This window comes from Nicotiana tabacum, chromosome 13 (genome assembly GCF_000715075.1).
Source record: "Nicotiana tabacum cultivar K326 chromosome 13, ASM71507v2, whole genome shotgun sequence".
NCBI lineage: Eukaryota > Viridiplantae > Streptophyta > Magnoliopsida > Solanales > Solanaceae > Nicotiana > Nicotiana tabacum.
The window spans coordinates 131,955,140-132,027,228 of NC_134092.1; the positions used below are offsets into that span (position 1 = coordinate 131,955,140).

Below are 72,089 nucleotides of genomic sequence, written 5' to 3' on the forward strand. Positions count from 1 at the left end.
CGGCTTGATTCCTTGGGCTTTTACTCAGACTTCAAAGCTCCAAATCACTTGAATTCATTCCATAATATTTACATAGCTCGGAATCACTCATAGAAAGCATAAAATATACAATTATTGCAAAATACTAGCGATTAAAGCTCAAACTCAATTAAAGTGCAGTAAATTAGAGTGTAATAAGATACTAAAATACGTAATTATAGCATATCATCACCTAGTATTATCAAAGGCAACACACAACAACAAACTCAGTGAGTTTCCATAAGTAGGGTATGGAGAGGCTAAGATGTATGCAACCTTACCCTTACTCTTGAAGGATAGAGATGTTGTTCCCGATAAACCCTTGGCCGGAGAAAGGACGAAAAGGAGTAATGGCAACAAGTAGAAAAACTCCGATAACTCCTAAAACAATGTAAAAACAGAGAGATTGAAATGGAATAAATTAAGAGAATTTTTCGGGGGTAAGACAACATCTAGCATGTGGATGGAGTAAACAATAAATAAGATCTTACAATACATGAGCCTAAACAACTTAAACCAGTGCAACAAAACAAATCACCAGTCAAATTTCATTGACTGCGAACCATTGTACTTTTCAAATGAATTAGCCAATTAGTTTAATGAATTAGCCAATAAGAAAACTAAAGGCAGAAAGAAAATAGTAACCTTCACAAAATCAGGAATTCAAGATAACAAAGGAAAATTATAATATTTAAAATACAAAAGAAAGACGTGAAAGATGTTTAAAGAAGAGATTCGACTTCAGGATGCCAGAGACATTTGTGAGAATGAAGAAAGATTCTTAAGCCAAAATTACATATATTTTCGACCAAATACCACCCAAATCACAAATCAAAATGGACGAAATTATGTTTAGAAAATTACCGTAATTTTTCAAGCCACTCAAAACTCTCCTTAATCTAAAATTGACAAACTTATCCTTTGAATTCCATCATTATCATGTTGTAACAGCAGAACGCATAAATCACTCTTCCACACCAATTTATGTTCATCTTTGTTATATGATTATTTTATTACTTGTACATTGCTACGCAGCATAATAAGGTTTACTTTGGCATTGTCAATTTGTTCTGTTATAACATAATTTTGTGCCTAAATTTTGTCCAAGAAGCTTGCTTTTGGGGCATGCGCATGGGTGGCTCTGGGGTAAGGCCACTAAAGCTTATGCTTTAGGCCTTCAAAACTTTTTCTATTAGTTATAGTTATTTATCTTAATAAGATTTTTTAAGTTAACAAAACATTAATATTTTGTTTCAATACACAACATTGGTTCTAGTTATCAAATATTTTGTTCGTAGATATAAATATTAAATAATTAGACTCAAAATTTTAAAATATTAGACAATATTGTGGAATACTTGAAGGAAAACTTAAAATCATGAAAGAAAACTTGTTAAGACCACAAAATGATTTCTTGGTTATCTAAATTAGTCGTGTCTATTTGTCCAACCGTTGTCACATTACTAATGTTATTTCTTCACATCTTCAGTTTTGGCTTTAGGCCTCCAATTTCATTGAGTCGCCCCTGCTGAGGCAAATCAAGGATTTAAACGCGATGAATTCTACTTTTAAGGTTTTTAACATTAAATACATCGTGATGACATGATTTGGCAAATAAAGTGATGAACGGGAAATCTTGCTCAGAGAACAATAAGACTTTTCAATCAATTAATTCAGGAATTTTTGAATTAAATTGGAAAACACTCATCATATTTAACCTTGACTGTAGTTTAGAAAATTTGAACTTCTTAGTTTGATATCCAAAGTCCAAGTTGGATAATATTCTGTGAAAGAAAGCTTATAATCTCCTTGTTTGAGGTCCGTCAAGTCAACATGATTGTGACTTGATCGAAATATTCCAAACACATGGTTTGAATTTTGTGACACCCCTGTATATCAATAAAAATTTATTCACACTCGATCTTTACGTAAAAAATATTTTACTCTGAAAATATGATGTAATAACAGTATGTAAAATCATATGTTACCATTGGGTTGATGTAAACATTAAGAGTGACATGTTTTTCCATTTATTCCACAGCTCTATGTCTACATTAAAAAATTTGGCTTATGGATGATATTATGATATTTTCTGTACGACTTTTCAAAGATTGCCAAGTAAACAATTCCATATTATTTGATCACCTTCAAGTTCTTTATTATGTTAATTTGAAAAATGAGCAAATGAAAATTAATTTAAAGAACTAATAGAGAAGTTAAGAAGGATAATTAGAAGTACAATGATCAATTCATAAGCAAGTTTAACAAAATTTTGCTTCAAAACAATATACTGATAGTCATAAGTCTTGCAGCAGTTATGACTTTCTCAGTAGCTAGTAAACAACAAAAACTACAATAACCCAGTAAAATCTCACAAGCGAGATCTGAAGAGGGTAGTGAATACGCAGACCTTACTCCTACCGTAAGGGTGTAGAGAGGTTGTTTCTGAAAAATCCGCGGCTCAAAAAGATAATAGCTAGTAAACAATCTAAGAGAATAATAGAAAAAAAAAACAGAGAGAAACTATTTTTATTTTGTGATTTCTCTTATAATATGCACATGCTTTAAAATAGCTAGGTAGTTAATAATCTCAAGCCCCCTTTCTTTTTTTGTTTTCCACCCGAAGTTCGATGCCCGCATTGAAGCTCGACTAAATTTGATTTACGCCGAGAAGAGTCTCAATTGAGGGTAAAGCCAGGGGCTGAAGAGGGTTTATTACCTGAACCCCCTTCGACAGAAGATTACATTAGATATAAGGCAAAATCCGTTTTGTACCTCTATATATTATATTTTGAATCCTCTTGACAAAGCCCAAATGCATTGCTGAGTGGTCAAGGAGGTTCAAAACCTTTGTGAGATTGCTGGTCCAATTCCCACTGGTCACACTCTCTTGTAATTTTTTTTTATTTTTCCTTTTTTGAACCCCTTTAACGAAAATCCTGGCTCCGCCACCCATGAAGCGCTCCTAACACCCTTTGATATGTTGAACTTGCTGAAAATGCTTCTGAGCTGCTATATTACAAGCATTTGCTGTATCATCAGTGATTTCCCTGTCAGTTAATTGTGTCTCAGTGTCATGATTTCCATTAATAAATCTCTCATGACAAAGAAATTGGAAAAGGGTGCTCATAACACAACCCAAAATTGGAATTCTTGAAAGAATATATGCAGTTTGTTGTAGATTCATGGCAATTCACACAATGAAAATTAGTACTAAAAGAGTTTGAACTTTGTAGAATGGCTAGTGAGTTATGAATATGTGAAGAAGTTGAATTAATTTATAGTTGGGATTAATGGTGGGACCAAAAAGTTTGATAGCTTAGTCCAATTAATTAGCTTGGCACCCAAGTCCCAATTTCTTGTGATTTTCCTGCCTCTTTTTTATCTTGTGGAGAAAGATAATAGTGGCCTCCTTAAATTGACTGAAAAGTTTAATCCGTGGTGCAAGACTAACTAGGGACGGATATAAATTTGAAGTAGTAAGCCGAGTTAATATTTATGGATATTTAATAAAAAATTTAACTTTTATATATACAGGACCTGCGCAAAAATTACTGCATGTATATTAATCCAACATATTACATGATAGATACGTCCCCGAGACTAACCTTGTAGGGATTAATGTGTGGTTTATGGGTGATGACTTATTAGAACTTCACTATGCTTTTGTTCAAACAAAATTGGGTTAAGTTACTAACTGGCCGATAAGATTATCTGATTACGTGTGTTTGGTATGATAAAAGTCATTTAAAAAAAATCTTTTTTCATCAAAAGAGAAATATGACAAGAAAATGGAACCTGGATGTCAAGCAAATTAATGGACTATGCTTTCATGATCCCAATTAAATTAACCAAATTTAATCAATTAAAATTTGGTTACATCCCTCTATTCCAATCATTCTCGCGGATGTATTTTCTTCCTCCCATGTTTTGACTCAAGTATATCATTAATGTTATGAAACAATAAAAGAACAAGAACAATATTGCAGAGAAAGAGAGAGAGGAAATTCTTATTGAATTGGGATGATTTACAATGGAATAAAACCCCTCTATTTATAGGGGAAAAGTAACTTAACCACCAAGTAACAAACCCTAGAATCTTTCTAGAATATAGACATTCACCATAAATAGAATTTTATTTATAACACTTCCCCTTGAATGTCTATTCAACAAATAATGTGCCTCGTTAAAACCTTAACTAAAATAAAACCCAATGGGAAAATATTCTAGAAAAGGAAAAAGTACACATATTTAGAAATGCATCTTTTGGTTGCCTCGTTAAAAACCTTGCAAGGAAAACCCAGTGGGACAAAACCTTGTAAGAGAAAAAGAGTGCAACGCGCATTAACTCCCCCTGATGAGAGCATCAATTCACATCCTTGAGCCTTCGCATCACAATCTTGTGTATTAGCTTCTTGAATGTTGATGTTGATAGAGATTTTATGAACAAATCAGCTATATTATCACTTGAATAAATATGTTGCACCTTGAAATCATCATTCTTGTATATATATAATGTCGTGAAATAGCCTTTTCAATGTCTCCATAGATGGAAAAATTCCCACTATCACATTAACATGCTTATAGTTATAGCAAGATACATATGTGCACAAATTGCACGTAGGATGTAGTATTTCATGACCAAGAATTTTATATGCTTTTAGCAATATCCTTCAAGAATTGTCATATAAGTCATATAATAGACTTTAATTAGATGCATATTAAGTTTTCATGTCATACTAGATAAATAAGATATCGAAAAGTGATTGTACATATCATTGACTTTATATTTTCAAGTGTTTGAACTGCAGCTCCAAATACTTGTCTTTCATATTAAACCAATTCTATTTGAATTGCGTCTCTTCTATTTGGCCAATATTTTTTTGGGTCTGTATTCGACAAACTTAAGATCCTCATCGATACTTAGCGCTATGAAAGATGTCACCGACAAACATTTTATATCGGTTCCAATATTATCTTTTTCATAAAGACATAACATAGAGATCTCTTCTCTTGAGATTTATGAAGTATTATATCATGTGATCTTCTAGATCACTTGCCTCCTTTATTATGATCATTTGCTCATCTTCTTTATCAAGAAGTTTATTTGAAACCGATCTGTCTATATGCTTTAAGTGTGCCATAGACTTTGTCCTTCTAGGACTTATTCTAAATATGAGCATTTTCAGTGAGAATATAGTTACTTTCTTTGGGTCAGCAAATGCGTTTGGTATGCTTTGCAATATATTGCAGATGAATTATCTTTTTATGAACTTCAAGTTCATATTATCTTATTCGAGGATCTAGATGGACAAATGATAATTCTTTTTACGTAACTTTTTCTCAATTGTTTATCATGTCTCTCCATCATGTTAGAAAAACTAACTTTCTACCTCAATTTTGGGAATCCATCTTTGTGCGTTATGGTGTTAATCAAAATATACACTGCACATCAATAATAATAAGATGGAATTATTTGATTCCTGGCCCTGAACCACTTGTGAGGGGAGAATGTAATTTACTTTCGTATATAATGTATATCAAACTGATATAAAAAACTTAGTTCTCATAAGTAATAGTTTAGCTATTAAGTGGAGGCACTCAATAAATTATTTTACTAAATCAATTGTGATATAACCAACTTATCAAGATAAAGTCTTGAATAGAAAATCTGGAAATTATGCTCTAAATTAAATTACTGAGCAAGTTATCTTGCAAACAGCAGGTTGTGTGTTAATAATAATTGCAAATGTAACCATCTCATAGATGCATCTTATGTGGTATACACGGCAGGTGAATGGGCCCATATTCACCTTTTCTATTTCCAGCATTCATGGGATTCAATCCCAATTTTAGTTGGTCTATTGATTAATGAGAACAAGCAACATAAGAGAATTCGTAAATGCGTCTGCATTTGATTTGCTATTTATTCTTTGCAAATTGATAATCTTTTGCACCTCTTTTTCACAAATAGAGGTACGTGGATCAAGATGAGACAGTGATGGATTTTTCCACAAAATTTCTCGTTTAGTTTCACCAATTTCTCCCCCTAATTTTGGAAAAAGTGTCTCATCGAATCGACAGTCTGCAAATCGAGCAGTGAATAAATCCCCCGTTAATGTTTCGAGGTAGCGAATAATGAAGGGCGATTCAAACTCAACATATATTTCTAAGCTTCTTTGGGGACCCATTTTGGTGCGATATGGCGGTGATACAGGCACATATACTGCGCATCCAAAAGTTCTTAAATGGGATACATTAGGTTCATGACTCAAAACTAATTGCAACAGAGAATATTTATGATAATTTGTCGGTCTGAGACGAACTAGCATTGCAAACGTTTAATTAAAGACTCTGCAAGGCCATTTGAGTGTGAACATGAGCTACATGATGTTCCACTTTTATCCTAACTGATAAGCAATAATCAGTAAATGCTTGGGATGAAAACTAGCAGCATTATCAAGTCTAATAGACTTAATTGGATTATCAGGGAATTGTGCCCGTAATCAAATTATTTGAGCCATTAATTTTGCAAATGCGAGGTTGTGAGATGACAATAGGCACACATGAGACCATCTAGAGGATGCATCTATTAAGACCATAAAATATCCAAACGACCCACTAGGTGGGTGAATAGGTCCACAAGTGTCCCCTTGTATACGTTTCAAAAACGCAAGGGACTCAATCCCAACCTTTGTTGGTGATGGTCTTATAATTAACTTGCCTTGATAACAAGAAGTGCAAGAAAATTTATTATTTAAAAGAATTTTTACATTCTTTAACGGATGCCCATTTGAGTTTTCTATAATTCGTCTCATCATAATTGATCCAGAATGTCTCAATCGATCATGCCAAAGTAAAAAAGTATTGAAATCAGTAATCTTTTGGTTTACAATAGAATGTGTCTTAATTGCACTAATTCTTGTCCAATACAGGCCACAAGTTAAAGATGGGAACTTCTCAATAACCCTCTTTTGGCCAGAGACATTCTTGGTAATGATGAGATATTCAATATTATTCTCATCTATTGTCTCAATATGATATCCATTTCGGCGGATATCTTTAAAACTCAACAAGTTCCTCTTGGACTTGGAGGAGAACATTGCATTCTCTATAACAAGTATTATTCCCTTAGGCAGAGTTATAGTAGCTCTTCCAGAGCCTTCAATTAATTTACTACTACCAGAAATTGTAGTAACATCTTCCTTACACATACTTAAATGCAGAGAAATATTTCTTTTCTTTGAATATTGTATGTGTCGTATATGAATCAACTAAACAAATATTTTTACAATTAAACATTGATCCAAGTTTTCTTTGTGAGATATCCATATTTGCTTCCCGTGGTTTTCACATACAAAAGGAAATATACAAATACATATTAATATTTCCAAAGAAAATAAAGTATTTTATTTCGAAGACGTTCTAACATCTAATACAGTAAAGGACAGTAAACATTGCCAATTTGAAGCCAAATCATACCAAAACTACAAATCCAGAAGCCAAAGAGGAAAGGAGGGAATGCGAGTAGGAAATCAGTGAAATAATACCATTTAATAGGAAAAAACCTTAAAAGTTCTCAAGCATCCAAATGTGGTCAGATTATATCAGGTACGTCGAGTTTTATTTAGCAATAATCATACCATAATATGTCCTTTTTGTTATAAAATAGTTGCAGAGTTTTAACCAACTGATGTAGATTATGAATTTTGACCGTTCTCAAACTTTATTCAATGACACATTATACTAATTCGATATACTAATTAAAACTACTACTTATGTAAACTACGATAATTACTTGATATTTATTCACTAACTAATACGAATAAGTAAAATAAAATAAAATCAAACAACTCAATCATCTTTAACCACAAATTCATCAGTGATCAAGTGGTCTATATTTCCACCAGGACGTTCAAAAAAGTCTGTCACATCTAAGTGGGTGATGTAGAATTCATTGTCATAGACAAAATTAGCTTCAAGGCCTTTATTCTTTAGAGATGCTTGATAAAGCTCAACCAAATGTCTTGGTACACGATATTTATGGATCTTGCATATAATCACATAGCCCAAAATATTTTGGCGTATAATAGGTACGTCATCAATGACCATTCATGCCATAATAATAAAATTATTTTCCTATTTCATCTCAAACCTCCTTTTAGAGGTGAGTGTGATATCTTCACTACCACTAGCACGTTCATATTCTTCCAAGAATGAATATGTATTCATAAATCAGATGTTATCACATTCTCATCATGAATGGACCATAATCATCTATATGTGCTTTACAAAATCTCATGTCAAATCGATGACAAATATAACTTTCAAATAGTGAAAGATTATTTTGAGAATTCTTATTATTCTCATTATCACAAATATGACGATTATAATTTCGTCTATTATCACGTCCACATCCAGTGATACCTTCACGGTAATAATTTGTCTTCTTTCAGACTTATCACATATTGTTATCACATTCTCTTAAGGAGAATGAGAATGAAGCAAATTCTACGGGACGAGTTTCCACTTCTTTGCCCACAATCATACATGAATTTGATCTTGGCAAGACATAGAAATTTTACCATTTTGGTGGTTATAATCTCTTGCAAACACTATAGGAGTTATAATCAAAGTTTATTATCTTTGCTTGCATTTTAAAATCAAATATAGAATTTCAAGAATTTAAAAGAGAAAAATAAAGTAAAATACTTACCTTAAATCCAGAATTTAATCATGAAGAAAGTTCATGGAGAATTGACAATCATTATGCTCAATCTCAAAGCTTCTACTCAATTGATTAGAGTCTCGTGCTGATAACGTGTTATGAAACAATAAAAGAACAAGAACAATATTGCAGAGAAAGAGAGAGAAGGAATTCTTATTGAATTGGGATGATTTACAATGGAATAAAACCCCTCTATTTATAGGGGAAAAGTAACTTAACCACCAAGTAACAAACCCTAGAATCTTTCTAGAATATAGACATTCACCATAAATAGAATTCTATTTATAACAATTAATATATAGATTAGACGAGCTATAAAAAGTGATGTTAATAAACATTTTTTTTAAAAACAAGCATAATAGGTAAAAGGAAAGGTGGTTTCAGTCACTTATTTCTTAGTACAAGAAATGGTTGTCAGTTCAGTGAGAACATAAAATAAGCTGATAACTTAAAATGAATACATTTCGGAACCAAAAGTTTTCAAGCGATAGACAATACTTGAGGTCCTTACATGATTTCCGAAAAAAACAAAAAGAAGAAATAAAAAAGTTTCTTGCATACATAAGCAAATATTAAATAAGTGATTTCGGTGAGATCAAACTTTCTGTATAAGCAATTCCATCGTGAACTCTAAAACATTAGGGCCAGAATCCAAATGGACCTGTGGATGTCCTCAGTGCAGTATGTGCAAATGTAATCATACGGTTTTGCTCCAAGGTGCATTTGCTAAAGTCTCAAATAAATATAGTAGCACTTCACCATTTGCAAATCTATATTTCAATTTGGCATATACAATATCGCTGAGTCGTATGGTAAATAATACAGTCCAAGATTCTTTGACACCATAGTCTTTCATTACCCACAACTTAAAAGTGCCCCATCCTTGATGTTTATGAGTAGAAGAAACGCAAACCATTTCTTCCACTAATGAAAGGCCATAATTAGACAACACATCTTCATTAGTTATGTGTATTTGCTCTAGCAAAGGTATCTCTCCATACACCTCATTTGAAGAACTAAATGAAGCCAAATGATAAGTTCTTGATATTGTTTTACCGAGCCAATGAAATGCTCCATGAACAAATACCATAGTATCCACACACAGACCGCAATTTTGGCAAGGATATATCACATTTTTCTGTCCCAACCTAGGGCAAATGGCAGTTGGATAGTAACAAATTTTTCTCCAAGAACCACTTTTTAGCGAGAGAATTTCAACAAATGGTTGATCAACTCGATGCACATCCAACTTAAGGATCTTGTACCCATCACTCATTGCGTCATATCCCAATCCAAACATAGTACGCAGTCGTGTAAATTCTAAATGGGGAAGAAGTGTCGACTCTCTTGTGGAGGGGTTCCACAAAAAAAGTTGATCAAATTTACTAACAAATCCGAGAACAGCCAACCCACTTAAACAACAAAATAAGTGGCACTCAAATGGTTTGTAGGTTGAAGGGAAATCGAGTTCTTGTACATACTTTGAAAGACAACCGAATTCTTGTATATTCGATAAAGGAGAAACATAGAAGCTAAACTTGATGGTACGTTCCATATCACCCCTATCAAGCGATGACTGGCAAACAAGAAGTTTGTGGTTATTCTTGGCATGATTGAGATGCTTCATCTTAAAGTAAGGATCAGAGATTAATGCCTGCCAAGATTTTGAAACACATTTGAACTGAAGAAGAGACTTCACGGGTAACCTGATGAGGATTTCCATAATTATATCGTCTTGGAATTGAATTCCAGTGGCCTAGATAGGACAAGGCAAGTGCTTTAGTATAGTTCAAGGTCTTTAGGGCAACAAGAACAAATATTAAAGAAAGAAAGGTACAGAAACTATCTTAGAGTGAAATCAGAACTAACATGATGATCAACAATATCCATCTGCTTTGACGGCTTTACAACTCTCTTCCCTGTAATTAATTAAAAAAATGTGGTCAGCCCCATTCATGTAGACCTGAGGCAAAAAAAATCCTGGTTGGCTCAAACCACCCTTGTTAAAAAAAAAAAAAAGAAAGAGAGAAACAGATACCATTACGAGTTCGTACTGATTTCTTCTTCTGTTGGCATCTGAGAAGATTTGCCATTATTGTCATATTTGGAGTTTCCCTATTGAAAAGATTAGCCTTTTTTGTCATCTTTGAAGCTTCTCTATTTGCGCTATGGCTTCTCTTCTTCTCCTATTGATTTGATTCAAAAGGAATTCAACTCCCCTCCATTTTCTATTGTCTCCATCTCTCCAAGTTCCTACTTGGATGGATTGTGAAAAAAAATAAAGTTAATTTTTTGGAATAATATAGAATTCTCTAAAATGTCCTAGTTTAGTATACTTGATATTTATCTAGTGGACATATCTAGATGTTCTAGAATGTTGTAGGAAGATAAGACATATCTAGATATTCTAGAGTGTTGTTAGAAGATAAGGTTGCTAGAATTTTCTTTGTACATTATCTAGAATCATATCTAGAATCATCCATAGGCTAGTATAAATAGGGGGTATCTTGTTCATTTATAAGCAAGCCAAAATCAAGAAAGCCTTCTTTCCTAAATAAGTTCTCCTATCTAAAATCTCTCTTCTTTTTTCAAGCTTCCTCTTCTTTAGTTGAATCCTCCAATCTTGGTTAACGATCTTGGGCTAGCAGAAGGTCTCCGAATAATACTCTTCTTCTGCTATTCTTTACATGGTATCAGAGCCATAAGTTGGCTCCTGGATTTCAAGGTCGGGTTAGTGGTTGATTCAACTGATTTCTCTAAATGGATTTGGGTGGTCGTGCTAATGGACTGGGGATTGAGTTATTGAACCAGTCCAACTACAAGGTATGGAAGACTTGTATGGAGTCATACCTTGTTGGTGAGGATTTGTGGGAAGTTGTCAATGGGAGTAACACAAGTCCTCCTACTGACGCATCGGAAAATAGCAATGCACGTAAGAAGTGGAAGCAGATTAATGCTAAGGCGGAGTTTATCCTCAAGAGGTTCATCTCTCATAATTTATTTGATCATATTATAAGGTGTAAATCAGCTCACGAAATATGGAGGACCTTCGATCGGCTATTCAACAAGAAGGATGAAGCTCGGCTACAGATTTTGGAGAATGAGTTAGCTAACACCACTCAAGGTAATCTCTCGATCGCTGAGTATTTTTTGAAGGTTAAAAATCTATGTTCTGAAATTTCTCTATTGAATCCGGACGAGGCTATCTCTGAAGCACGAATAAGAAGAATTATTATTCGTGGCTTAAAGCCAGAATATATTCCCTTTGTTACATCGATTCAAGGATGGGTTCAACAACAATCTTTGGAAGAATTTGAGAATTTGCTATCGTCACAAGAGCTATTAGCCAAACAGATGGCTGGTGTATCCATCAAAGAAGGGGAAGGAAATGCTCTTGTCGCCGATAAGAGGAACTTTAAAGGGAAATCAAGAGATAGCATGCACTTTCAATCCTCAAGTAGTTCGAGCTCGCTAGGAAAGAAGGGGGAGTCTTCCAGCAACGGTAAAAAGCCTTTAAAATGTTACCGTTGTGGCAAAGTCGGGCACATAAAAAGATATTGTCGAGCCAAAGAGAGCAATATAGCTCAAATCGAGGAAGTTGCTGAAGAAGAAGAAAAAGAAGAAGACTGGGGAAAGTGCTTCACAGCGGAGACTCGAGCAATAAATGCCATGGCTTCCATAAATTTTGAAAGAGACTGGATCATGGATTCAGGATGCGGGCACCATCTCACTGGAGATCAATCCAAATTCTCCACCTTTCGCGAATACAACGGATATGAGGTCATTGTTACAGCAGATAATACAATCCATAATGTGGAGAAGGAAGGCATTGTTGTGATCAACGAGAAGCAAAAAAATACTATCACCCTCAACAGTGTCTTTCACGTTCCAGGTATGAAGAAAAATCTATTTTCAGTTGCAAATGCTGTAGATGCTGGAAACTATTTGCTATTTGGCCCACGTGATGTGAAGTTCCTCCGAAATATCAAGGTACTCAAGGCAGATATCGTTCACTCAGGTAAGAGAGTTAACGATTTATATGTCTTATCTGCCTCTAATTCATATATTGAGAAGATGAGTAGCAATGATAATACACATATTTGGCATGCTAGACTTGGACATCTAAGCATGGATAAATTAAAAGCCATGGTAAAGTTGAATCTAGTAAAAGGTTTGCCTAACTTAAGAAATTTTGATGGAGGAGAGGTTTGTGAAGGATGTCAATATGGAAAGGCACATCGTCTTCCATTTGACAGATCCTTGTCAAGGTGCAATGCCCCACTAGAACTTATTCACAGTGACTTAATGGGGCCAACGAGAACTCCTTCATTTTCAGGCTACTCCTATATGCTAATTTTCATTGATGATTTTACTAGATTTACTTGGATTTATTTTGTGAAGCACAAGTCAGAAGTTTTCAGTAAGTTTGTGGAGTTCAAAGAAACTGTTGAAGGTGAACTCGATTCCAGAATAAGGCGGCTACGAACTGATAATGGCAGTGAGTTTACATCAGATGAGTTTCTTTCCTTTTGTCGTCGGCATGGCATTAAAAGAGAGCTGACATGCGCTGATACGCCACAACAAAATGGAGTGGCGGAAAGGAAGATCCGACACTTAACTGAGACATGTAAGAGTTGGCTTCATGCCAAGAATCTACCTAGAGCCTTGTGGGCTGAAGGTATGAAATGTGCAGTGTACGTGATTAACAGAATGCCGCTTTCTCCAAATAATATGAAGTCTCCCTATGAATTAATGTTTGGAGAAAAGCCTAGCGTGAAACACCTCGGGGTTTTTGGCTCTATTTGTTATGTTCACATTCCGGATTCTCAAAGGAGCAAGTTAGATGCCAAGGCAAGGAAATGCATCTTTGTCGGATATGATGAAAGGAAAAAGGGATGGAAGTGCATGGATCCTAAAACTCATCTCTTTGTTGTCTCAAGGGATGTCATATTCGACGAAGTGTCTTTGTATTATGGAGCTGCATTGAATGGAGCGAGTTCAAAAACTTTAAATAATGGAGATTCAAGCTTGTCCATTGCAGGTGCTTCTCTAGATAATACAACTGCCGAGGAGTTAAGAGAAAGGGGGAGTCATGTACCTCAACAACATGAAACTCAACAAGAAGATGATTCAAGTGGTTCGGGAAGGCCAAAAAGAACTATTATCAAGCCATCCCGCTTTAGAGATGAAAATTTTGTCAGTACGTATTCCTGTTTCTTTGCAGGACCAATTGATGATGAAGAACCTTCCTCATTCGAAGAAGCTAAAGGAGTCAAAGAATGGGAGCTTGCTATGGATGATGAAATGGAGGCTCTGATAAAAAATCAAACTTGGAGCCTTGTACCAAAGCCGAAGGATGTACAACCCATTTCTTGTAAATGGGTTTACAAAATCAAAAGAAGAGCCGATGGCAACATAGATAGATATAAAGCAAGGCTAGTTGCTCGGGGATTTTCTCAAAAGTATGGTGAAGATTATGAAGAAATCTTCAGTCCGGTGGCTAAGATGATCTCTGTCCGAGTTGTGCTAGCCTTGGCAGCCTCGCATAATTGGAAGTTATGGCAACTTGACGTGAAGAATGCTTTCTTATATGGAGAGCTTGACAAAGATATTTATATGGAGCAACCACCCGGGTATGTCTCTAACTTACATCCTAATCATGTCTGCAAACTTAAGAAGGCCCTTTATGGCCTCAAGCAAGCTCCACGAGCATGGTATGGAAAAATTGCTCAGTATCTACATTTCCGTGGCTATAATGCATCACAATCAGATCCTAGCTTATTTGTTAAAAAACAAGGAGACTTGCATATGGTTGTTCTTTTGTACGTGGATGATATGATAATAACAGGAAACAATGAAGATGAAGTTGCTAGGCTTCAAGATGAGCTTTCCATAAGATTTGACATCAAGAAGTTGGGAGAACTACACCATTTTCTTGGCTTAGAGGTGACAAACATGAACAAAAGGATCTTTGTCACTCAAGAAGGATATGCCAAGAAACTTGTTGACAGGTTTGGATTGAAGCAAAGCAAAACATGTTCTACTCCTCTTGAGATAAGCACAAGGTTAAGGCGGGACGAAGGCTCACTTCTTGCAGATCCCAAGCCTTTTTGAGCTCTTGTTGGAAGTCTCCTGTATTTGACTATTACAAGGCCGGACATTGCCTTCTCGGTGGGATATGTCAGCAGATTTATGCAAAGTCCAAGAAAGCCTCACTTAGAAGCTGTAAAGAGGATTCTAAAGTATATCAACTCAACATCAGACATGGGCTTGTTCTTCCAAAAGAAGAATAATTTGGTGTTGGCTGGTTATACGGATGCTGATTTTGGTGGTGATTTGGATGACCGAAGATCAACATCGGGCTATATTTTCCTCTGTGGTAGAACAAGTGTTTCTTGGTGTAGCAAAAAGTAAGACTCAGTTTCTTTGTCAACCACGGAGGCAGAGTATAAAGCAGCTGCTCTCACTACTCAAGAATGTGTATGGCCACAAAGACTTGCTGAAGACTTGCATCTACCTATATCAAAGCCAACTGTGATCTATGGAGATAATCAAAGTGCCATCAAGCTTGCAAACAATCCAGTATTCCATGCAAGAACTAAACACATTGAGGTGGAACATCACTTTGTTCGGGAAAAGGTTCTTGATGGAACAATCAATACTTTGGAAGTGAGAAGTCAGGAGAATATCGATGATATCTTCACCAAGTCACTTACTAAAGCTTCGTTCGAGTTCTTCCGTGACAAGCTTGGAGTAGTTTCCAAAAAATCACTTTAAGGGGGAGTGTGAAAAAAAATAAAGTTAATTTTTTGGAATAATATAGAATTCTCTAGAATGTCCTAGTTTAGTATACTTGATATTTATCTAGTGGACATATCTAGATGTTCTAGAATGTTGTAGGAAGATAAGACATATCTAGATATTCTAGAGTGTTGTTAGAAGATAAGGTTGCTAGAATTTTCTTTGTACATTATCTAGAATCATATCTAGAATCATCCATAGGCTAGTATAAATAGGGGGTATCTTGTTCATTTATAAGTAAGCCAAAATCAAGAAAGCCTTCTTTCCTAAATAAGTTCTCCTATCTAAAATCTCTCTTCTTTTTTCAAGCTTCCTCTTCTTTAGTTGAATCCTCCAATCTTGGTTAACGATCTTGGGCTAGCAGAAGGTCTCCGAATAATACTCTTCTTCTGCTATTCTTTACATGGATAACAGATGTCTTATCTTTATATCAATGGTCTAAATTTAATTACTTGACACAACGTTTTAACCACAGTTAAAATAATAGATATCTTATGTTGTCTTATTTTCTTGCCATTATAATTGTTTGTTCATTGTGTCCTTTTCATTGTTCTTGAGCCGAGAGTCTATCAGAAATAACATTTCTTGGTTCATAAGATAGAGTAAAATTTGCGTACACATTACCCTCCCGGACCCCACATATGAGATTTCATTGAATTTTTTGTTATTATTGTTGTTGTTGGTATGGCTCTCTGTGTGTCAATTCTCTACCTGTAATTCCTTGTATATGGCAAGCTTGAAGCACTTCTTTTCGGCTATGCTTATAGTTAGAGCCACATAGATATCATACTATGCCTTAGTCTCAAACAAGGTTAAAGTCGGCTATTTGATATTTTGTATTGGTACGATCTTTATGGTTTGTCCACTAGCTAGCTCAAGTGGTATAATAATGTACTAAAAGGCAGTCCGGTGTACAAAGTTCTCGCTATGCAAAAGGTTAATTCCACTGTACGTAGCGTTACCTTGTATTATGCAAAAAGTTATTTCCTCGGCTTGACCCCGTGACCTCCTGGTCATACATGACATCAACTTTACTAACTACGTCAAGGCTTCCCTTCTGGTATAATAATGTACTACTATTGTTTATTTAGTCTCCTATTTTATGGAGCTTAATCTGTTTCCAAGCCAAAGTGACGTTGTTCATATTCTCTGATTTCTTAATATTGGTTTTGTTATGAATATCATTTTGTATACTGGATTAGGACTTGTCAAAGCAATCAAGAATTTTGTTCTTTTTCCTTTTTGGGGTCAGAAGGTGGTTTGCCTCAATTGATACATACAATCTCCCTGCTTGTGAAGTAACTCATAATATGGGAAAATTATACTCCCGAACCTTTTCGGAGTACAAGGGTTAAACTGATTTATTTTCGGTGTGATTCGGATATAGATTCTTTAAATTTTTTGAGTTAAATATATATTTAGAAACTACATAAAACAAACTATAAATCACAATAATAAACAATTTAAATTATTTGTAACTATTTGCAAAATCAAATAAAATCTTGTTTGACTCTTTAAATAGTAATAGATTTGTTCTTTTTAAAACGGAGAGAGCAAATGCTTCTTTGAGAATTTCAGATTTACAGTAGGTGCAAACTTGATCCAATTTTGTTGCGTTTAAGATCACATACATTCAATCAGATAAACTTTGGCTGAAATATTTTGGAAGTTAAAATTGGATAGATAGAAACAAATGTCGATATAGTAAGAATATTTTGTTTTGCCTTGCCGTATTAAAATGAAGGAAAAATCAAGGTTCATGAGGATATTCTATATTTGTTTCACTAGTCATCAATGTGATCATAACAAATTTAAATAACTAAGAGAAGTCAAGAAAGGATAGTGAGAAGTACAATGATCAATTCAAAACAATATAATAGTCATAAATCTTGCAGCAGTTATGACTTTCCTCAGTAGCTAATTCACAACCTAGGAGAAGAATAGGAAAAAAGTAAAGAGAAAAATTGTTTATACAATTATACTTTATGATTTTACACTTACCGTTTTTTAATAATCATGGTGTCCGGACCAATTTGTGTGCACGACGACTAATTATAATGTTGTACGATGGGCCGGGCTGGGACCGGGACCGGATCGGGCCCGCAGTCCTAACGGGCTAAACGGGTCTGGCGGGCCGGTCTTGGTGGACCGGTCCTTAATGGTGCAAAAAGCCCGTGGTGGGCCGGGTATGGTAAAAAAAACCACGAGCCCGGGACCAGCTAGCGGGCCTGGGCCTTTCTTACCGGGCCTAACGGCTAATTTTTTTAAAAAAAACTACGGTCAAAAATTAAAATTATAGCCGTTGGGCTGCAATTTTGACAGTTTGGAAGTTTAAAAAATAGTCATTTGGCCCTCAAACTTTATTTTAATCCCAAACTTTATATAATTATACTTTTTCCAATTTTCAACTATAAATACCCCCTCATTCTTTCATTGTTACTCACCAATTCATCAATCTCTCTACTATAATTGCTTATTTTATTGTTGAAATTTCGTGAAAAATTGTGAAGTTGGTGAATTGAAGTATTCAAGTCTTCAAAGATTTTCAATTTTCAAGAAGTTATTCGGTAAACGCGTTCCAACTCTTAAGTTTTAATATTATAGTTTTGTTAGTTTTATTTAGTATAATTATAATTTATATGGCATTTTCTTTGAAAAATATTTTTGGTGGTAAAGGTAAAGCTAAAATTGGTGAAAGTAGTGGCCATCCTACTACCCTTCCCCCGGCTCCCCGACCCAGACCTGGTAGACGTCCTGCTGCTCCTATTATTCTTGATAGTGATAACCCATGTTTTCAATTTTCCGATAGTCAATTTTGCATAATGTTGCACCAGGTGAAAATTTAGATGATGAAACTATGAATGTTCTTTATCCTAATGAGATACAATGTAGATTATAGTGTACATTGTACTTTGGCATATCTTCTTTTAGTTTTTTTTCCTTTTAATGGTGGTATTAGTACCTTGTTGTGCTCATTCCATTGGGGGGAGGAAGACTAAGAAAGATATTCCATTTTTGGTAATAAAATTATAAGACATGCCCTTGAATATCTTTTTACAATATTGTTTTGTCTTTAACTTGCAATTATTTATAAGCTATAATATATATACATAACATACAATATATACTACAAGAAAATATATAAGGTAATATATATACATAACATATAATATATATATATACTACAAGAAAATATATAAGGTAATATATATACATAACATACAATATATACTACAAGAAAATCTATATATATATACTACAAAACATTATAAGAAATTATATTTGGAAATATATATACATAACATACTATAAATAGTATACTATACTAGTATATTATATATACTACAAAACAAGATTTTTCAAAATTCAAAATGAGGGCCTCATCCCCAATGACCACCAACGGCCATATTGCACAAATAGCCATTTTTTTTTCAATTTACAAAACTAACCTTCTCTAACACTATAAATACCCTCCTCCCTCTTTTTCATTTCAATACTCAATACTCATTTCTCAATCTAAATTTCTCTCAATCTCCAATTTCAAGACTTCAAGTCTCAATCTTAATTTTCAAGTTACATCATGGCTCGTTCGGAAAGAGTGCGCTTATTTGTTTCGCACTTCACTATGAAGTGCTTGAAGAAAATGAAGAAGGCCAAATATTAAAATGCAAGAACTGTGGAAGAGTATTAAATTTTCGTTCAGGGTGTACCACAGGTATTTTAAAGAGGCATATAACGTATTGTGTTGATGGTATTTATCCGCAAATTCATCTTTAAGATATTTCAACAATTTTTGTTATTTTAAAATTATTAGACGTATTTATGCTTCATGTTGTACTTTCTTATTAATTTATTATGCATGGCAATTTAGTTTTACTATTGTTTTGTTATTTTAGTTTTTCGTCAAGCACTTTAATGATTAGATTTCTACATATATATTACATATATATTATTTATATAGCCATGATATGGTTTACAAGAAATTGCTTTAAACAAAAAAAAATTAAAAAAAAAAGCACGGAAATAAAAAAAGCCCGTTAGACCCGCTAAGCCCACGAGCCCGGCCCGTCACGGGTTGGTTCCACCCGTTGAGTCCACGAAGTCCGGGACCGCCAGAGCCTAGGCCCGTTTGGCCCATTTAGGCCCGGCCCCGGCCCAGAATACAGCATTATGCTTTACATTAAATGGTTGATAATATCAACCCCCTTTGATATGTTGCTGAAAATGCTTCTGAGCTGCTACATTACTAGCAATTGCCGTATCATCATTGATTTCTCTGTCAATTAATTGTGTCTCAATCTCATGATTTTCATTAATAAATCTCTCATGACAAAGAAATTGGAAAAGGGTGTTCATAAAACACCCTAAAATTGGAATTCTTGAAAGAATATATGCAGTTTGTTGTAAATTCATGGCAATTCACGCAATGAAAATTAGTAAAAGATTTTGAACTTTGAAGAATGGCTAGTGAGTCTTGAATATGTGAAGAAGTTGAATTAATTTATAGCTGGAATTAGTGGTGGGACGAAAAAGTTTGAAAGCATGGTCCATTAATTTGCTTTATTTACTTGACACCCAAGTCCTACTTTCTTGTCATTTTCCTGCCTCTTTTTTGTTCTTGTGGCGAAAGATGTAGCCATCTCAAATTGACTGACTCTTCAAACCATGAAGAAAAAAGGTGCAAGATTAAACAGAGGCGGATACAAAATTTTAAGTGCAGAGTTACTATAATAATTCCGAGTTAATATTTATAGTTATATAATAAACTTTTTAATACACATATAAAATTAACATAAAAATTACCGACCACACGTAAACAGAGGCAGAGCGAGCCTACTAGGTGCGAGTTCGACCGAATTCAGTCACTTTTGCTTAGACACTGTATTTTTATTAAGGCGAAGATGAGGAATAGTGTGACTCGTCGAGCCAAACATCTTTCAAAGCACTACTACTATCATTTGTGTGTAGTCTTAGCTCGGCTATCAGCTTTTATTTGGAATTAGGATCATGTTTGATCCGAAGTTAGGTTTTTAATCTTGTTTAACGTGGTATAATTCTAAGTTAACCCAAATTTTTAATTAATGGTTGTTTGGAAAATAGTAGATATAAATTGAGATATTATCCAATCATACTTTAGTAATCTCAGTTGGTTTTTTAATAATAGTAAGCTACTATATTATTAATACTGAAATGTATCATTAATATAATAAATGTATATACTATAAAATCAAGATCTAGGCTCTAGCATGTACAAAGGAGAATTCTAGCGAGAAGAATAATTTTCTTTTCAACTACCAATCAACAAAAAGAGATTTTAATTTTTGCCAAAAGAGAAACACAATAGGTTCAAGTGTGTATATATTGAGAACAAAAAACCACCTTTTGAGTCAAAAAGGGAAAAAGAACAAAATTCTTGATTACTTTGCAAGCTCTAATACAGTATGCAAAATGACCTTCATAACCATAAAAATATTAAGAAAATCAGTGAATAAAAACATCGTTGTGGCATGAAAACAGAACAAGCTCCATAAAATAGGATATTAAGTGAACAATATATATTGTACCATATTGAGTAGTTTTTTTATAAAGTTGCATATGCAGAGGCGGATCTAGGATTTGAAGGTGGTGGGTGTCATAATTTCTTTTAGTGTATACCTTATAATGACTAATAAAAAATTAGTTAGAAATATTTATTCAATTTTTTAAATAAGAAATCATACCTTAATTATAACAACACAAGTAAAATCAACATTTACACTAGTTACATTTTTTTTTGTATATTAAAAATAAATTTACACAAGATAACATCTTCAATAAGGGAAATACATCAAGCAGAATAAGAATTTTTAAAAAAATATCTTCAATAGATAAATTATACCCCACAAGTATAGAATTAAATAAACTACAAGTTTTTAAAAAAAAACAAAATCATAAATATCATATTTTTCAAGCAACTCTTACAAAAATTTTGTCATAATTTAATAGTAAAGAGATTTAAATTATATTTAAAAACTATAGAATAACACAAATTTTTATGATATAAAAAAAAGATGAATTTTTTTTTATCTCAATCGAAAATTTCCATTAAGACCCAAATTTTTCGGGTATGAAAGAAGAAAACTCATAAATTTGAGACCGAGAGGAATGCTTATTTTATAGAATTTTATAATTTTGGAGTTTCTTTTTTGAGTGTTCTTGTTAGAGAGCACATATAAATAATAGAATATAAAAAAAGAAAATTACAAAAATAATGAAAAGATAAATAGAAATTTGGGAGGTAGCCAAAAAGGAAAATGATTGGGACAAAAAGAAATAAAAAGCACACGAAAAGGGAAAGTCGGACAAGGTTCAAGATAATTTCCATCTTGAATTTTACACACGAGAAAAGCTTTCAAAAAGATTTATCAGCCATGGCACTTTTGTCTAATTTACGACTGCGGGTGGTAGGATCAGATATTTAACCTAATTTAAGAAAATTTCAACATATGTATATAAAAATTTTATCATCTTAGCGGATGTCATGTCATGGCACCCCATTGTAAAGGGGTGGATCCGCCCCTGTGCATATGTGCTAGCTAGTGAACAAACTATAAAATTCATAGCAACGTATCAAATTACAGGTATAGATAATTAACACACTGCGATAAACCAAGAGTAAAGAGATATCAAGTTTTTTTATTTTCCCCCTAAAATAAGTATTTTCTAGATGTTTCAAAAAAAAATCCTCACTTAATACAATCTGTACCATGGCCTTCAGTAAACATCCTGAATGCTCGTCCAAACCCTTGGATTATGTTGTGTAGGATATTGTGTTTCTTCAAAATTCTTTTATTCAATGAAAGATAAGGGAAAGTAAAGATACAAACTAATTAAAATTTGTACACCATGTTTTCTGTAAAGCCAACATCCTTGAGTAGTCCAGTTAGCTGTCAGAAAGCAAACATAAACATCATTAGAGGCAATGCAATACTAAGAAACAGGTAATTAAATTCTTTTGGTAGATGGAATAAGTACCTCGCCTTGCTCACGAGGTTTTGGCTTTTCGCCAGATAAATGTTTCATCATCCCAGGAGGGCCACATACCTGGACACAAACATAGTTTCGGATGATTCCACATAAATCTAATGTCATTACGGAACAAATTCACAATATCAGTGATTCTTCTAGCAACTCATGAAATCTTGAAGAGTATGGCACAGATCACTTACCCTAACCCAGTCACTCTACACCGAGTAACAACTTGCCTATAGAAGTCCGCACCCCTACCCCTCAATTATCATGAATAGCAAAATACTCTACACAAGAAACCAACTACAGCTACATCCTTAAAGTTACCGCATACGGGAGAGCTGCCTTTTTTAGCACCTTTGCTGGAAGGCCCCTCTAACGCGTGCTATAGTAAACATAAGTTGAAGGGAAAAGGAAAAGTGAAAGAAAAAGTTCTCTATAGGAAACTTCTTCCATATAAGTGAAATACCCACTTTTCCATGCAAACCTATAACATCTCCAAAGTCTACATCCCATTTTGCAAATCTTTAACAAATGGAAACCCCAGGTAAAAGGTTTCACACCTTCTGCTTTAAGTAAAGTTGCATATCTTACTATATTGATTACATGTCCCATCTGCACCATCTTTCACATACTTTTGCATAGCACTATTAGTTCATGAACTTACACCTTGTCCAGGCACAACTATTGGTTTGCACCAGCTACCAGTCAGACTGAAGCCAATAGAAAGGAAACATACAATTAGGACCTTATCTTCCTTCTTGCTAATTCTCAGGTATTTGTGTTCTCAATTACTATATAGTCCTAGACCAGAAAGCAGAGACAAACGTCCAAGCATGAAAATCCACTTTCATGTCATACAAAAGAGTGAATTGTTGGCCTTTGAGGCACTGACAATTAAACCTCTTTCAGAAAACTTACAAGGATAAGTGTATCATCACTGGGCGGAGGTAGTCCTTTCACAATCATGTCCTTTGATACGTAACCGATGCCGCCTCTCCAATCATTGGTTGGACTATCTACAGTGTAAAATACCTGGATATTGCCATATAGAGAACATGTTGGTTTAATGAGGAAAAGGAGAGGGCAGAAGAACAACATTTCATATTAACTCTGCCAGTACCTTGAGATTAGGGTGAGTTGCCGCAAGTACATCAAGCTTCTTCTTTAGCAGTATGTCATCAGGTGACACATTAGCATAAATCAACGAGACCTAAAAGAAAAAAAGGCCCATGAGTGTTCTTGTATATTTATTGATAAAAGACCAACTCAGAAAACAACAGGGGCAAATGCTGCCAGCAAAGTACATCTTTACTACTTTGCATACTACATGGGTATTGAATTCGTCCGTTCAGTTGGTTTTGAATTGTTGAGTTCAATTTAGCAAGTTCACTCAATAGACAGGTAAACCGATTACTGAACCTATATAGGATCAGTTTGGTTTCAGTTTGGGCCTCTTTGGTCTCTAATCGATTGCTTCATAATACAAACTCTTTTTGGCCTTAGATTTGTAGAAATTAATTGTCGCGCCCTCTCCAATCAAAATTATCTTACAATAATTTTTGGACAAACTGTTTTTAGAATAAGTAAATAGGAAACTTTTGTGAAGATTTCGGTGCTTTTGCCTTAGAACCAGAAACTCAAAATATTTAAAATGGAAAACCCGGTCGATTTACTTGGTAAGTGCAAAGTGATAAACACCCCCTCCATACTGACTTGTGGATGACGCAGTAAAAGATTGGATAAATAAACATACCTGAGTATGATCGTCAGGGTTTTTAAGAATGGCCTCTATCACCTGGAGCATTGGAGTGATGCCACTGCCCGCTGCAATCTGGCATTGGAAGAATGAGTTTGAATTCTATTATATTTCAGACACACATGAATGGAAGCATAATATAATTCAACCATAATCAGCATCTGATAGAAACATCTATTGAGAATTGTACAAACAGTGAGAATTATAAATTAAAGTGTGCCCAATGGATAGAGGAGATTTGATTCAAACCATCACCGGGACATGATAAACCTAGATAACACCCACATTTTCAATCAAAAAGAACCTTAATGTTCATATTCACAATACAAGCTTTGTCTACCAGAGAGATCCTAAGAGTATTTAACAGTTTAAAATTATCAAGTCCTTGATACACTATGATTCACAGGTAAAGTTAAGTTTTGATATCAACAAGCTGCATATAACTAGACTTAGCAAATAGTTCTTCTTCTTCACAAGTTTCACATCTGACTCCTCCTGTAATCAGCATGAGTTCCATGCTTCAGTGACATCATTGCATAAAGAATATCACGTAAAGGACGCCATGTATTCAAAGCTGACAGAATATGAACATGCCTTCCACCAATTTCAACTTTCAGAATGGATAGTACTTTCTCTGCTGCTGTTTTTATTTTTGTTAATAAGCATAATAAACTAATTCTGGTGAGTACTCTGCCTACCTTTAAAACTCATCCCAGAAAGTGAGTTATTTCTACATAACTTCCTAATCAAGACCATGAATTAGAGTTTCAACCTAGTCATATTGCACTCTTTCTAAAATTGTAGTGTCACAGAGAACACTTAGATGCAAGCTCTTACCATGCCTATATGTTTCTTCATGTTTGGACTATAACGCAATTTCTCAATGGGCCTGCAGATATAGAATGCAATTGTTGACTTGTAAACTACAAGATTAATAAGATTACGAAAGAAAGAATCTCTGCTAGAATTTACTAAGTTGTGTAACTGACCCTTTCACTTCAAGTACATCGCCGGGTTTTAAGCTTGCAAAATGCTGGCTCATTTTCCCTTCAGGATAAACCTGCATTTTTTATAGTTCCAAGAAACAATGTAAAGAAAAGCAGGTTAAACAACATGTTCTGCAAGTTAGGTCAACAGTAAGTTCGATAATATATAATGTAGGAATACTGCAAGCATATACTTTAATTAACAAATCAAAGTATCCCTTGGAATCTGGATCAGATATAGGAGTATAACTGAAAACAAAAACATACTTAAGAAGATTACTTGCTGTTCAATTTAGAGCGTCCAATGAGGTATCTAATAATAAGCACCAGCCTAAACTCACAATATCAATTTTGAAGGGACAATAAACTGTGTGTGTGTGTTAACTGTACATGTCTATGAAAATAAAGCTTAGAGACTGTAAACTGTGGCACTTACTCTGGGCAGAAGCTTTAAAAGGGAATTTGACTAGTTGGAAATTTTTGCCATTTAGATACGGGAAAAGACTGTTGGTATAAGTTACACTTGGATGTAAAAATTATGACAACCTTATTGTGACAAAGAGTGTAAGTGATTAGCTGAAGATTTTAGTCATTCAAGAGAAGAGATGAATTTGTTTCACATTGATATGAAAAGTAGGTCCATAAAAAGGGATAGATGGAATTGAAGAAAAGCACATAGATGTTTCTTTTTGGTTTTAATTCACTTGAAAGGCATAGCACCCAAGGGTGTAGTCTAGTAGGCAATGAAAATGGAATAGACCATGGAAGACAAAGGTTTAGATCCCAGCAGAGAAAAAAAGCTAGGTGATTTTTTTTCATTCGTCTTACCCTTAATGGAAAAAGTTACCGGTACTTGTGTTGGTGAAAGGTAGCAGAGTATTAGTGAATAGTCGAGGTGCATGCAAAATACTCCAAGACATTACCAAAAAAAATTAAGCAGAAAGGCATATTATCTGAACCCAAATAAGATTTTTCAACATTTTATGTGTCATCCTTGACTAGGGAGTATTTGTACTCCTCTCAACCATGGATGTAACCTTCTCACTTTTTATCAGGAAAAAAGACATAATTTTCATAATTAATATTGTTATCAGCATAAAAATGTAAAAGGAGCATGACTGCTTTCTCAGTTCATACAGCTGAAGAGCAACTAATAAGCATTCAAATGCATCAAATAGTAGAGCTATACATGAAAAAGGAAACGCTAAGAAAGAAAATTTATAATAATGAAACTTACGGTCGAATGACATATTTTGGTTTTCCTTCAGCATTTTCTCCCATCGGTGCCCTAAAAGAAGGAAACAATGTATTAGTATGTCAGAAGTAATGATCCAGAAACCATATTCTCCATAATTCTTGTAACAAGTACAAAACTTCTGAACTTTCTCATGAAACAAAGACACTATGCAAATGAGATTAAAATGTAATGGAACTTACCTCGTAAGAATGCAAGATGCAATATCAAGACCTAACTTTGAAGAAGGATCGAATGAAAACCTACAATATTGGAGGAAAGAAAGAACAGATCAATAGTATAATGTAGCAGAAGTGTCAAAGGGCGAGCTTGTACCAAGGTCCAGCACTCCTACGATTCTTTTTTCCAGTTCACAAGTGGAAAACATTATCAAACAGGCCCAGGCAGAAATGGTAATGAACACCACCTTGGTTAAACAACCAATGGTGACTTTGAACACATCCGTGTTTGATGTCCCTTCTCAGTCAGTAGAGTCTTTTGGGGAGTTCAAAGGTGAATCTGGGCAGCTTGTCCTGTCAACTGGGAACAACAATGAGGTTATCCAACAAAAGGTAAAGGAAATGGCTATCAATTCTATGTTGTGGCGTGAACAACGAGAGGAGGATGATGAAGATGATTGGGGTGATGGGTTTGCTGGCTATTCATCTGAAGAAGGTGAGCAGGAGAGTGCAGGTGAGGAGATCGATCCTCCAGTAAAGCCAAAGCCTCATGAGGCAACAACATCAAGTCCCACGACCAAATTGAACATTCATGCTCCTATTTTCATCCCCAGAAACTCTCCTACTGCTGCTATGCCAGATGCAGCAGCTGGAAGGTTGGTTAGCGCAGCGGAAACATGTGCCAAGCAGGCCACTCCAGGTGTTAATACAAGTCAAATTGTGATTACACCAACACTTAAAATGCAGCAGCAACAAAATGATCTGCAAGCCTCAACTAGTATGCATACTGGTGATCGCACAGCAGCAACAAAACCAAATTCTGGGCAGCAGCAACTCACAACAACTACTCCAATTATTTCGGTTGAGGAGAGACAACTACTTGATGCAATTGTAAGTACTGCTCCTCTACTTTCTTTAAGTCAAACAGTCTCTTGCACTGGTCGTGGGAATGTGAGCAGGAACAAATCACAAAAACAACAACAAAGTACGGCAAATATGGTTCCTGCACAAGCTGGAAATACATTGATGACTCAAGGTGTTTCTCAACACATGCCAAATCCAATTTTGGTAGGTAGAGATATATATGAAGAAGGAGAGGAAGATGATATCTTAAATCAATGCCGGGAAGAGGCATCAAGAAAAGGTGACCTATCACCTATGCATAGTGGAAAAATAAAAAAAGCACATACAAGGAAAAATAGTTGGGACGACAAGGTCAGTGATTTTTTAAATGTTAGGCGACCTCCAATGAGAGTTGCCAAACAAAAGAAGGATGCCCCAACTACCTCAACGAGGTCCAACCGTTCAAAAAAGAAATGATGATTTTTGAATACTTTTTGAACACGGTTGAGGAAAACAACAAAGAACTGCAAATTGCAGATTTTACATGTTTGGAAAAGAAGGGACATGAACCAAATTGGTACTTCATTCTATTATACCACTTTATTAGTATTCTCATTTGTAATATCATCACAGATTATGTTATAAACTCTGTGATGATCATTGAATATTTGGTACTCTCCAGTTCTTATTTTTTACATGCGTGCTAGTAGGTGAGGCCTTTTCATTGCCTCAATAGGATTAGTAAGGTAAGGTTTAGCCCGGTTTGAGTTGCCTTGGTCCTATGCCTTTGGAAAAATATCCACACGGCTATGAGATTATATGCCTTCGTGAGACATTGCCGGCAGCTACACCATGAATCCTCTACATGAGGCTGTCATCATAACGCAATGTGAGGCGCAGAGGAGTGATTATATAGCCAAGGCATATAGGTAACAATACCGGTGCTATTGTCCCCCTTATTTGTACTATTCCTAATTGTTGTACTTTTATTTTCGTTTATTAATAAAAAACTAACCCTAGGCGCTTGCCTAGCGGATTGCCAAAAAAAAAAAAAAAAAAAAACTTGAAGGGGATTTCAACAGTCATAAAACCAAATATACGAACCCAGCTCGGGAGGCTAGTCTATCTACCTTACAATGTAAAGTCTACCCTGTTATAACATGAAAGTCCAACATGATATATTTAGTAGCAAACATAGTGAGTGGAAACGATACACAGAAGTCCACAATTATCTACTTAGTACTAGCAGAAACAACCGATGGCAACAAAACCAAAGGTTTTTTTTCCACCCCGCCAGCTAGCATTTTCTAAATCCAAAGAAAGAGTAGTAAAGGAAAAAAGATTGAGAAGGAACAGATAGTTGAAAAAGCAAACTTATTAGTTGACTCTTTCCTTTAATCTACATGCCCAACCTTCCCAACCTTTTATTAGAATCTTCTAAAACAGTATGCAATAACAAGATTCAGGTGATGTTATGATGCAGGATAAAAAGGAAATAGTGCTTCCCAAAAGCTAAAGTCCACACATTCAACCACCTTCTTTAGATACAGATAGGCTAGAAAGCTTGGTTTTTCATATTTTAATTGGTGTAAGACCACAGTTGCAATAGTGGTATTATGAACTCAATTTGCCTACAGAGTTTTTTGACCAAACAAGCCAGATTTAGTTCACAGGGAGAGACATCATTTTCTTTTTGATAACAAAATAATTTTATTAATGTTTGGGCAAAGAAAACGCCTGTATACAAAAGTAAGAAACCTACAAAATGAAATAGTCTTCTACGAACAACACCCAATCTTCTATACAAAATGGAATATCACAGGGAGGTCATCAATGAATGAGTAACATCACTAATAAAGCATTAAAGCCACAATCTTATTAAGATAAAAATAACCTGAACAGATGACTATTGTGGCTAACTGGTGCTCGATCTTGCAGCTTAAATTCAATCCATTTATCAGGATTTAGAGCTGAAAACGAAGACAACAGTAAAATGCATTCAATTTCTTGATCTTTAACAACTATCAAAAGAAACAAATCTTCCATAAGCTGATATTACTGAAGCAGTTAAACTGGAAGGTCATCAAAAAATATGAACCTAAACAGAAGTGTAAGAGAGAGGGTACATATAGACAGATTAATGAAACAACAAAGCTCAGATCTAGCAAAACTTAGCAAAGAAGAAAATTTTATCCTCACCAAGCATCTCTTTACGCAAACTTTACAAAACTTAGCATATTCTAAATGCATGGTCATATTCCTTAAATAATATGTAGCACCTTACACGTTTAACATTCTAAGCTGTTAGGCCAGTAAAGGGTTAAATCCCGAAGCGTTGACCTGTCAGATTGTTCCTCTAGAGTCCAAGTAATGACATCTATGTGGCATGCAAGCAACTTCAAGTCGCTTTTTTTTCTTTCATTTGTTCCACCATTAGCAATTATATTTGGACGGAAAGATTTCAAAGCAAAGGAGAGGAGACAAACGACTATAGTAGCTTCCTGTTACTTCCATCCTAAACATAACAAATTATAATAGATTCTGATCAGTACTATGCAATGACATCCTACGGGATCAAGTCCACCGTACTCACAGGCTAAAAACCGGTTTCTTACGGCTTGTTTGGATGGTTGTTATACATTATTTCATAATGTATCGTATCGTACTGTATTGTTTAATAAATACAATGTTTGGACAGATTGTGTCGTTTGTCATAGTTTCATGATATCACGCACCAGCAATATGAAGAATAAACTTGCAATATTATTAAAAATAATTATGATACAACGTAAAATTACTATATAAAAAGGTAGGGTAAATGTTAAAATAAAATAATTTTATAATAATAAAGGGTGAGATTGAGAGAAAAAGACAAGGTAACGACGCGACCACAACAAATCGGTCGTTACATAAAGTGGCACATTCCGTCATTATGTAACGACGGATTTAACAATACGATACAATAAAATTTAAGTAACAATCAAAACAAACATTGCATTTAAAGTAACAATACGATACAATACAATGGGTAACAACCATCTAACAAGTTGTTAGTTAAAATACAGTTTTGTTACAAAATAAAGAAGGAAAATTTCCTTAACGAAAGCAAGAAAAATAAAAACATTTATAGACAAACTAAGAGATTAAGGGCTCGTTTGGTACGAGTGATAAGAATAATTAATTTTGAAATTAAATTTGAGGTGAGTTTATCCCATATTTGAATGGAATAAAATTGTAGTGTAACAGGATTAGTTATTCTATAATTATAATGTTATTTTTATCCCTATGAAAGGGTGGGATAATAATTACAGGAGAATCGCTTCGGGGATGGTCCAGTTGGTTTGAAGGGCGGTCATCCATGTAGATGACCTGGGATAGATCCCCCTCAATGCCTTTTGGGTCGAGCCTGTCGCCTAGTGCGATTTATATATCCTGTATGGTTTGTAGGCTATTACATAGTAGAGTTTATTCACTGCGCACATAATGCTCACGACAGAGGCTGTAGCCGCTGCGAATTTTTCTGGGGTTCCAAAAATCACATGTTTCCCAACCAAACGACCCCTAATCGATTGAAAGGATAAGCGGTGGGATAAGATATGGCGCAAGCTTTCAAGTTCGTGGCCATGAAAAGCTTACTCATCAATGAAGATGAAGTACCAGACCAAAATATTCACTGAGGTATCAAAGATTTTTGTGTGCATCTTCTAAAGCAAGAAGTAGTCTATGTAAAATTTTATGAACGTGGAAATTTAATCAAATCATGAAGTTTGGTTGAAATGTTATGGAAGTTAAAATTGAATAAGAGAAACAAATATCGATGTAGTAGTAACACTAATCGCTTTTGCAATTGATGAACCTCTACATTACAGGAATAGACTTTGTTAGGAGAAACCGCTAAAGGGATTTTATCTATCGAAGTAGAGAACCAAACCACCACCAACAACAACAACAACAACAAAATATCCATACCCAGTATAATTCCACAAGTGAGATCTGGAAAGAATAGTGTGTACGCAAACCTTACCCATATCTGGCGAGGTAGAGGCAAGTAGAGAACCAAACCAACACAGAAAATAAACAGCCAAAGTTTAGGTTCATATCCAAGTCATAGAAATACTACTCTCCACCAGACAAAAGACATCCATATAATATTGCATTCTCCTGACTCAATTCCATTCCCTTTCCAGCTGATATACAATTTCAGCTTTACGTGATGCCCGCTGAAATGTCGATAACTCTGCAAGTATCTCCGCTCCTTTTTCTTTGTTTACCCAATAAAAGTCTGGCTCAATCAACATTCTCACCAGCATCGGAGATTTGGCCAATAGAAGCTTGATAAGCTGCATATCAAGCTTTGTGCCTGTTATTCCTTTAACTTTAACCGTCCTAACATGATTCAATGTCACATCTGAAAAGCTTGTAGAAATGTCATCAGCTTCATCATCTGATTCATCCATAGATACCTAAGAAAGATTAAGAAGATTGAAGATCTAATGAGTATGAAAATAAGGAAACCGTTATTACATACAAAAGAAAAGAAAAGGGCAGCCCGGTGCACTAAGCTCCCGCTATATGCGGGGTCGGAAGAAAGGCTGGACCACAAGGGTCTATTGTACGCAGCCTTACCCTACATTTCTGCAAGAGACCGTTTCCACGGCTCGAACCCGTGACCTCCTGGTCACATGGAGGCAACTTTACCAGTTATAGAAGAAAAAGAGAAATATAAACATCATTAAAAACCTTCACATCAAGATCTTGTAAATATGGGGAGCTTCGCAGCAAGCAAAGAGCACAGGAAAGATCGTCTAGTCCATCCAGAAATACGCAAAGACGTTTAAGATGGTTAAGAGCAAGGGAAAGCCTTCTTGGTACTTCAGCAACCAAGAACTACAAAATAAAACAAAAAATCAAGATGACTCAAATCCCAAAAGATGGTACATTCCATTAAAATGCATTACAATGAAGTTCTAAAGCAACACTTACCTGGACACTCCCGTATTCCAAGCGGAGGTGCTCAAGAGCATGATGTGACTGAAAAAATTTGTCAAGATCGCATTTTTCTGATTCCTCAAAAGATTCTCCATACAAAAGAGAGAGCTTAGCAAGAAGAGGAACATTGTTTAAGGAAATAAGTTTTATAAAGCCCGAGAAGTCGAAGGATCTCAAATTGGGAGCTTTAATTTGAATGTGGTTTACAGTATCTGAGATTTTCAATACTAAATTCTCAAGAAACGGGCTACAAGAGATTAAACTTTCTAGTGACGTAGAGGAAATTGAGACATAACACAGTTCCAGACTAATTAACATATCAAATCCTTTGAAGGCTGGTGGAGGACATATTAAACAATTTTGGAGTGTCAAATGCCTCAACTGCGAACACGTGAAAAATGATGGAGGCAATTTGTATCGGTTCCACTCCGAAAATTGAAGAACAAGATGTTCAATGCCGTTCCTAGAGAGGAAATATATCAAGCTGCCAATCTGAGGATACTTTTTCAGTTCAGACATGGAGAGGGTAAACTTAGTAACTGGTCCACAATGAAGGGTCAAAATGCTGTACATAATGCTTGCAAACTTAATAGAAGGGGATGGAAAGTTATCTGTCGTCTTCCAAAGTTTATCATCAAGTGTCAACTGTGGAAGTCTGCACCAGTTATACCTCCATTTCTTTGATAAGATGCTCGTCCTCATCGCATCTCGCAAAGGCAAACGCATCAGAATGGCATTGACAACATTTTCAGGTAGATCGGTAGTCCTAGGTGGCATCATAAACGCCAAGAGGAATCTGCAGAAAATAAACAAGAACACACAGGTAAGTAGTATTCAAATTATCTGCATATAGTACACAAATGACACTCATCCATCTCCTCCTGATATCTATAAATTGCATTCTTTAGAGCAACAACACCTTTCCAATAATAATTCAAGAATACAGGGGATTATACAGATTTGTTATTGGAAAGGAAAATTCAAAACAACACATATGAGAATCACATTGTCTTTTGCCGCTAATAAGCTTCAAAAATTTGACCAGCATCTGGTAATTTTCACTCTTAAAAAGCAGCTCAGCAGCTGTTCACACTTTTGCTGGATTCAACAGCAAATCAGCTACTATTAGATTTCCAATAACCTAATACTTACCTTAGTATTTATTAAGTATCAAGTTGAATTCTATTAAATTACCAATGGAGGAAATGTAACGTAATCATCTAAGAGCAATTTATAAAAAAAATTCAGCTTACCAAGACTTAAGATTTTTGGTGAAGGAAGATCTATATCAGGTGATTAGGGTGAGGTGATTAAGCGGGACATGATGCTACTTGAGCTTAGTAACGACATAACCCTAATTAGGAGGGTGTGGAAGTCGAGAATTAGGGCAGAAGGTAAGGGGGTAGCTAGGTGTATTCCTTTGTCATCCTAGTGGCAATAGTATGAGTCTTGTAGTCTTTTTTTGTTTTTTCTAGAGTTATATTCTACCTGTTATTTCTTTTGCTTCATTTATTTTATTATATCACTATTGTTTCTATATCGATATTGTTGTTGCTCATTGCTACTGCCCCCTTTCATTTTCTCCTTCGAGTCTTTGGAAAGAGCATGGGTGGATCCACATTCAATAAGCACCCATTGTTTAAGAGTCCGAAACAGTATATTTTATATGAAATTCTGAAAAATTGCTATATAATGACAATGAGCACCCACGAGCAAAACTTGGGGTTGGGTGCTTTGGTTTAAGGTCACTCTTAGCTCTCTATATCGGACAATCAAAACTTGATTGAAGCATTTTTATTTACTGTTAGAAGATCCTCTCTTTATTTCTATTTTTTCTCTTTTGCGCTTTTCCTTATTTCCTATTCTTGTTATCTTTTCCCTTCTATTTTAAAAAAAAAATATTTTTTTCTTGTGCGCACCTGACTAATTTCATGAGATATGTATTATCTTCTTTCAGCAATAGTTAATGAGATAACTCTATCTATCAAAGGTTGGATAAATACCACGTATCAGATATACTTATATTATGTGTATACCAAAATTAAAAGTAGTCGACCACTGGGTATGGATAAGGGTCTATTGGGAATAATCTCTCTACCTATCTAAGGTTAGGGTAAGGTCTACATACAAATTACTCTTCCCAGACCCATTTGTGGGATTTCAGTGGGTATGTTGTTGTCGAGCACCCATTACATAAAAATCCTGAATCCGTCACTGGGAAAGAGCCTCTCTACCCCACGAGGTAGGGAAAAGGTCTACGTACACACTACCCTCCTCGGGCCCCACGTGTGGGATTACACCGAGAATGTTATTGTTGAAGATCTACTTATGTTTCCTTATGCGTTCCTTACACAACGGTATAGCCTATCGGTTAATGAAGGTGGACCTAAAACCATAGCAGACTAAGTTCAAATCTAGACAACAACCATCCAAAAAAGTAGTTAGGTGATTTCTTTCTATCTACTTAAATATTAATGGAATGGATAGAGTTTACAAGTGCCCAAGAAATAGTCAAGGAGCGAAAGCTAGCCAAGGCATCACCATTTTAAGTGGGGAAAGAAAACGCTTTAATTTTCATATTATACTTGTCTCTAATTTTTTGCTTCCAAAATGAATATTTCTTTATAGACATGTACATATCCAAAGGAAACAACTACTAAAACAGAGTATGAGACAGAAGATAAAAGACTTAGAGCCCGTTTGGACATAAGAAAAAATTTCAATTTTTCGCGAAATCATCGTTTGTTCTTAAAATTTCTAATTTTGCATTTTGAAATTTTTTCGGAAATTTGAAAAACTTCAAAAAGCTATTTTTCAAAATTTTCACTCACATCGGTCACAAAACTTCAAAAACAAACCAAAATTATGTTCATGTCCAAACACAACTCTAATTTTTAAATACCATTTTCAGTAAAAAAATAAAAAATCACTCTTTTTTGGAATTTTACAATTTTTATGTCCAAATGCCCACTTAATTTTTCTGACGATAAAACGCACAAAATAAAATAACAAAATAATGGGAAGAAAATTTTAAACTTAACAAGCAAGAAGATTTTGCTGATGATGGATCTACCTTTTTCTCTGAGAAACCTACTTGTGTACTGCTTCAGCTTTTGCTTGAAAGGAAAATGAACAAGTGGGCTTAATTTGTGAGCACGTGTCCGATGCGTGGCAAATTTTTGGAGCTAATCTGCTTTTTACTATGTGCTGCTTCAGCTCTTGGCCACAATGTTTACTTTTCACAAGTTTCCATAACTACTATGGGACTAAAAAAAGAAAAAAAATTCAAAGAATTTTTAACAACTTGTTTGGATTTGTTTGGATGGTTGTTATTTAAGGGAGTATATCGTATTGTTATTTTAAATATAATATTTATTTTTAATTATTATTTAAATTTTATTATCATATTATTTTATTTATCGTTAGGTAATGATAAAAAGTATCACTTTATAAAAGATAGATTTGGTATGGTAGTTAGGTTGCACAAAGGAAACCGACAAACCGCACCAACTCGATAATCCGAATCAAACTGATAAAAATTCGACTATGGTTTGGTTTGATTTGGAAAAAAAAATCCGACCATAGTTGGTTTGGTTTGGTTTTAACTAAAGAAAGTCAAACCGAAATCAAACCAACCCGACATTACATATATAAAATTGTTAGATATATTTAATATATAAATATACTTATTTTGATGTAATTTATAAATATTTCTTAAAAAAATTCATAATTTTATCTTTTAAGGTATTATTTCAAGGTTGGACTTATAACTTTTGAATATTCCAATAAGTTTTATAGCCATTAATATTAGTAAATTAAATAATATTAATAAAAGCCCAAACCAAAATCAAATCAATACTAATGCTAACAAAAGACATTCAATTCAATATTGCAAACGAGAATGTATTAAATATCTATTTTTTGTTTTGCAATAATTTAGATAAAAATGCATAACATATTTTTGTTTTTCTTTAGCGTTTAGTCATATAATTAATACTCCCTTATTAGTCTATTTATTTTAGCATGACTTAGTACTTTTAGATTATGTATATTTTTATTATGGCTTTTTAATTAGTAATATTTTTATAACATAATTTTATTGTTGAATATTTTAGGATAATGTCATGTCACGTCTCATATTTTGTATTATTTTCTTGGAAAATACTTTATATAGTTATATCTTACTAGGATTAAAGAATTTTTTGAGCATACGTTATACGTTTTGTTCTACGAAGATTTTACCGGAAAAAATCCCGAAAAAACCCGACTAACCCGAAAACCCGAGAAAAATCGAGATTGAAAAACCCGAATTTTATTGGTTTGGTTTGGTCTTTAAATTTAATAACCCGATACAATTGGTTTGGTTTGTTAATTGTAATATTCGAATCAACCCGACCTATGTACACCCCTAATGGTAACATGTTACTTTGTTTTTTCTAGTCTTACCCTTTTTAATAATTATATATTTTATTATTTAGATAATAAAAGGACATAATTGACTAATTTCAACTAGAATGCACCTTTATTTCTTATGTTGATTTGACCGTGTGTATAGCCGTTCTATCCAAGTAGTTTGGGTATTCCTTACTTCGTATAATTGCTTATTTTCTGCAGGTTCTTGGCGATTATTATTATATGATGCCTCCTAAGAGAAGAAAGTATTGTCGAAGTTTACCTCCTGACGTCCTTAGCGACCTTCCTGATAATGTAATCGATGTCATTCTGATGTGTTTGCCTTGTAAAGATGCTGTGAGGACTAGCATCTTATCGAAGAAATGGAGGTATCACTGGTGTAGACTTACAAAGTTGACGCTTGATTCATCTCTGTGGGTAACAAAAAAAGATTTACTAAACCCTACAGTCAAATTTACAAAGATTATCTACCAGCTTTTGTCCCTTCATGAAGGACCCATTACTAAGTTTACCCTTAACATTGGTTTTCTAGAAAACTCTCCTGACATTGGTAACTTCATCTCTTTCCTCTCTAGGAAAGACATTCAACATCTTGTTCTTGACCTTTCGTGGAAAATGCTATACAAATTGCCTTCTTCACTTTTCACTTGTTCGCAGCTGAGGCATCTAACTCTTCGTAACTGTTTAATGCATCCTCCATCGGCCTTTCAAGGTTTTGATATGTTAACCAGCTTGGAACTATGTAATGTTAAAATTTCTTCTGTATTGCTCGAAAGTTTAATATCTCGTTGTCGGGTGCTTACGAGGTTGATTCTGAATATCCCAGAAATTTTAAGCATTATTGAAATTAATGCCCCAATGTTGAGATCGTTTAATTTTAGAGGCGATATAAGTTTTATCTGCTTAAAGAATGTCCCTCTTCTGGTAAAAGTATCTCTGGCAGGTGACGATATGAGGGCAGAGAATCTTGATTTTGCAAAGGTTTTCGAGTCTTGTTCTGCTCTCGAGCATCTCCGCTTGGACTTCTTTAATGCCATGGTAGGTGTTACTTCATGACTTCATTGTTATGCACTTTAGCAGATTGAACTTCTTTTGGGCTGAATCATCTTGAATTTTGGTTATTTTTTTCCTAGTTCTATGATGATTACGATGAAGCACCAACAAGGCGTCCCTTTGTTCTTAACAGCGTCAAACGATTTTACCTGCCTCATATTATGCTGATAGATTCATATAAGCTCTCATTTGCGCTTTTCTTGATAAGAAGCCTCCCATGTTTAGAATATCTCGAAATACAGGTTCGTTCTTTCTTTCTTTCTTTCTTATTTAGTGACTATTTTTCATATTTCTTAGATCCTCAATAATCTGAGAGTTGACTTGTTATCTTTTTTAGGTTTACAATGAAGATGATAGTGGTACAGAGGAATCCCTTGAACTCAAACACTTGTCAAACGTGACATTTAATCACCTAAGGGAAGTTAAGATAGAACTCTTTACAGGAAGAACGTCTGAGATGCAGCTTATCAAGCTTTTGTTAGCCAACTCCCCAGTGTTGGTCAGAATGCTAATCGATCGACGGTTTCTAGATGATGAACCTCTTGACACAAGATTACAAGTTTTCGCTGAGATATCAAAATTTTCACATGCATCACCTAAAGCAGAAGTAGTCTATTTAGATTAAATATATTAGGATCTTGAGCTTAGAAATAAATATTGAAAAGAGAAACAAATGTTGATGTAGCTGTAGAACAGTGTTTTCCCTTGCTGTATCTGTTTCAGAACATGGCATTGCTGGATGGATGTTTCAATTAGTTTGTGCTGTAATAACACTGTCATTACATGTTAAGGATTTTTCACTTTTACAGCCTCCTTAAAAAATGTAGTGTAAGGTTGCATTCAATGGAGCCCTTCCCCAACCCGGAGCATAGGAAGAGTTTAGTGCACCGGACTGCCTTTTTAGTGATGGAATGTGACATACACATGAAGTGACATTGGTTTCCCATTCGGTGTCTAGTATCCGTATTGGAGCCCTTATATGTGAATGTTTTCAATTAGTCTGTCCTGGAATAACATTGTCATTTCATGTTAAGGATTTTACATTTAGTGCCTGCTCTAAACTGAGAGATTCAAATGTGACTTAATACACATGAATTGATACTATGGTGGTTAATTATAATACATATAGATGTACAAATGCATACATAAGCATATACAAGTACAAAGCAATGAAGCATATTACAGAAAGCCCTCCAATGTCAACCTCTCACATCTCCAATATATAATGTGTATATTATAGAAAACCAAGTCTTCTGGCATGTTCAAAGGAGAATCATAGTTGGCAATGACATTAGAATCAGTGAATAAGAACAACATTACTTTGGCTTGAAAACAACAAAGCTCCATAAAATAGAAGATTAAATGTATTATATATATCATATTAGAATCAGTTGCCTGCTCCACAACATAATATTGAAGTAAACCACCACAGCATCAATTCATGTGTATGTCACATTCCATAAATCATTCATTTGCAGGCAACTAAATGTAAACATTCTTAACATGTAATGACAATGTTATTACAGAACAAACCAACTAAAAATGTCCATCAAGCAAGCTCATGTTCCCAAATAGATATTCACTCGTCTCTCTATCTAAAAACGGCAAGGCTAAACACACTGTTATAATACTAGATAGACATTTGTTATAACTTTTTATAGACTAGGTTCATATCCAAGTCACAGAAATACATCCATATACTACTGCATTCTCCTAACTCAACTCCATTTGACATACAATTTCAGCTTTACGCGATGCCCGCTGAAATGTTGATAACTCTGCAAGTATGTCAGCTCCTTTTTCTTTGTTTACCCAAATATAAGTCTGGCTCAATTAGCATTCTCACCAGCATCGGAGATTTGGCCAATAGAAGCTTGATAAGCTGCATATCAAGTATTGTGCCTGTTATTCCTTCAATTTCAACAGTCCTGAGGTGATTCAATGTCACAACTGAGAAGCTTGCAGAAACTTCAACTTCATCATCCAATTCATCCATAGATACCTAAGAAAGATTAAGAAGATTGAAGACAAATGAGTATGAAAATAAGTCACCATTACAAATACCACATACAAAAGAAAAAAAGGGCAGCTCAGCTCCCGCTATATACGGGGTCAGGGGAAAGGCTAGACTGAAGGGTCTATCGTACACAACCTTACCCTACATTTCCGCAAGAGGATGTTTCCACGACTCGAACTAATGACCTCTTGGTCCAACAACTTAAACAGTTACAAAAGAAAAAGGGAAATATAAACTTCATTAATAACCTTCACTTCAAGATGTTGTAAATATGGGGAGCTTCGCAGCAAGCAAAGAGCACAGGAAAGATCGTCTAGTCCATCCAGAGATGCGCAAAGACGTTTAAGATAGTTAAGAGCAACGGAAAGCCTTCTTGGTACTTCAGCAACCAAGAACTACAAATAAAATGAAAAATCAAGATGACTCAAATCCCAAAAGATGGTACATTCCATTAAAATGCATTACAATGAAGTTCTAAAGCAACACTTACCTGGACACTCCCATATTCCAAGTGGAGATGCTCAAGAGCATAATGTGACTGAAAACATTTGTCAAGATCGCATTTTTCGGATTCCTCAAAAGATTCTCCATACAAAAGAGAGAGCTTAGCATGATGAGGAACATTGTTTAAGGAAAATAAGTTTTATCCCGCCTGAGAAGTCGAAGGATCTCAACTTGGGAGCTTTAATTTGAATGTGGTTTACAGTATCTGAGATTTTCAAATCCTTTGAAAGCTGGTGGAGGACATACTAGACAATTTTGGAGGGTCAAATGCCTCAACTGTGAACCCGTGAAAAATGATGAAGGCAATTTGTATAGGTTCCACTCCGAAAATTGGTTTGGAGTTCTTGGATTATCGATCTGTTTGGAGTAATTTACTCCATAACTTTGTTTAAAAAATTCTATTTAAGCAAGGGAACCCTTCTGGCATATGACTCACTTCCACATCTCTCTCTTTAAAGAAACACATGGTTGATATGCCATCATAAAGATATTATCTTTTTGTAAAACAATAATTTGGGAATATGTCTACCCATTGAGTGTATAAACTCTTAAAAAGAGGAGGGCATATTACCTTTCCTTTACGGTACTAAGTCCCCATTCATCTGAGGCTAATATCTTTTGTATTACGGTAAAAAGAAATGTTGAATTTCAGTTGATCCAATAGACGAGAGTATTAACTCGTAATTCATCCTTTATTTATAAGGAGGAGTGGCGTATGACACTGTATCGAAGAAATGGATGGCTGCTATGCCATCGTAAAAGATATTATCTTCGACGATGTTTCATCATCTGCTTTTCTAGCTTAAACTCATTGCGTAAAGCTAAACCTTCTTGATTGCATACACTAATAAGTTCTCCATAAGTGTAACTATTATAGTCGATACTTATTGATGTCCCTCTAAGGGTTTTTCTAACCCTTTCAGCAAATAATGGAGGGAGTCCATCAATAAATTTGGACTTCCAGAGAGTGCTATTACACTCTGGTAATTTCATAACACCGGAAAGGAATACATCTTTATACCACCTAAAAGGTGTTGAAGTTTTGCACCTAAGATTATGGAGCATAGTTTGTATGGTCTCACTATTATCATACCATCCTCCTGAGAAGTGTTCAATAATATTAATAACTAATGAATCAACAGCATTTTGGACATTTTGCCCATTCTCTACCTTTACTGCTCCCATAATGGTTGCCTTGTGCTCAGCAGTAAGGTAATTATCCCACCAACCTTGTAATTGGCCTGTAAAGCCTGCTACAATCATTTCAGCAATTGCTTTATCCTTATTACCATTAACCTCACATATTGTACTATACATACGAATTCAACGTATCGTATTATAGATCTGACGATCAGTGAAGCCATCTATGTTCCATTCATAGATTTTTGTCCCACTAAAACTATGGGAAAGATTGATACCATCGTATCGATTAAAATCCATCTGGTGGAGACGTTTTAATTTAAATTCTCTCACCTCTGATGGAGGTTGGATGCTACCAGTAGCAATAGAAGTGATCTGTTCACCAAGAATACTAACATGCTGCTTGAGCATAGTATTAACCTCTTGAGTAGTATCCATTAAAATCCATCTGAAAAATCCATTTCGGATGGGTTTGGGTAAAATAATTAAACAAAATAATGGAAGACGATTTTAAGCTTACAAAGGAAGAAGATTTTGCTGATGATAGAATTTGCCCTTTTCTCTGGATTGGATTTTGTGTGCTACTTCAGCTCTGGATAGATTATGACCTTTGCTCGGAAGAAAGAGAAATATAGTACTAGTAGTAGTTACACCTGTTAAATGGGTCGACCCGATCCGGCCCATTTGACATGTCCTTTCAGTTGGCCCACAATCCACTAACTCACTTTTTCTTCTTTATTTATTCCGTTCGTTCACAAGATTAATTTATTTTTTTATTTTGGTTCAAAATAAGTGTCCAATTATATAATAGAGAAATAATTTAATTTATTTTTACAAAATAACTCTTATGTACATATTACTAAAAAGTTTCCTTACTATTCACATTAAGAATTTAATTAGAGATAATTTAGTCATAGTATATATTTTTGTATAGAATTTACCGCAAATGGACCCACAAAGACACTTGTCAAACGTAAGGTGTGTCACTCAAGAAAAATTTTATTTTGTGTCTCATACAACTAACACTAGTTGTATGAGTCAATTTTTTTTTCTCACAGTTTTGTGGACCCAGAATTTTATGAACCCAGAAGTATAATATTGGGATCCATAAATTTGTGAGATAAAAAAGAGCATATTTTCGTGTATTGACAATCTCATTTCTTCTACTTAATCAATTCTTGATCGTATTCCTCCCTACAATATTTAGAACACTTTTACAGCTTGGAGCCCGCTTGGTTGAGCGGTCAAAAATTATTTATTTTTAAAAGTATTTGTTTAAAAGTACTTCATGAAAAAATACTTTTATAAAATAAGTAGCTTGTGTTTGACCAATTCGGTTGAGTAGTGCTTTTTGCAAGCTCATTATGTTTAACCAATCTTTTAAAAAAATACTTTTAACTATCAAATTACGAAAATGGACAGTAAATGTTAAATTTGCGATTAGTATTATTTAGAAAAGAAAAATAAATTTAAAATATTTATTAGAAAAGATTTAATTAAACATAGAACGTGAAGTAAAAATTCTAATTAATATAAAATATAGTTATTTCAAAGCAATAATATTGAGTGTATGGTATTATTTATTATTTACGTGATAATTTAAATATGTCAAAATACATCATTCAATATAAATTTAAAATTTACTCTTATGAATAGGAGATAGAATAAAAATATAATGAAAGTAAAAAAGTGAATAAATGTATAGCAGAAATTTAGCTCAATTCTAAAGATCTTTCGTAATTTCTGTTTATCCATGAATTTAAGGTAAATTCTTTCTCAATCTATTATGGATTCTTTGCATATTGCTCACAAAAAAAAAAAAAATAGCAACTAGATTTAATTCAGCTTGACGTCTGTAATGATCAACTGGAATACTACAACAAAGTAAGATATAATATTCGCACTAAAATAGTTACAGCAATACTACAAGTTTATATCGATCTTATTTTAATTTAATAGTAAATAGTATTTGTTGATATAATTTTTCTTGCAGTTATGATAGCAAATAGATGTGAGCACAAATTTGTATTTATGTACCAAAATAAGGAGCATTTTGTTGACAGGAAGACATAAATTTTATATTGACAAAAAAAATATTTTGTGGGCGCAATTTTGTATTTCATATGCATATTGATAAGAAGAGTATTTTGTACGCACAATTTTTGTATTTCATATTGATATTTATGAATATCCTCTAAAGGTCTAGTTTCAAATGATATGGTGCAGTGGATGAGACTGTTCTTCCTTAACCAGAGGTTTCGAGTTCGAGCCCTGAGTATGAAAAAATTCTTAGTAGGGAGCGCTTCCCTCCGAATGAAGCCCTACGCAACATGAATTCCAATATAGCCGAACTCCAATGCGAATACCGGACACCGAGTGTGAAACCAAAAAAAATAAAGATAAATTAGGAAAATATAAATTGTGATAACAAAAAAAAACAAGATATATACAAAATGTATAGTAGTAGTACACAAGTGGGTTTACTTTGTAAGCCACGTGTCCAATGCGTGGCAAATTTTTCACTTCTCCCTCGCTTTTACTTCTGCTTCACTTCTAACTTAAAAATGTTATGAAACAAAGACTATAAAGTAAAGACAAGTATAGAGAGAAACTAATATATTATTCGAATTCAAACTGATGTACATAATGAACTGAAATCTCTTCTACTTATAAAAGAAAGGAAGCTGCTCTATAAGCTGCTACTACAAGCTGCTGTGTAAGCTGCTACTACAAGCTACAGTGTAAGCTGCTACTACAATATTTATAGAAGAAAGGAAGCTGCTGTGTAAGCTGCTACTACAAGCTGCTGTGTAAGCTGCTACAAGCTGCTGTGTAAGCTGCTGCTGTACCATATATGGATAATCTTCTACTGAGAGCAATATTTATCCATAACGGAGTACTGAATGGATAAACTTATTATATCTGGTATGGATAATCTTCTACCGGGGATAATGGTTATCCATAACCGGGTACTGAAAAGATAAACTCATTATGCCCGATATGGATAATCTTCTATTGGGGGTAATGTTTATCCATAACTGGGTACTGAAGTGATAAGCTTATTATACCCGGTATGGATAATCTTCTACCGGGGGTAATGTTTATCCATAACTGGGTACTGAAAAGATAAGCTTATTATACCCGATATGGATAAACTTCTACTGGGGGTAATGTTTATCCATAACCGGGTACCGAAGTGATAAGCTTCTTCAGGAAGCTTATTTCCAATATAGTACTAAATAGATAAACATATTTACTGTGGAGTCCCATATGGATAAGCTTCTTCAGGAAGCTTATTTACAACAGAATACTAAATGAACATCCATAATATAATATATTTATAACACTCCCCCTTGGATGTTCATTAAAAGATAATGTGCCTCATCAAAACCTTACTAGGAAAAATCACGTGGGAAAAAATCCTAGTGAAGGAAAAAGAGTACACATATTTAGTAATACGCATTGCTGGTTGCCTCATTAAAAACCTTATAAGGAAAACCCTGTGGGAAAAACCTTAGTAAGGGAAAAAGAGTACAACGCGCATTTTACTCCCCCTGAAGAAAACCTTATTTCAAATATTTAAATCTCCGCATTCCAATCTTGTACACCATATTCTCAAAAATTGATGTTGGTAAAGACAATCTGCTAGATTGTCACTTGAACTAATTTGATGCACATCAATGTCACAATTTTCCTGAAGATCATGTATGTAGAATAATTCTGGTGAAATGTTCTTCGTTCTATCTCCTTTTATAAATCCTCCCTTTAATAGTGCTATGCATGCAACATTGTCTCCGTATAATATTGTGGGTCTTTTATCACATTCCAACCCACATGTTTCTCGAATGAATCACTGATCTCAATCATATGCACTCCCTGCTTGCCGGTTTGAAATTGAGCTTTACGGGTATCGGATAAATAACTTGTATCTGCATTATCAATACGATCTGCACCACTTTTGTTAGAATTAGCAAGATAAATAAGTGCACCATCAACACCGAGATAGAGTATTTCAGGACCAATGAGCTCATCATCCTCTTCTAGAGGTTGGAACGGATCGTTATTCACTTCAAGTGATTGAATATTCATTGGTGTACTTAATGAGTACACTTTGTCCATGTAAAAGTAATTTTAAGACCCTTTCTGTATAGGCAGATTGATGGATAAAGATCCCATCTGCTAAATATTCAATTTGCAGACCAAGACAAAGTTTTGTCTTTCCAAGATCTTTCATCTCAAATTCTTTCTTAAGATATTCAATTGCCTTTTGAAGCTCTTCTGGAGTTCCAACAAGATTTATGTCATCAACATAAACAGCAAGTATAACAAATTCTGATGCCATTTTCTTTATAAAAATACATGGACAAATAACATCATTTGTGTAACCTTCTTTCAGCAAATATTCACTAAGGCGATTATACCACAAGCGCCCAGATTGCTTTAAACCGTACAAAGATCTTTATAATTTGATCGAGTACATTTCTCAAGACTTTGAATTATATGCTTCGGGCATTTTCAATCCTTCAAGGATCTTCATATAGATTTAGCAAAATAAGTCATATAGGTTAAGACTTGTATCTAAATGGTACGACATCTTCAAGTGTCTGGACTGCTAGTCCGATCCTCACAATCGTTTACAATATTGTGCACTATATTGTATTAAATGTATCGTCGATGATCATTTTGTGTCAGTTCCGAAGCGACATAACTTGTGGAGATCTCATCACTTTCTTTATTTTCAGGTACCTGAACTTTTCCGGGAGTTTCATGAAATGTTATGTCGTGGGCTCTTCTAGAGCATATTTCCTCCTCATTATGATCATTTTGATCATTAGCTCCTACTATTTTTCAAGGATTGTTACCTTTGGAACCGATTGGTCTACCACGCTTCATGCGTACAGTAAACTCTATCCTTCAAGGACTTTAATTTTAATAGGAGCATTTGCAGCTGAAATATGATATTTAATTTTGGATCAGCAAATGCTTCTGGCATTCGACTTGAATTATCTTCTAAGTGAGGATCATGATAATTCGTTTCATATAGCATATTTTTCAACTGTTTATTCTATCCCCCAAATGTTAGAAAAACTAACATATATCTCCAATCATCTTTGGGAAACATATCTTTGTGTATTATGGTAGAGAAATTAATCATATACCACGAAACAAAAGATAGTAAAAATATTTGGTTTCTGATCCTAAACCAATTGTGAAGGGAGGACTTATCATATATTGTTGATCTGATGCATACAAGTGCTGCTATATGCAATTTAGAAAATCTTGGACCAACACATGAAGCTTTGTTCTCATAAGCAATGGTTTAGACATTAATAGGAGGTATTCAATACTAAACCAACTTGGATATAAACCAGCATTATCAAGATGAACTGTCTTGATTTCATAATCTGAAAATTATGCTCTTAATCGAGAAAAGCAATTCCAAATGTCAAACTGCAGGTTGACAATAATTACACATGTAACCATCTCATATATGTATCTATAAGTGGTTCACATGATAGGTAAACGGGCCCATATTCACCTTTTATATATTTCAGAATCAGGGGTCTTAGTCCCAACTTTAGCTGGTATAATCAATTCATTATGAGAACAAGCAACACATGAGAATTCCTGAAGAATCTTCTAGTTCTTTAGTATATGCTTATCTGAATTCTCAAATAGCTCATTTAAAAATGGCAAATGAAAACTTCAAGTTTATCATGTCATGTGTTATCTCTTTGTAAACTTCTGGTTTACTATGGCATAAACTTTTGCTTTAGTAAACTTCTGGTTTACTATGATACATGATATAGTACAAATTAAAGAATAAGGCAGGTAACTTCTCACATACATATTATTTTACCCCCTATGATTGTGGAAACATGAAGATTATCAATCTTCCAATCATTTGTAGTCTCAATATGATAGACATTTGTATTAGTAAACTTCAGGTTTACTACAACATATGTTTTGACCATAATCATATAATATGAATGACATATTTGTATATAAGCTCTTCGAGAGCCTTAATTTATTATCCACAATCTAATATTTATCTGGCACTACTGGTGTCATGTATTCTTTAGGCAAACATTTAGCTCTTCAGGAGTTATTGATACATTTTGTACTATCAAATATTGCTCAGACACTGCTGGTGTCATGAGAGAAAATCACAATCAAATAAACAATGTAAAACAATTGTTTAAGCACACGAAAACTCTTCTTCATAATATTTTTCCACTTCAGGAGGCAATTTCAACTGTGTTACTTCTTCAGGAGCAAATTTAAAATACAAAATATTGAGTATATATTCTCTCAATTATATTAACTCTTCTGGAGGTGAATTGTAATGTATTCACATCAAGAGCGCGTTCATATTTACCCGACTTATTAGTATTGTCACATTCACTTCAAGGAATGGATTAATATTATCAAAAGTTCTCATCCTTCAGAAAATCGAACATAATTATCTGAATGCGCATTAATCACATCAAATTGTGATACCTCAACCTCTTTTAAAATATTTACTACTTCAGGAGCATATCGAGGCGTGCATTTAATATAGAGAATATTTATGTAGCTTATCTTCAATTGTAACTATAGAAAACCTAAATTATCACTTCTGGTGATCATAGACATATACCAATTCTGGTGGTTAACAAAATATAAGTACAATGAGATATATGAAATATAACTACTTCTGGTGGTTGTATATTTCTTGCAAACTCTGCTAGAGTTTAAGTTGATCTAATAATATTATCCATATTCTTTAAAATGACATAAATAAGATATATTATAGTAAACATCATTATCAAATCATAATTTTTCTTTATGTACAACAATTACATAACCATACTATCTATTACAAATAACAAAAATTAAAATATTTACATTTCTACAGATTCACCACCGATTACATAACTTGTTTCTCCTTCTGGGAGTGCAAAGTAATCAGCTACATCCAAATGCATGAAGTCTAAATTATCTTCAGAAATAAAATTTGCTTCAGCATTTTTCTCTGTCTTCTTCAGGGAGGCTTGATAAAGCTCAACCAGGTGCTTTGGCGTACGACAAGTACGTGACCAGTGCCCTTTTCCTCCACATCTATAGCATGCATTTTCTACATTTGGCGCTTGCACCGCTTCATGCTTTTGTTCCTTCCTTTTCCACTGCTGGTGGTGAGGAGGCTTCTTTGGTGCATTATTATTACCATGATTGGGGTTTCTTCCCCGACCACGGTCATGACCACGACTGGGGCCACGACCTCTTCCACGTTTAGCTTGGTGGAAGTTCGTCTCATTCACTTCAGGGAATGGACAAGAACCAATAGGTCGGCTTTCATGATTTTTCATTAATAGCCCATTATGTTGCTCTGCTATAAGAAGATGTGAGATAAATTCAGAATACTTTTTAAATCCCATCTCTCGATATTGCTGCTGCAGGAGCATATTCGAGGCATGAAAAGTGGTGAAAGTTTTCTCCAACATATCATGATCAGCAATATTATCACCACATAACTTCAATTGGGAAATAATTCTGAACATAACAGAATTATACTCACTGATAGATTTAAAATCTTTGAGCCTTAGATGAGTCCAATCATAACGTGCCTGTGGAAGAACGACCATCTTCAGGTGGTCATATCTATCTTTCAAATTATTCCACAGTATGACTGGATCTTTAACAGTAAGATATTCCATTTTCAGGCCTTCATCAAGGTGATGGCGTAGGAATATCATTGTTTTGGCACGGTCTTGGTTTGATGCCTGATTTTTGTCTTTAATGGTGTCTGCTAGACCCATCGCATCAAGATGAATTTCAGCATCAAGCACCCAAGACATGTAGCTTTTGCCCGATATATCCAGGGCTACAAATTCAAGTTTAGAAAGATTTGACATTATTTAGGAAAAGAAAGTTCTTACCTCAGATACTTTCAAAATATTTGCTCGAGATGGTAGAGCTTCGTGCTGATAACGTGTTATAAAACAAAGACTATAAAGTAAAGACAAGTATAGAGAGAAACTAATATATTATTCGAATTCAAACTGATGTACATAATGAACTGAAATATCTTCTATTTATAGAAGAAAGGAAGCTGCTCTATAAGCTGCTACTACAAGCTGCTGTGTAAGCTGCTACTACAAGCTGCAGTGTAAGCTACTATAAGCTGTTGTGTAAGCTGCTACTACAAGCTGCTGTGTAAGCTGCTACTACAAGCTGCTGTGTAAGCTGCTACAAGCTTCTGTGTAAGCTGCTGCTGTACCATATATGGATAATCTTCTACTGAGAGCAATATTTATCCATAACGGAGTACTGAATGGATAAGCTTATTACATCCGGTATGGATAATCTTCTATCGGGGTAATGTTTATCCATAACCGGGTACTGAAAAGATAAGCTTATTATACCCGGTATGGATAATCTTCTACCGGGGGTAATGTTTATCCATAACTGGGTACTGAAGTGATAAGCTTATTATACCCGGTATGGATAATCTTCTACCGGAGGTAACATTTATCTATAACTGGGTACTGAAAAGATAAGCTTATTATACCCGGTATGGATAAACTTCTACTGGGGGTAATATTTATCCATAACCGGGTACCGAAGTGATAAGCTTCTTCAGGAAACTTATTTCCAATATAGTACTAAATAGATAAACATATTTACTGTGGAGTCTCATATGGATAAGCTTCTTCAGGAAGCTTATTTACAACGGAGTACTAAATGAACATCCATAATATAATATATTTATAACAAAAGTCACATTTTTTAATTATTTTAAAGTCCTCATTATCCGATCCTTTTCTTTTTATTGTTTCGATTTTTCCCTTTACTTTTACTATATTATCATTTAAATTGATATGAAAGGACAAAAATAGTATGTAGTAGCAGTTAACAAGTGGGTTTAATTTTTAAGCCACGTGTCCAATGCATGACAACTTTTTGGTGTTAATCAGTTTTTTACTACTTATTTCTTCCTCCGTTCTAATTTCTGTGAATTTATTTTCTTTTGATCCGTTCCAAAAGAATGATTCCTTTCTAAATTAGTAAATAATTTAGCTTAAAATTTTATTTATACCCTTAATGAGAAGTTTTTATAATCATACAAATATACTAGACCCCTTTTTGACTTATTTGAGATCATAAATTTTAAAAGTCTTCTTTTTTTCTTAAATTTCATGTCTAGTCTGATGACCCAAAAAGCCATCACTTATTTTAGAAACAAATTTAGTGTTCTGAGGCCTAAAAACCTCATTTTAACTCACCTCGATTTGTGTGCACTGTCCGGACGCGTAACTGAAAAACCATTATATGGAAAAAAACTGCGGGAAATGATGAATTTTTCCTTTAAAATGAATTTAAATTGACCTCGGTCATCATTTTGAGAAAACGGACCCGGATCAGTGTTTCGACAATCCCGGAGGTCCGTAGAAAAATATGGGACTTGTGCATATGCCCGGAATCGAATTCCGAGGCCCCAAGCCCGAGAAATAAATTTTTAAAGAAAATTATTTTCTGAAAAATATATGAGTTTTTGAAAATTAAATGTGTTTGAAATTTAATTGTATCGGGTCTGTATCCTGGTTCCAGGGCCCGATACAGGTCTTATATGTGATTTAAGATGAGTCTGTGAAATTTGGTAAAAACGGACTTGAAATGATGTGAATCGGACCTTATTTGAGAAAATTAGAAAATTTGATGTTCTTAAGCGATTTCATGATTTTGATGCTAAATTCATAGATGTTGATATTATTTCGGTGATTTGAATGCACGAGCAAGTCCATATGATGTTTTTAGGTTGGTGTTCATGTTTGGTTTTGAGCCCCGAGGGCTCGGGTGAGTTTTGGATAGGTCATAGAGTGTGGTGAGTTTTGGATAGGCCACAGAGTGTAATTTTAACTTAGGAAATTGCTGGTATGTTGCAGGCATGTAGGCTTCGCAATTATGAAGCCTAGCTCGCAAATGTGAGTAATGTGTCGCAGTGCGAGATGTGGCATGGGCTGCCTTGTTCGCAAATGCGAAGTAACTGTCGCAAATGCGACATAGCAAATATGAAGGCAGAGTCACAAATGCGAAGATCCTGTCGCAAATGCGACTTTGAAATTGCGATACTTGAGTCGCAAATGCGACAACTGCAGATCTTTGAGGGGTTTGCAATTGCGAACCCTGGTCGCAATTGCGACATCAGAGACCTGTAAATTCACACTTAGACGCATTTTCATCCATTTTTCATATCTCTTCAAAACCAAAACACTCTAGGAGGATTTTTCAAAGGCAATTTATTCTCCCAATTGATTGTAAGTTATTTCTAATTTGTTTCTTTCAATCTTTAACATCTTTTCACATGATTTCAACTCAAATCAAAGGTTTTCATGGGGGAAATTGTGTGTTTTGGGTAGAACTTAGGTTTTTCAAATTTTGGGGATTTGGATCTCGATTTGATTTTCGATTTCAAAACAAATTATATATTTGAGTTCGTGAATGAATGGGTAGTCGGGTTTTGGTTCGTACCTCGGGTTTAGACCATGTGGGCCCAGGGTCAATTTTTTACTTTTTGGGAAAAACTTTAGAAAACTTATTTTCATGCACTAGAATTTATTCATTTAGCCTTTATTGATATAATTAAGTAATTAATGACTAGATACGAGCAAATTGGCGGTGGAATCAAGAGGTAAAACGATAGTTGAGGCTTGAATTGTGTTCGAAACATCGAGGTAAGTGTTTGGTCTAACCTTAGCTTAAGGGATTAGGATTTGTGTCTTAATTGCTATGTGTTATTTGTTGAGTACGACGTATAGGTATGGTGACGAGTATCTATACGTTGGTGTCAAGCATGCCCGTAAGTCTTATATTATGACTAATTTTTCTCCGTTTGTATTGTTCATATTAATGTGGTGGTTGTTATTGTTGAGCAAAGGTTGTGGAAAGAATATTGGTAATTGTATATTGAAGAGCGTTGGCTTAGTTGTAAAGTGATTTGTGGAAGTAAATGTGAAAATGAGAAGAGAATTATGGTATTGATCCGTTGTCGGGACGTTGTTGATTCTAATGTTGTTCCCTTGCCGGGATGTTGTTATTTTGATAATGTTCCCTTGTCGGGATTTTATTATGATTCATTTATTCCTTGCCCTTTTTGTTTGTGTTTGTTGTTTGGGTGAGGAAGAGTGTAAAGCACGAAGGGTGATGTCGTGCATTATTTTGATGAGAGAGTGTTAAAGCACGAAGGGTAACATCGTGTATTATTTTGTGAGGAAGAGTGTAAAGAACGAAGGAATTCTGTGCCGTATGATGTACCATCCCGTGCCGAATATATTAATTTTATGGTGAGGATGAGAGTAAACGCACGAAGGGTGATGTCGTGTAGTTTATATTTATTTTATGGTGAGGATGAGAGTAAAAGCACGAAGGGTGATGTCGTGCACTTGTTTGATTTCCGATTCTTTTGGTAATTGAATTGTGGTTGTGAGCACGTGATTTTTGCCTTGAATGAGAATTACTCCCAAAAATTTCCAAATAAAATAATTTTGTTTGTTTGCAATTGTTGTGAATTTTGTGGTATTTTTCTTTATTATTCGCATTTGTCTATGCGTGTTTATTTTGTTAAATAAATACAAAATACAAAAATAGGTCGCATTTGCATTTTAGGATTTAATTCTACCATCAGGAGTAATTAAGTTTGTTTTACAAAATAAAAAAATCACAAAAAATAATGTATTTTGCATTTTTAGCATTTAATGTCCAATTGTATGATTTTATTTTTAATTGGTATTTAATTACGTGTGATAATTGTTATTAGGAGTTAATTAGTATTTTAATATAATTTTGATTTTATAATTTAATCTTAGCATTTTAGCTTTATTAATTAGGGAATTGAGTAAATAGAAAAGAACAAAAATAGAGAGAAAACCGGACTGGGCCACCTTTCAAATTAAATCAACTAGGCCCCAAAACCCAAACCCCTTTACCCATTTTTGTCCGCCCTGCCCCATGGCCCAAACGACCCCCCTTCTTTTACTTTTATTTTTCAATTACATTCACCCTTACACCCAAATAACCAAACCCTAGAGACTCCTAAACACCCGCCCCTCCTGCTGCGTCGTCTTCTTCAAACCACCAAATAGTCGCCACCCTCGAGACTTCCCTCCCCACGAACCAGACGCACCCCGTTTCGTCTCCAGCCTCAATCCGTCGAACCAGACACCTCCAGCCATGAACGACGCACGACCACCTTAGGAAGCAACCAAACGACCTTTCTCCTTCCCCCAGCTGCCCAGCGACGCCAAACCTCCATTAACGCCAGCTCCACACCGGAGACCAGCGTCCGAAACGACCACCAGCCTTCACGTCCCAAACGACCACCAGTACACCAACTAAACGACCCTTCTCCTCTTCTTCACAAGAGCCAGCAAACACCCGCCAATGACCCGTCGTCGTTACCACCCCAAGCTCTGCCTCACGACCAGAACATCCAACCCGTCACCTTCTAGTCACCAGCAGCATCTCCAAGCCACTGCTGCTCCAGCTCCACTGTCACGCCAACGACCCATTCGTCGTCTCCACCAGTCCGTCTCCAAACGCACCTAAACCAACCACCCGCACGACCACCATAACCCGACGTCCAGCTTCATTCGCAAATGACCACAAACCAGTGAACTCCATCGTCACTCCATCAAAAACGAAAAGGGGCTGAAAACAGTGAGGTTTGTTCATGCGTGTCGAGGTTGATGTTCGAACCCGGTCTTTAAACTGGTAGGTTTCCGTTCTCTTTTCTTTTAGTTTTCATTCAGCAAATTCATCTTCTACTCCTTTTCTTCTTTCTCTGATTGTGTTTGTGTTCCAATGGGTTAGTTTGAATTCGAACCCAGGTCTTTGTTTGTATTATAGATAATTCATGTTCATTTTGTTTGAAGTTTATTAGTTCTCATCAAGTGATTTAATGTCGAGTGTTTTATGTGCTAGTCCTTAGATTTTAGCTTCAGGGTTCATCGTCGATATACTTTCAGTATTACTACATTTTTGTACAGGTTTAACTTAGAATTATGTTTGTGCAAGAAAAGGATTAGTGCGACAACGGAGAATGGCTTGTCTCTAAACTCTATCCCTCAAGCATGAGAGCAAAATGGGAAAATAAGAGAAAGGGTTTGAAGTCAATCGACTTTATAGCTGAAGCCAGAATGTGGCTCTACATCCTCTGCAACAAGGTGCCACCTTGTGGAAATGTTTCAGATGTCTCCTACACCAGAGCCTTGATCATTTCATACATTCTAGACGGAATTCCTGTGAATGTTGGTTACTATATCCTGGGGGAGCTAAGAGAGTATTTGTTGGACGATGATACAGGGTTGATGTTTCCTTCACTGATCACAGAGTTGTGCAGACGGGCAGAGGTTGAGGTGCATAGAACCGATCATTGATTGCCAGTTGATAAACCCTTTCATCTATTGAGAGTAACGGGGAGGGTAGTGCAGTAAAGAGAAAGAAGAGGAAAGTCACCACTACTGCTGTCGGACTAGAGTTATCCTCACAGGCAACTGCACCTGAGGGACCATTTGGGATGCTGAACTCCCAGCTTGCATCCCTTCGTGACTTAGTGTCACATCTCCCTAGTGGGCCCTCATCCTCCCAGCCTATGCCCACATACTTCACCAGGGAAGACATGAAGACCTACTTAGATGCACAGAAAAAGCAGGCAGAGTCTCAGGAGAAAATAACAGCATTTGTTGGCATACTCGAGACAGCCTATGGCAACTTAGCCAAGGCACATGCATCTTTTCAGTCAGACTTCCAAAAAGAGAAGGTGAAGAACAAGAAGAAGGGCAAGTTTATGATCAAGATATGGAGAGGCATAAAGGCCATCTTCAAATGGGGGCAGCCGAACAGGAAGATGCCAGTTGCGGAAGATGATGATAACGAAGAGTATTCTTTCATATCAAACGTTGCCGGTGATGATGGTAATGATGAGACTGATGATGATGAGGCTATGAATTCTTCACAACAGTGATTAGCCTTCCTCCCGCAGTCTGCTAGTCTGATGCAAACCTCAGGGAGACCCTCAAACTACTTGTATTTTATTTTGATATTGTGCAATGAGGACATTGCAATGTTGTTAGTTGGGGGTGGCTTTAGGGAGTGCATCTTGTTTATATATTGCTACTTGACGTGTGCCCTTGCCGGGCTTGTTTTGATTGTGCTCTTACCGAGCGTAGTTGTGAGTAGTTATATATGTGCAGATTAGTCACTTTTGTTCTATTTTATTTTTTTTCTCTCTTCCTTTATTTATTTTTTAGTAGTTTATAGTTTATGTTATTTTCGCTCTTTTAGTATTAGTTGTTTTGCTAATTATTTTCTTTAGTAGTTTTCATTATTTTATTTCTTTAGTAGTATTTCTTTGGATTTTCTTTATGCTACGGTTCTTTCCCGAGGAAATTTTTTGTGTTGAACCAGGTAACTTTTCCCTATGATGGATGGCATACGACTTTCTTAAGGAAATTAATCTTATTTTGTTATGTGGAGACTTTTGGATTATTTGGTACTAATAGAATTAGTCTCTTGCATGTGAAATGTGAATTAAGAATACCCCTTCGAATTTTGGTTTTAAATTGAAAAAGTAAGCGCATGGGAAGGAATAATTTTTGTGATAACTTTTTGGCTCTTTTAATGTCTCTTTGCCCACTAATTGGCATGATATTGCTCTAAATGCTCTTATAAAAAAAAAGTAAAATTGATCCGTCTTGACTAGTTCATGTACCATGTGTGTTAGTTTTTGTTAGAAATAATTCTTGTGTTTACTTATATCATCTAGAACTTGCCCGGTTGGTCTTTCAATGCTAATTTTAGTTATGTTTGGCTGGAGGGATGACCTTAGGCATTCTTTATGATCTTTAAAAAACCTCTTTAGTCTTTCAAGTCTACCATTGCATAAATATTATCACTAGCTTACCCCATTTGAGCCTTTAACCTTTTCTTTGGCCACCTCATTATAAACTTTTACCCTTTTGTGAAATAATTCCATCTTTTGAACTCGTCCCTCCTTGAATATTGAGAATGAGGCTAAAAGCCTAAGTTGTGGGTATTGGTGTCAAGTTGGAAATTGGTAGTTGGGGGTATTGGTGTCAAGTTGGAAATTGGTAAGGTTGTACATTGAGGTATAATTACTCAAGCTCCAAAAGAAAGTAGTCATATTAAAAAAAATTATATATATAAATATGGAGTCTTGAGAAAATTAGAGAGGTACTTCAAGGTGGTTCTATGTTGGTAACTAGATGTCAATAAAGGCTATGTGGTTTAAAAAGAAGCAAAATGCAAAAAGAAAGATAAATGTGTGTAGTGTTCAAGGAGGGTGTAGTCACTTGTATCCCAAATGCTTATCCTACCCTTTCCTAAACCTACATTACAAACTTAAAAGGTCCTTATGGGATCTCTAACTGAATGTTCTTAAATAGGCAGCGAATTAAAATAAGGGAAAGCTTATGGCATGATATTTTGTAACACTTGAAAATTCTTTGTTGAGAATGAACGTCTTTGTGCATTTGTCCCTTGTGTTATTATTGTAAATATGATGATTTTGGGACTTTCTTTCTTGTGAGTGCACATGAATTAGGATGGATTGGTAATATTATTGTATCCGGAAATGAGTAAATGGAGCATATGTAGTAGACTAGTGCTTTTGAGTCACTTCTTGATGCTTTTTGTTGTCACTTGATTACTTTGAAAATCCTTTGCATTTCTTGAAGTTGTTTTTAAATGAGGGAGTAATTTGGTTAAGACTCACATGCTTGAGCCTAATTATTAGTACCAACCAAATTCATAAGTATGATGCTTAATTGGAGAATCTGATTTGTAAATGATAGCAATATTACTTGTGCTTTAAATGGTAGAATCTCATTGAATTGTTGGTTTTGATTTGCTTGAGGACAAGCAAAAGTTTTAAGTTGAGGGTATTGATGAGTGGTGATTTTACCACTCATTTTAGTCTCTTTTCTTTAGTTTTTATGTCCCTTAACTACAATATGAGGTCGTTTATGGTGTGTATTGTCAGATTTTCAAGTAAATAATGTCATGAAGTGATTTAAATTCAATTGAAGTGGAATTGAGCAAAAAAGGTTGAAAACAATGCAAAACTCTCATGTGATTTAGCATCTGCGAAAGATTGGCCGCAGAAGCGACATCGCATCTGCGAGAAATAACCCGCATCTGCGGAGCTGAGCTACTTTTCCAGAAACCGCATCTGCGAGTAGAGTACCGCTTCAGCGGTTGCACATCTGCACTTGAGACCCTGCATCTGTGGTACCATAAATCCCTTCAAGTTTTCGCTCTTGCGTTAGGAGATCCGCATCTGCGGAGCCGCGCCTCCGAGGATTGTTCCACAGGTGTGGTCAACAGGCATTAGACCTGGATTGTAATGACTTTTCATATTTTCTCAATTCCAAATCCACAAATACACGACCAATCCTATTGGGAATAAATCTTTGGCTTATTTTCAGTCCTCAACAGTAGAGAAGAACAAGTTTTTGAAGCTAGGGTTTGCACACACACTTTGGTCTTGAAGATTTGAAGCTTTTGGTTGAGAATTTCTTATCCATTTATGTTCATTTCTTCATTTCCTTGCTTTGTATTAAATATCTAAGTGTGTAGTATTTTATTCAACACTTGAATCTTGTTTATGAAAATAATCATATTTAAAGTGTGGATTAAAAACCTTGTTGTGCTTATGTATTGAATGATTTTTATCTTTTGTGAAGTGAGTTATTGTTGCTTTAATTATTCTTGTTCATTAATGTTTCCAAAGGGATTATCTAACCCTAGGACTCGCCCATTAACTTCGAATTAATTTTGGGAAAGATTATTTGGGGTTGGGAAAGATTAATTAACAAGAACTTGAGGTTTTAACCCTCATTTTATAGATTCTACCTAGGGATAGGATTGAACTACATGTATCCATATCCGGGTGTGCTTAATCTCTTAATTGATTTAGGGATAATTCAATTGGGAAGTCTTATTAGTCTTTGGAAGAAGCTAATATAGAATTATTACCTGTGGCTGGCTAATTAACATAAACTCACTCATATTTGTAAAATCGTAAAATACATTGGATCGTTACCTGAGTGTAATTCCCTGTGTATCCATACTTGTAGTCATTGATCATTTTACTTGCTTTCTAGGTTAGTTTACATTTTTGCATTTAGGTATAAACATTTTCTAAAAACAATTCTGAGTATTTGGCATTGCATAACAAGTGATAATTCTCTTACATTCCTAATCGCCTACATATTGTTCTCTGTGGGATTCGACCCCGACTCATAGTTGGGCAAATTATATTGCATACGACTGTGTTCATTTACTTTTTAGTAGTGGATTTGGACGTCATCATGCATGTTGAGTACTTGATAATGATATGGTGGGATCGGGTTGCACGCCGCAACATGTGAAATAAGGGTGGTAAGTTAAGGTGGAATAATGGTGAATATATACTGTATGGTGGGAACGGGTTGCGCGCCGCAACAAGTGTAATAAGGGTAAATTTTTTTGTGGTATAAGGGTGAACTATGATCATGATATTGTGATATGGTGGGATAGGGTTGCGTGTCGCAACACTATATATATATATATATATATATATATATATTCATTGTTGTTTATGTTATTATGAGAAAATAAGGGAGGATTATGTGTGTACGTACGTTGGAATCGGGTTGCACGCTGCAACAACCTATGTGTTTATATTTCCCTGAGCTGTGTAAGCTTTACGGCATTTTCTTTTGCACTTAAGGTTTGGTAAATTCTGAATGTTGCAGGCTTATTTCCTAGAGTTGGAGTTGGAGTTTTAGTTGCAATTTATTGCTTTATTCCATTCTGTATTTTCCTTTTGTCTTTATTATACATATTGCATACAGGTTGTAGTGTGAGTGGTCGACCTTAGCCTCGTCACTATATTGTTGAGGTTAGGCTCGACACTTACAGAGTACATGGATCGGGTGTACTCATACTACACTCTACACTTCTTGTGCAGATTTTGTCATTGGTCCTAGCTGATCGAGAAGAGTAGCAGCTCGGACTGGTTCTTTGGAGAATCAAGGTAGATCTATTGGTGTTCGCAGACCTTGAAGTCCACATCTATCTTTCCCTATTTTTTTATTATTTCTTTCTTTTAAACAGTTGTATTTATTTAAAACTTTTACTTGTAGTAAATCCTAGAAGTTCCTGAATTGTGACTCCAGATCCGGGTTGTAGTAAATATTGAAGCTTTTATATTGTCCGCACTCGCTTTAGTTCGTTTTAGCATATTTGCTGTTATTTATTGAATTGAATAAGGATTGGCTTAATAATTCTCTAACGTTGGCTTGCCTAGCAAGTGAAATGTTAGGCGCCATCTGGGTCCCAAAGGTGGGAATTTCGGGTTGTGACATTTATAATAAAAAAAATATGATGATCTAGTAGGTCATCTTATGATTTAAAACCAAATTCGTTGCTCCAAGACCTTTAAAACCTCATTTTATCCCACCCTTGATTTGGTGCACAGTCCGGGCGTATTTTCTAGAAAGTTTTGTGTTGAAAGCTGGTAAAAATAAGGATGTTTGCTTAAAAACTTCATTTGAGTTGACTTCAGTCAATATTTTTAGTAAACGGATCCGGATTCGCTCTGTGATAGTTTTGGTAGGTTCGTATCGAAAAATGGGACCCGAGTGGATGCACGAAATTGGATTCGGAGATCCCTAGCTCGAGTTATGAATTTTTGTTAAAAATTAAAATCTGAAAAATTATTGATTTTTAAGAGAAGTATTGATGTTTGATCTTGTTCGTATCAGGTCCGTATTTTGGTTTTGGAGCCCGGTACAAGTTCAATATAATATTTAAGACATGTCTGGGAAATTTGGTGAGAAACGGAGTTGGTTTGATGTGATTCAGACGTCCGGTTGTGAAAATAGGAATTTCAAAGTGTTCTTGAGAATTTCATTTGATTTGGTGCTAAATTCGTCGTTTAAGTGTTATTTTGGCAATTTGATCATACGAACAAGTTTGTATGATATTTTTAGACTTGTGTGCATGTTTGGTTTGGAGCCCCGAGGGCTCGGGTGAGTTTCGAACAGGCTAGAGAGTGAAAATAAGACTTAGAATACTGTTGGTGCATCAGATTTTTGTTGCAGGCCTCAGACCTCGCAAATGCGAGGTCAAGCATCGCATTTGCGATCACTGTTGGGTTCGCATTTGCGATCCACTCATCGCATTTTTGAAGAGTGGTTGGGAAGGCCAGCATTCGCATTTGCGAACAACGCTTCGCATATGCGATGGGCATAGGGGAGGCAGTCTTCGCACTTGTGATCATTGGATCACATTTACGATCAGATCAGCTCGCATTTGCGAGCATTTCTTTGCTTTTGTGAAGGAAGCATAAGTGTGAGAGACCTCGCAAATGCGATGGTTTTCTAGCATTTGTGAGCTTCGCAATTGCGAAGCTCAAGTCGCAAATGCGACATCTGTAGCTGTGTAAAAGTGACTTAGACAAGATTTTTAATTCATTCTTCAAATTTTCAAATCCTAGAACCCTAGAAGTGATTCTGCCAAGACCAATTCTTTCCCAAAACTTTGGTAAGTGATCCTAACCCACTTTCTTTCAATTTTCCATCACATTTCATGATTTTCCAACCTAAAATCTATGATTTCCATGGTAGAATTTGGGGGTTTTGGGTAGAGACTAGGCATTTGGAAAATTGGGGATTTAGGCCTCGAATTGATTTCGGATTCCAAAACTAATTATATATCTGGGCTCGGAGGTGAATGGGTAAATATATTTTGGTCTGAACCTCGGGTTTGGACCAAGCGGGTCTGGGGTCGGTTTTTGACTTTTTGGGAGAAAGTTTGAAAAATCTAAATTTATGTATTGTAGTTGATTCCTTTAGCAATAATTGATATTGTTGAGTTAATTGTGGCTAGATACGAGTGGTTTGGAGGTGGATACTAGAGGGAAAGTGGTAATTGAGCTTTGAGTTGTCCATTAGAGTCAGGTAAGTGTGGTGGTTAATCTTGGCTTGAGGGATTAGGTCTTATTTGCCTTTTTGCTATGTGTTTGAATGTTTGAGTACAACGTATAGGTGAGGTGACGAGTACATATGCGTTGTTGTTGAGTCATAACCTGCTAATGATTCTTATTCATAAAATTGTAGTTTTCTGTGATCATATTATCCATACTTAGACTAGTTTATTGTCATGTTGATCATTCTTATCATATGTTCGGATTTTGGTATTGATTGAGTATTGACTCAAAGTCGAAGTTGATATTGTGGAACCAAATGTAGAAGTAAGACTTGTTGTTGTTATTTCTATCTCCCTATTATTATTGTTCCTTGTTTGGTGAGGGAGAGTGTTAATGCACGAATGGTGATGCCATGCATTTTTCGTTACAGTGTTACTTGTTATTATTGGTTCAAGGTGTATTTGATCAAGTTTCTTTGCTGTTGTAATTCTTTATCTTGTAATCCCCTCAGCATGTCCTCCTCTCGATATTATCTATGTACCTCTTATTTGCCGTTATTTTGTACATACACTGTTAACTTGCACAGGGTTATTATGTATATGTCTTGGCCTAGCCTCGTCACTACTTCGCCGAGGTTAGGCTCGGCACTTACCAGCACATGGGGTCAAGTGCGCAGATACTACACTGCACTTCTGTGCAAACTTCGGCACCGAACTGAGTTGATCCCGATTTTAGCAGCTGGACTTGATCGTCAAGAGACCAAGGTAGATCTGATGGCGCCCGCAGACCCTGGAGTCTCTTCCTAGACTTGTTATTTTACTGTTTCTTTTCCTTCAGAACAGTATATTATCTTTCAGACTCTGTTTGTAGTAAATCGTAGTAGCTTGTGAGTTGTGACTCAAGATCCTAAATGTTTCAGTTATTTTGGATTTTATAATACTCCGCAAACTCTGTTTAGCTTAATTAGATTCTATTATTTAAAAATTGGCTGAAGTTGATTTTGTGAATTCTCTAACGTTGGCTTTCCTAGCAAGTGAAATGTTAGGCGCCATCACGATCCCGAAGGTGAAAATTTCGGGTCGTGACAAAAAAATTGATAAGTATTTATTTATCTACTAGAGATATAATTTTATTTCTCACTTTCTTAGATTATTGCAAAAAAAGTTTGAATTAAAAAAAATAAAAGGAAAATGAGTTAATTATAAGTGCATTCCAGTACGTAGTTGTAGAGTATATATTTTTAAAATTTACAATGAAAAATTTTCAAAGTATAGAAATAGCGGGAGCAATTTCAGTATCAAACTTGCATTAATATAATAACGTATTTAGTCAAGCATAAAATTTGAAGGTCAATTTTGTCATTAACTAAGCTAATGCATGCATTAAAACCCATTGCATTGCTAATATCATGGTTTTCTTTGCATTAGTTGTCCATAAGATAATACCAAATAAGGTGTATAACTAATACATAGATTCAAAAAGTGTATCAAATATGGTATTATTAATACACAAAGCTAACACATGCATTACTTTATCTAATGTATCCTACCAAACGATCCCTAAAGGCAGTGAATGTGTCATACAATCACCAACTCGTTAAACAACACGTTTATGGTGGGGCGGTGGTCTGCGAATAGTTATTGATGCAATTAGGGGTTACTTAAGGGAACTGGTGTATATAAAAAGACCCTGAAACTTCTTTCGTAAAATTCATATAATATTGAGATACAAAAAAAAAAACCTACATAACTTTGATTTAGTGGTGAATGCACAACACATTATGTGTGGGGTAGGTGCATGTCATATGGTATTGAATTTCCCCATAAATGAAAATACTAAAGGGGTGAGCTTGTTATCCATCGTGTTTTGAAATTGCTACATAGTAGTTCTCAATCATCGATATATTGAAAATATAAGTTAATATACAAATACTGAAAAGAAATCAAATGACCATTATTTATAAAAAGGATATTTGTTCAAAAATTTGGTTCTTGGGGATGTAATTCCTATTTTTTTATTTTTTAAATCTTAGATCTTCTATCATAAAATTTTCATCTCTAAAATCTCCATCAATAGTTTTCAATTTCAGTGAACATAATTATTAATATATGACAAATGTGGGGAAAAAAATTCATTAATATGTTTATCAAACTATGAATTGATAAAAGATTAATTTTTTGTGGATATGTAAATATATAGCCTCCATTCAATATTACTTTCTATCTCTTTATTTCTGGAAAAAAATGGGTCAAAATTTTCACCCATGGACTTGTTCTTTGGATCCACGAAAGATAATTGTGACGACCCGGCCCGTCGTCTCATGAGTTACCGCCTCGTTTCCCCCCATTTTATGCTTCTTCATGTTTCGTTATCGGTATTCGGTGTTAGAGTTAAATCGGATTTGCTTTGATAGGAAATGAGACACTTAGTCTCTTTAAGGAAGGCTTGTTTTGGAAAAAGTCAACCGGATATTGACTATTGAGTTAGAGGGCTCGGATGTGATTTCCAGTGATTCGGTTAGCTTCAGGGGATGATATGTAGCTTAGGAGTGTGATCGGAATTTATTTTGGAGGTCCGGAGTAGAATTAGGCTTGAATTGACGAAGTTAGTATTTTGGCGAATTCCGGTTGGAAGGTGAGATTTTGATACGGGGGTCGGAATGGAATTCTGAGAGTTGTAGTAGCTTCGTTATGTGATTTTGGATGTGTGTGCAAAATTTCAGATCATTCGGAGGTGTTTTGGTCGGGGTTTTTATCAAATGTGTATTTCGGAAGTTTTTAAGAAATTAGGCTTGAATTCGATGAGTTTTGAGTAATTTAATATTGTTTGAGGTGTTTTGATGATTGGAAAAGGTTTGAATAATGTTATGAATTATGTTGGCATGTTTGGTTGAGGTCCCATGAGGCTCGGATAAGTTTTGGAAGAGTTTTTGGAAGATTTTTGTCGTTTGAGCATAAGCATGTAATGATCCAAAGGTCCATTTTTAGTTCTAGAGATCGAAATTTTATTTCGAGATTTTCAGAATTTAAATAATGAATTATAGGAGTGATCTGGAAAGTTTGGTCTAATTTCATCAAGTCGCGATTGGGCTTTTGACACGAAATATGAGTTAATTGTTTAACGAGAAAAATGGGTATTGAACTGAGCACAAGAGCTCCGAATTGAGTTCCGATTGAAGGTCTATGTTCGTACTATTATTTTTGACTCATAGGAACAAGAATTATCGAATTACGAGTTTGTATGATGGAGTTAGAGCCATTTTAGTGAAAAGAAAAGTGCTGCAATTTCTCTGGCTGCTGCTGTATTTTTTTAGCAGCGTGAACAGTAACCCCCGCGCATGAACGGTAACCGTGCGGGTGAACAGTGACCCCGCGCGTGAACAGTAACCGCACGCATGAACAGTACATCCGAAAAATTCTGGGCAGTAAGTTTATAAAACACTTCATCCGCGATTTTGGGACATTTTTCCTCCATGGTTGATCATTTTGAGAGCTTTTTGGTGGAGATTAAAGAGGGATTCAAGGGGGAACGACTTGAGGTAAGTTTCTTGGATTTAGAACTCGTTTTTTTTGTGAATTCCACATAGAGATTTATGAAATATAAGCCTATAAATCAAGAACTAGGGCTTGAATTTTGAAACCAAACAATTAGGATTTGATGGGTCATTTAAACTCGGATTTGGGAGTTCTTGGTATGTATAGACTCGTGGCGAGACAAGGAATCCGGTGATGGTAATTTTCTGAGTTTTCGAGACGTGGCACCGAAGCTCGGGTTTTGTCAAATTCGTGAATTTTGATATTTTTCGATTGCTTTCGATTGAGTATTGTCTCTTTAGCATAATGCGACATATTCGTTGTGATTTTGGGCAGATTCGTCGCACGAGGAGGGTAATTTGAGAGGCAAGGGCATAGCGAGCTAGACTTTGACCGTCTTGAGGTGAGTAATTGATGTAAATGATGTCCTGAGAAATCCGGAATTTCACATCGTAACGCTATATTGAGGTGACTTGCACGTCGGATAACGGGTGTGGGGTAGAGCACCATTGGGGATTGTGACTTGGTCCGTCCCGAGAGATATTTGTACTGTATTTTCTACTTGAACTAAATTGAGAATCATCCTTACTTAGATTTAATTGTTACATTTGGGCTTCTTGCCAATTATTTGAATCCTTTAGGGATTGATATCACTGCTTTCACATATTTTGCATATCATTTGACTTCAGTCCAAGGTTTTAAATACTGTTTTGCAAACTCAGCCATCTTTCTAAGATTTAAAAACTTAAATGATATTTCTAAATGATATTTCGGGCTAAGAACTACTATTTTACAAATGCCCAAGGGGCTTATGATGGTTTCTGGACTGAGCATGGATCGGGCTGCGCGCCGCAGCAGTATTACATTGATATTGAGGCCAAGAGCTTGGTTGAGTACATTGATATTGAGGCCGATAGCCTGGTTGATTATACTGAGATTCATATGAGGCCGAGGGCCTAGATTTGATGCCACAAGATGGCTTGATATTGCGCTTGGGCTGTAGGAGCCCCTCCGGAGTCTGTACACACCCCTAGTGAGCGCCGTCGACGATAAATAAATGGATGGCTCGGGCTGCACGCCGCAGTGGGTACTAGAGTGTACCATCATATGCATTGCATTGCACTCATGCATTTGTTTTTATCGGTTATACCTATCTCAGTATTTGGTACTCTGATTTAATTGACTTATTGCTTCACTATTTGTTGTTCTAAACTGCCAGTTATAGTTTACTTTGTATTTTTTCATGACTTCTTATTCTTAGCATTTATTTATGTTTATTACTCACTGGGTCGGAGTACTCACATTACTCCTTGCACCTTGCGTGCAGATCTAGGTACACCACAGGCTGAGTGAGGATTTGTTTAGCTGAACAGCAGTATCCGGGAGCATTGAGGTAGTTGTATGGCATTCGCAGCCTTGATCTCTCCCCTCTATCTCTATCTTTTATTTTGCATTTTTCCTAGACAGACTTGTAATAGGTGGATATTCTGTATTAGAGGCTCATATTTGTGACACCGGATTCTATTAGGCTATGGTGTGGTATTTTAATTGAACTTCCGCAGATTTTATTATTAATTATACACTTGAATGTAATGACTTAGTAAATTCTCTGTGATATTTATCTATAATCTGAATAAGAATTTGGGTTAATGTTGTTGAATGGTCGAGCTTGCCTAGCAGTGTGTTGGGCGCCATCATAACCGGGGTTGGGGTCGTGACAATAATATATTATTTTTTTCAGAGATTTCAATGACCTAGCACCTGGTATTTAAGTAACTTTATTTAACACTAAAATATGTCTGGAAAAAAGGACTCTTAAATCTAAAAGAAATTGATTTGGGCGAAGTTTTAAATGTGATTTTGATGTATTATTATCATTATTCTTTTCATAAACTGGTTATACTGCATAGTTTAAATAAGAAAGGATTTTTAAACAAAATCTAGTTGATTTTGAATTCCTAAATATTAGCAAATAATTAAATCTCTATTCCTAAATATTAGAAAAATAACTAAATGGCTATTTTATCTAATGTAAAATTAATTTTCAAAGGGTAAAAAATGCGAACAATATTTTGCTAAGAAGTTTCATGCTTTTAATATAGTATATAGAGTATAAATATAGATAGATATTAAAATTTATTTTTTTGATTAATAACTATATTAATTTAAATTAATGGAATCTGGAGCAGGGTATCAAGTTCAGACGACCTCAAACTGGATAGAGCAGAATTGATGGAACCTGTGGTCGTTTCAAAATAGAAAGAGGTGTAGACGTCCCAACATGAGGTGTTCCAAAAGAAACTTAAGAGAAAAGGGAGGAGCGGAGAAAAGGTCCACTCGTATAGAAGAATTACATAGACATATTATATAATAATATATTAGTGCTTCATATATTTGGGGCAACATCTGGGATCTAAGGCAACGATTTCACTTGCCTTATTTTACAGCTGCCCTAGCAGCCACAGCCACAACAACCACCACAACAGCAACCACAATAACAACACTAGACAAAATTTAGGCACAATAATTATGTTTTAACAGAATAAACCGACAATGGCAAAGCAAACCTTATCATGTTGCATAGCAAGGTGCAAGTACAACTGTCAATATGGGTGGGGCCGGGCTAGCCCAACCCAGCTTACGTGGATTTTAGTAATTGACGGGCTGGGCTGGGCTAGCCACCATTTTGATGGGCCTTATAATGATTCGTCCACTCCAGCCCTATGTGGGCTATGGGCTGACCTATCATTTTTTAAAATATAATTTTATATTTTTTCTTTAATTTCTAAACTAAAAAAAGATAAATATTTAAAATATTGAAAAAATTTCACAAAACTTAATAACTTTTTATACGGTTCTAATATATCACAATAAACACTAAAAAGTAAAAGACAAGACTATATTTCTTCACTAAAAGTCAAAACTCAGAACAAACTATTCAAGAGACGCTTATGGGATATCTAACACATCACCTTCATCAAACACATTTTAATCCGCTTATGAGAAGGTTGTCTCAACATCTTCACTTTCTTCTACATGTACAATTCGTATGCAATATTAATTAGTTAAATATTAAGAATAATTTAATTTTTAAAACTAATTAATGTTTTAAGACTTTGATCTTTTAATAAAACTTTAAGCTTGGGATACTCTTCTTGTTATTTTTTGTGTCATATACTTTTATATTTTATATATTTTAAATATGTATTTTTATTAGGCCCCCGTGGCCAGCCCAACTCAGCCTCAGTCAAGTCTCACGGGCCACGGGCTTACTCGGGCTGGGCTTAAAAGCCTCATTTTTAAACGGACTCCAAAAATTCTAGCCTAATCCTGCTAAATCACGGGATGGGTTGGGCTGGCGCAATGAGCCCATATTGACGGCTATAGGTACAAGTAATAAAATAATCATACAACAAAGATGAAGTATAAATTGCTGTGAAAGAGAGATTTCTGCATTTCTGTTGTTACAACATGATCACCCTAATTAACAAGAAGATACTCACTTCTAAAAAAAACCTTTTTGTAGGCAATGTGAGGACTAGAGTAAGAGCTTGAAGAGAGTTTTATTCATCTTTTTTTTAGTGGAATAATATACAAACCACAAAGCTACAAGATACAACAACATTTACACGACGAAAGGAAATCTCAAGTTGATTGATCATTGATCAAGTACAATTTTTGACCATCAGCAATCATATCTATATCAAGAATTTTACCAGCATCTTCTGATAATATACAAGAATCAGATGGAAAATTGAGTTTCTCAGATGCTGTGGTAACGAGCTCCTCGATAGTCTGAGGTATCCACATTACAACACCATGTTTTCTCACATCTTTGGACTCCCATGGGTGGAAAGGAAACACAGTACATTTCCTCGGACGCAATTTTTCTGTTATTATGCAGAGAGATTTACAGTTAGGGGGATTAAAACAGCTTCACTTACACCAAAATATGCAATGCTACTAGTTTTTGGCAATCAGATGACAAGGTTGTTCTAGCAATACCTGAGATCTCATGTGGAACATCAGGGAATTCAGATAACTGAGCAGATTTTGCTTCTTCCAGAAGACCGATCATTTGCTTGTTTCCACTTACTCTAGCTTCATCAACTGGAGTATTTCCCCATCTGAAACATGAGAAAGATTTAGCTGCACGCGAAACTTGCAATCTGAGAGTAGACGTACGTGCTCAATACACTGCTTGTACAATGTCATATTTCAAAACAAGAGCTACCAAGATTTCTGAGAAGTTACTTCAAACTGTACCTATCCTTTGTGAAAACAGAAGCGCCAGCTCCCAAAAGCAATTTCGCCATTGAGTATAATCCTTGAGAAGCAGCAACATGAAGTGGTGTTCGTTGATCATAGTCTTTAGAGTTGGGATCAACACCGTTGGACAATAGCCTTCGCAATAGATCTGAATCGCCCTTTGCTATCACCATACACAGGAAGCTACCAGCATTTTCAATTTTCAAGAAGGCACCTTCTTTAACAAGTAATGAAGCGACACGATCATGTCCACTCTTGATTGCTTCAAGCAGCGGCGTGTTGCCAAATTTATCTATTTGGTAAATAGCAACATAAGTTACAAATCAAATATTTGCACGAACGAGGACTTGTTGAAGATGAAGTGCAGTCGCTTAAGAAATTTACCTGGAGCGTTTATATCAACGCCTTCTTGGATAAGGAAAAGAGTTATGTCTTCATAGCCTCTCGATGCTGCAAGATGCTGTTCAAAAGCAAACATTGATTAGTAGAAATTCACTATCGTCGAACTTTAGTAATCTACATTCCTAATTAGATAGCTTACATATTTTCAAAGACTGCCCTCTTAAGGGCTTGTAAACACCCACATAGTTTTATAAACCCGAAAAATATATGTTTCATTGGAATAAACTCATACCAGAGGTGATCTTCCATCATAATCTTTCTTGTTGGGATCTGCTCCAGCGCGAATTAAACTCTTCAGCTGATGCAAATCACCATGATAAGCTGCACTATTCACTTTCAAAGCAAGTTCTGCTTCGTGCTTCCCAATATGGAATGCGATATCTGACTCCAGTTGCTTCACGCGGAGATTAGATTCTTTTCCCTGTCATTTAATATTACTTTAGACTTTTTGAGTCCACAAACCATTTCTAATGCAAATTCAGTTCATTTCTCAGAAGGAGAGGGGAAAAAAAAGTCATCGTTGTGAATATCTCAGGATGCTAATTCAGAAATTTGTTCCTTGCCATTTTATGGATACCAAGATAGAAAAAAGGGTGGATTGTATGGGACGGGTCGAACTCATAATTCATGAGATACTTTTTATGAATATTAACTAAGTATCATATTGTTGTAAGTAAATTGATCTCGTTGTTGATGAACTAAACCAGATAGTTATATTAGTGAAAAAACGACTTCTAAATTTGCAGTAATAAGGTTGAGTCTCATTTCCCTTACCTGTAGTAAATTACTCAAGATTCTTCTTCCATCATGAAAATAAATCTCCAGAATATTGGAAAATGACTGCTTATCAATACGTATGAGCCTACACAGTTCGCAAACACGAACTGTATATGGTTGAGGAATGTTGCAAACAATGGAAATATCTCCGAATGAGCTGTTAGGTTCAAGAAGTGCCACTGTCTCTTCTGATCCATCCTTCGCTATACCAACCTCCTCCTGAATTAAACAAAAACACAATGAGTAACTGTGGAAACCAATGTAAACAAATGGTAGGACATAAAATGTGTTGCAACATAAAGAGCTGAGCAGGTGTAATTGATTGTAGAACGTCGTACCAGAACGCCATGACAGACAAAATAAAGCTGGTCTACTACATTCCCTTGTTCCATTATCACTTCTCCGGGGAGGAAAAATTCTTCGTGGACTCGAGTTACCTGCCAAAATTCAACAGTACCCCAAATCAGTAAATATGCAGTCAGCTAGTTTTCTTCAATTGCAATTGTATCGCTATCAAAAGCAAACAGAAAGGTGTGAAGAAGCATTGCATTTCCAAGGCCATACACTATGAACTTTCTGTGAAGGATTGAATGAATGATACCAAATGAAATTACTTACAACTTGACTTATGAATTCCGAGGAACATCCCTTAAAAAGAGGAACATTTTCTATGTAAGACTGATATAAACTCTGCGAAATCTGCAAAAAAAGTTGGAATTGTTTGTCATTAACATTTTAATGCAATATAATATGCATTAGCAATGAAAGTGGAAGCAAATTTTTTCTTTCATATATTTACCTTGGCGCGGATTGAGATTGGAATGTCCTGGAGAACAGCTGCATCAGTGTAAGCACTTTCATATTGTAATCGCAAGTGACCTTTTATTTGATTACGTATGTCTCTTCCGAGTCTATTTCTGTTCATATATTTCAATAGATCTGTCATTTTATCTCTGTATCGTTCAGTTTTTGATCCTTTCACAATTAGAGCTGTCATGTTACCGATCAAATAAGCACTAAGAATCATATCAAAGGAGACATAAATCATGACAAATATCATTTCCCTCAAATTGACTGCATGTATATCTCCATAACCTGTAAGATAAAAAGACATCTCAAATATCAGTACGACGAAACTGCTATAGAAAGTCTTTAGAAAATTGATAAACTTGAAATAAAAGCTGAATAAACTTACCAACAGTTGCCATAGTAACAATAGCAAAATACATTGAAGTAGTGTATCGCGTCCAAAGATCAATATCTCTGAAGTTTGAATAACTGTAATCTCCCAATTTCAAACTACCAATCCATGTGTAACCTTCTTGCTGTTCAGACAGCGTAGTCGCCAAATAGTAAAAGATACAGGCAGCTGTATGTGTGCAGTAGAGTTCAACAGTGATAAGTTTTACAATTCTGGTGAAGAGGTAATTGATCCGAATATCTTTTTCCATTTTCTGAAAAAAG

General features: G+C 35.2%; 5 protein-coding genes across 7 annotated transcripts in view; 1 reads left to right on the top strand and 4 right to left on the bottom strand.

Moving 5' to 3' along the window:
- Positions 1-9,258: 9,258 nt before the first annotated feature.
- LOC107786791 (F-box/kelch-repeat protein At3g06240-like) lies at positions 9,259-10,496 on the bottom strand. The gene has a single exon (XM_016608297.2). The coding sequence runs from the start codon at positions 10,467-10,469 to the stop codon at positions 9,444-9,446; it is 1,026 nt and encodes a 341-aa protein (XP_016463783.2). The 5' UTR covers positions 10,470-10,496; the 3' UTR covers positions 9,259-9,443.
- An 11,699-nt stretch (positions 10,497-22,195) lies between these two features.
- Positions 22,196-35,781, bottom strand: LOC107827013 (NADH-cytochrome b5 reductase-like protein). 3 transcript variants are annotated; one of them, XM_075228553.1, is made up of 12 exons: positions 31,581-31,726; positions 29,451-29,526; positions 26,738-26,797; positions 26,538-26,588; positions 25,495-25,549; positions 25,304-25,374; positions 25,152-25,203; positions 24,312-24,389; positions 23,679-23,768; positions 23,477-23,590; positions 22,562-22,630; positions 22,196-22,473 (listed from the first exon to the last, which is right to left on the bottom strand). In XM_075228553.1, exons 1-12 carry the CDS (start codon positions 31,582-31,584, stop codon positions 22,417-22,419), a joined length of 777 nt encoding a protein of 258 aa, XP_075084654.1. In that variant the 5' UTR covers positions 31,585-31,726; the 3' UTR covers positions 22,196-22,416. The 3 variants fall into 3 exon arrangements, 1 of the variants encoding a protein (XP_075084654.1); XR_012698199.1 differs by lacking the exons at positions 22,196-22,473; positions 22,562-22,630; positions 23,477-23,590; positions 25,152-25,203; positions 25,495-25,549 and adding exons at positions 32,297-32,443; positions 32,540-33,341; positions 35,619-35,781 and having other exon boundaries at positions 23,710-23,768; positions 31,576-32,019; XR_012698198.1 differs by lacking the exons at positions 22,196-22,473; positions 22,562-22,630; positions 23,477-23,590; positions 25,152-25,203; positions 25,495-25,549 and adding exons at positions 32,297-32,443; positions 32,540-33,341; positions 33,799-34,060 and having other exon boundaries at positions 23,710-23,768; positions 31,576-32,019.
- A 1,298-nt stretch (positions 35,782-37,079) lies between these two features.
- On the top strand, positions 37,080-42,275 carry LOC107831299 (F-box/FBD/LRR-repeat protein At1g13570-like). The gene is made up of 3 exons (XM_016659056.2): positions 37,080-37,996; positions 38,092-38,253; positions 38,349-42,275. The coding sequence occupies exons 1-3, from the start codon at positions 37,181-37,183 to the stop codon at positions 38,634-38,636; spliced, it is 1,266 nt and encodes a 421-aa protein (XP_016514542.1). The 5' UTR covers positions 37,080-37,180; the 3' UTR covers positions 38,637-42,275.
- Positions 39,457-42,290, bottom strand: LOC107831300 (uncharacterized). Its single transcript, XM_075228554.1, has 3 exons — positions 42,006-42,290; positions 40,277-40,423; positions 39,457-40,013 (listed from the first exon to the last, which is right to left on the bottom strand). The coding sequence occupies exons 1-3, from the start codon at positions 42,108-42,110 to the stop codon at positions 39,801-39,803; spliced, it is 465 nt and encodes a 154-aa protein (XP_075084655.1). The 5' UTR covers positions 42,111-42,290; the 3' UTR covers positions 39,457-39,800.
- A 26,433-nt stretch (positions 42,291-68,723) lies between these two features.
- LOC107783733 (potassium channel SKOR) overlaps positions 68,724-72,089 on the bottom strand; it is an 8,002-nt gene continuing 4,636 nt past the window's right edge. Inside the window, exons 4-13 of the mRNA XM_016604753.2 lie at positions 71,821-72,089; positions 71,425-71,720; positions 71,244-71,324; positions 70,964-71,062; positions 70,623-70,844; positions 70,081-70,269; positions 69,831-69,906; positions 69,444-69,738; positions 69,183-69,304; positions 68,724-69,067 (exon numbers count right to left, since the gene is read on the bottom strand). The exon at positions 71,821-72,089 is cut by the window's right edge and continues 71 nt beyond it. Of these exons, the coding sequence (XP_016460239.1) occupies positions 68,823-69,067; positions 69,183-69,304; positions 69,444-69,738; positions 69,831-69,906; positions 70,081-70,269; positions 70,623-70,844; positions 70,964-71,062; positions 71,244-71,324; positions 71,425-71,720; positions 71,821-72,089 (1,894 nt within the window). The 3' untranslated portion in view covers positions 68,724-68,822. The remainder of the gene's footprint in view (positions 69,068-69,182; positions 69,305-69,443; positions 69,739-69,830; positions 69,907-70,080; positions 70,270-70,622; positions 70,845-70,963; positions 71,063-71,243; positions 71,325-71,424; positions 71,721-71,820) is intronic.

Bases quoted from the DNA above. Each gene is read 5' to 3' on its own strand.
- LOC107831300 (XM_075228554.1), bottom strand. From the start codon at position 42,110: ATGGATACTACTCAAGAGGTTAATACTATGCTCAAGCAGCATGTTAGT. The intron at 40,424-42,005 runs GTGAGAGAATTT...TTTTATTTGTAG, and splicing joins GCATCCAACCTCCATCAGAG to TTCTTGGTTGCTGAAGTACC. The intron at 40,014-40,276 runs GTTATTAATGAA...AATCTTTCTTAG, and splicing joins TACAACATCTTGAAGTGAAG to GTATCTATGGATGAATTGGA.
- LOC107831299 (XM_016659056.2), top strand. From the start codon at position 37,181: ATGATGCCTCCTAAGAGAAGAAAGTATTGTCGAAGTTTACCTCCTGAC. The intron at 37,997-38,091 runs GTAGGTGTTACT...TTTTTTTCCTAG, and splicing joins TGGACTTCTTTAATGCCATG to TTCTATGATGATTACGATGA. The intron at 38,254-38,348 runs GTTCGTTCTTTC...TATCTTTTTTAG, and splicing joins TAGAATATCTCGAAATACAG to GTTTACAATGAAGATGATAG.
- LOC107827013 (XM_075228553.1), bottom strand. The intron at 25,204-25,303 runs GTCAGTTACACA...CTATATCTGCAG, and splicing joins GATGTACTTGAAGTGAAAGG to GCCCATTGAGAAATTGCGTT. The intron at 22,474-22,561 runs GTACTTATTCCA...GCTTTCTGACAG, and splicing joins AACCTCGTGAGCAAGGCGAG to CTAACTGGACTACTCAAGGA.
- LOC107786791 (XM_016608297.2), bottom strand. From the start codon at position 10,469: ATGGAAATCCTCATCAGGTTACCCGTGAAGTCTCTTCTTCAGTTCAAA.